Below are 72,089 nucleotides of genomic sequence, written 5' to 3'. Positions count from 1 at the left end.
ATAGTGAAATCTGTATGATTGGTGAGAACTTCTGAGTTGATTAGATTGCAAGTTCTTTTCAATGTTTAGATTAAATGTATATATACGTATTATTTACCAATAAGTCTTCATATTGAGTAATTAATATAGTGATTAATTATGATAATTAATATAGTGATTAATGAAACCATTATGTATATAAATAAACTTAAATACAAAGTTTTAAGTGACATTACCATGGTCCCAATGCCGGATGTGGATTTGAAGTTGTCTTCTATCTCTTAATCAAATACTTCTTCCACAATTGAATAAAATTAGTAAATTATGATGGGGAGGTGGGTGTTACAGAGAAAGTGGTAATAGCAAGTATGGTTCTGTGCTTTTTATAATAGTTGAAAAGCTTTTTCCTGTATCCAAATGTTCTTTAATATAAATCAACTTCATATTAATCTATTCTAAATATCCATCTGGGAAATTTATTTCCTATATGTTCTTGTTTTTAGATTTGGGTATAAAGTCAGATTAAAAAGAATCAAAGCCACTGGGGAATTTGAGATTCTAATGTTTTACTTTTAATGACAGATCCTTTTGTTTTGTAATAGTCTATACAATATCATAAAGTATCAAAACTTATTTATAAAAATGTCATTTTTTAGTTTTCCAGTGGAACAACAACTACAAAACAATGGATGATTAATTTATTAATCTTAGAGATTCCTAAATTCATGAATTCTATTGATGGCTACTATTAAACAACAAAATGTTTATTTTTATTTGTACTGATAACCTGAGTCCTTAGTGCAGAGCCTGGAATAATGTAAGCATTTAATAAATGTTTATTGATGGACTGACTATTACAGATTATTATTCAATATGTCTCCTTCATATTACATTTTCAATGACTCAGCCAAATCTAACAGGATTAGAGGGAGAGTGACTTTTAGAACTATAGTGAGACTGACCTTTAGAAATCATTAAACTATAATAGTAAGATTCCTAGACCAATGGGACAGCTTGGTGGTATAATGGAAAGAGTGGTAGACTAGGAATCCGGGATATATGATTTCAAATTCGGCTCTAGAACCTTGATGTCCATGTGACCTTGGACAAATCACTTAACTTCTGGTTGCCTCAGTTTTTTCATGGTAATTATATCTTCTTCCTAGAGTTGTTGGAGAATCAAATGAGGTAATAATTATAAAGCTTTTTAGCATAATGCTTAGTACATATTAAATTTTACATAAATTATTTGTTATAAACTCTACATAAACTAGATGTTATTGTTGTTAAAATTATATATGAATTGAAGTCTTTTAATTTTTTAAATGAATAAGACATCTTAAACAATTTATTTTGAGATACTGATATAAAAATATGGAACAACTTATACAGAACTGAAAGTTAAAAGAAGAGAGATTCTGTATGACTTTCAAATATGACCTGAGGGTAGATAAAGTATGTGTGATATACACATATGGTACATACTACATATACATTTATATGTATGTATCATTTTAATTGTATGGTTGTCCTAAAATCCATAGTTAAAAAATCTTTTAGAGGAATTTTAGGAGAAGAGACTCGCCAGGGTCTTAAATCAGGAAGGGAAATTTTTTGAAGAGGGTGCCATGGAGATGCCCTCAGAAACTACATTCTGCACCAAGAGATCCATAATGAACTGAACTGAAGGGGGTTGACCATATTTATTTTGAATGTAAACTCTTATGCCAAAGGGGACTGTCCCCTAATTGCCTTTTTCTCAATATGTCTATTAATTATTGTTTGTTTTCTTTCTTTTTTATTTCCCTCTTGTTCCCAGATTAGGGCAATGTTTTATACACCTTTAGTGGGAGAAAACCTTAAAGATATACATTGGTTTTTTTGAAATTATTCACTGGGGAGACTAGGCATGTTAATCTCCCAAGACCCTCAATTAAGGAGGATTCAATATATTCATCTTCCAACAGAATCATGGGGGGAGGGGGGAAGTAAGAAGGGAATGTTTTTATTTTTATTTTATTTTTATTTGATCAATCAGAGATTTAGACTTCCTTTCCATTTGTTTTGAATTTGAGTCAATCATCAACCAGGGAAATGATCCCATAGTCACTGCCCATGTAGCAGTTAAAATTAGTTTTTCTGCTAAATGTATTATATTTTATGAGGTTTATTAAAGATTAAGAATTAAAGAAAATACAAAATAAGAAAGCATGTGTCTAGGCCCAGAGAGCCCATTCACAACCACTCACTCTACATCCTGACTGGTAGAGCCACGTGTGCCCAGACACAGAAGCCAAGAGAGAGAGCAGTAGGCTGGGTCCCTTTAAATAATAATTTGTGATCTCACACTCAGGGAGAATCAAGGAGATTAGAGGGCAATTTGGGAACTTGCAAGGACTTCTGGGGATTGAAGTCCAGGGTTCAAATTTCCATTTTTACACCCACTGGGTGGTGCCAGTTTAATTGGGGAATTGTGATTGGTTCCTGGGGAGTGATGTAAGAGAGCTAGTGGGTGTAGTAAGGATTTACAAGCTGAGACCCAGCAGGAAGCTGGCAGTGTTATTTTCTGAGGCTGAGAATCAGAGATAGACACTGAGTTGTTAGGTTCTGGATTATTAGGTTTGGAAATTCTTCACCTCCTTTCTATATTTCTCTCTAATTTTCTTTTTCTTACTGATAAATCTAGCTATTAATGGTCTTGCGAATTAAAGGTTAATTAAAATTTTTGGCAACCACCCATTCTAACAATTATATGTATATGTAATAATGTGATAATTTTACATTTGGAAGCCCCTTAGAGGCTTATTTTCTGCTGAGGACACTGAAGCACATGGAAAGGCTAATTTACTCTTCCAATAGTTTATAGGTCCCTTAAAGAGATATTCCTGACAGCAAATCCATTGCTCTATGTACTGTATCACATTGCTTCTCAACACAAACACACTCATATGAATAAGCTTAAACAAACAGGCATGTATAGTTATAAAAATGTACATATAAACACACATATGTATATCTATTTAACTTTAATATCTTTAAACCACATTAAGACCTTTGGGTTACCCTATATATACATATATATGTACAAATCTATGTTAATGTAAATATATACATGATTATATACACATATACAAGCATATACATGTATATGACTATGTATTTGCTCAGTCAATGAGAAAGACCAAAGAAAAGGTAGCATTACTTAGTGAAGAAAAGGCCAGTCTCAAAGAAAAAAAGAATTAGATTCAAGCCTTGCCTCCAAATGTCTAATTGTGCTGCTATTGACAATTCTCAAAGATTTCTAGTGCTTTTTTGAGCACTCTCTAAAACTACAGTTACTATCAAGGAGTTCCCTATACTGCCACAATAATAGGTTCAGACTATCCCACTTACATCCCATAGAAACCATTTAGATTATGTTAAATATTATTGTTTAAAATCCACACTCTCGTAGTTGTCATAGAGTGATAGGAGTCATTTTTTTAAATTTGAGCTTCTAGGAACACAAATGATTTTTCCCTTAATAAATTGGAGCATGAATTTAGGAAAAAATCTGGAGATATCTTTATGTATATTTTTATAGGTCATGAAAAATTGATATTTTTAGTCCCTATATTCTCTATACTAAATAGGTAATAGTTTTATAATAGAATTTTATATAAATGACAGGTTCATTATATATATATATAGGCAGATGATAAATACATTATGAAATCATATATAGACATGTATATGTATGGATATATACACATAGTAACAAAATAATTTGTGTATTGATTTATTCATGAATTTTTATTCATTTATTTTTTTGTTTCCTTGTGTTTTAAATGCCTATTAAGTGCTAAAGCTAATTTCAACACTAGAGATTCAAAAATGAAACTTAAATAATCTCTAATATCAGGGTATTTAGAACATAAATTACATATGTAAATAAAAACACATATCAGACACACACACATACACATTCCATAAGTGTATATACACATATTTTTTGAAAAAGCAATTCAAAAGTATTCTGGCATAATTTATCAGAAAAATAATCTAAATGTTTCTATATTAGTTATCCAGGTATTCAAATATTTTATGATTATACAGACATGCTATTAGTTACAGATTTTCTGGGGGAAGGGATGGATAACTCTTTGATACTCATTTACAGAATGAGGATATAATTCAATATATTTAAATTAAAGTTGTAATTGCTTATCTATACCAATATTGTTAGGGAATAAATGACAGAGATAGAAATGAGAATGAAATTTGCCTCTTTAAATGAGCAAGCATTTTTGGCAATTACATAAAATTAAGATGTAGAGGCTTCATAATAGTGAGCTTCTTGAAAGGCCTATGTGAGAGTGCTTACTGATAAATTAACTCCCCACACACAATACAATTCTCTAAGTATAAAGCCCATTATGCTCAATCGAAGGTAACATGGTTTAAATTGAATGACAACCATAATCATGATGTCTAATAAACATTAGCTTGCTTATTTATTGGATTCATAAAGTTCACCTGATGCATGGAATCTGCTTCTATAAGATAACATAGAATTAAAACCAAGTAATAAAATCCGTTAAACAAATGGATTCATCACCAACAACCTAGACTTCACCTCACATTGAGAAAATCCCATCTAAACTAATTGGACTTTCACCATGCCCATTCATCAAACTGTGCCACATCAAAAAGGGATGCACACAGGATGCACAAACACCATTTTGGGATATGTGGGTTACATCTCTATCTAGGCCTTTAGTTAACCAACCAATTGTCTGAGCTAGGTCACATACAAATATATATTTGACATATTTAGGCAGCCAGGCCTAAATTTCACAGTATTGTGCATTAACTCCAATGGATTAACTCCACCCTACTTATTCTTTAGATTTTTAGTCACCTGGAATACATACACCGGCACCTAAGGATTATGTATGGAGAGGAGAAGTTCTATGACTCAAGTGTGCTAGCAAGTGACAAATCATAAACAAGTGACTGCCCCCTTGGCAGTCAAAAGCCAAGTTTAAGACACCATTGGTATATGTAAAGGTGGAAGGAAGGCACAGGAAGTGATGCAAAGAACTGCCTTTAAATTTGATTGCCATTTCCTATGAGGGATTCTTCACCTTGGAACTCTGCCTTGGAGGAGCTCTGGTTGCGATCTCAGACTGCTTCATATTGGACTTACATGTGGTGAGTGAAAAGGCTGACTCCCTTTCCTTGGCTTTTCTGGAGGCACTAGGCTCTGGAGAGGGCCCTCATCTTGGAGGAGGCCTCCTGATGGGAAGCTTTGTTAAATTAATCCTCTGAGCTCCCCTTTGTTGTGGTCTCTGAATTCCTGCCTGGTTTGGATCAGGCCAGAGCAGCTCTGTGTCTCTGTCTCTGTATCTCTCCCCCTCTCTCATTTCCTTACTTTATTCTATTTGTAAATAAACTACCATAAAAGCCATTCTGACTTGAGTAATTCGTTGGAATTTAGTAATTAAATTCCTGGTGACCAAACTCTCAAATATTTAGTCCAACCATAATTCTTACCCCTTACAGTCTTTCAATCAGGGAAACTCACATCTACATCCTGCCTCATACACTTTCTGGCTATATGATCCTGGGATAGTTATTTATCAAGTCCTTTAAACTGTCTCAGCCACATTTTTTTTAATCTTTAAAATGGGGACAGAGATAATCCTTACCATATATATATATATATATATATATATATATCACTGCAAACCTTAATGTGCTAAATAAATACTAGCTGTTGTTATCGTTATTATTATGATAATTTACCAAGAAAAATTCAGGGTTGGACTTCGTGGGTCATTAAGCTGGGGCAAGAAGCTTGGGTAGTGGGATTACAGGAGGGCCAATTCTGACTAAGAATTATGCAGTCAGCTTCTTAGAGCGGAAGTAAGGTTACTGGGTTGGGGTCTACAATTTATAGGGTAAATGATGTAGGTAAGAGAATTAGGTAATCTTCATACAGAATCAATGATAGGTAATGATTCACAAGGTAAGGATAATGGACATAGGTTACTTCAGTGATCACAGACAAAAGTTTTCTATATGTAATGGATCAATATGTCAATGTATGATTGCTCTGGTGGATTTGGTATTTTAGTGGGTGATTCCCTAGCAAGGCTCCTGCTGAAGTTCTTGCCTTAGTGGTTTTTTGGTAGAATATATGATAATTCAGAGAGAAGAATAGGTTGGGTTCAAGCTAAGGGGAAATGCTATATGTCATTGCTTCTAAGCTAATGGCTTCCACAGAGGCCTTGCATTCTGGAATGTTCTGGGCTTATTTCGATAGCCTTGTTGAATGGAAAGCCTCTGACTTCCTATCTTCCCAAAAGTTTTACATCCTGGGGTGCATTCTCACTAGCAGGGGCTATAATAATTGTTTAACTTTTTTTTAACATGGGTTGCCATCACACATATGTGATGAGCTCCTCTTTCCTTCAGTGTTTCTTCTGCTGCAAGAAAGTTGTCAATATCATCAATAATGTCATTCACAAATATGGCTGTTGTGAAGACTAAATTAACTCTCCCTAGCCCATTTTTAGATTTAATCAAAAAATGTGTATAGACCCCATTCACATTTGAGTGGGGGAGGTCTGTGACCCACTGTGTGTGATAGTGAGTGATGAATCAGAATCAACCGACTACCCCCTGGGCAGTCCTAAGCAAAGCTTTAGCTGTAATTGGTATATGTCAAATGAAGGAAATCACAGAAAGTGATGAAAAGGAATAGTCTTTAAAAATGTCAAAAATTTCCTGTGAGAGAACTTTCTTTTCTCTTTGGTCCTTGACCTAACTTTGGAGGAGCTTGGGCTTGAGATCTCAGACTGCTTCCCTTTGGACTGACATGTGTCAAGTGAAAAGCTGACTCCCTTTCCTTGGATTTTCTGAAGAGACTAGTCTCAAGAGAGGTCCATCCTCTTGATAGAGGATTCCTATATTCCCAGGTCCTTGGCTCAAGGCCGATGCCCCTCTGACTAAGGACTAATTAGCCTTGCCTGGGTTGAACCAGGCGCTGGAGCTAAATACTTAGTGTGTAGACTAGATATCTTATCCTATTCTCTCTCTGATTTTATTACTTTTGGTCTTTCCATATTTTATAAATAAATTGTTAAAATAAATCTCTTTGGAATTAATTAAATTCCTGGTGACCCTACTCTTAACTAACCCAGTCCTACCTTTTATAAAAATCCTTCACATTTTCTACCCCATTTACATTGTTCTCCTTTATCACCAATGATTATGATGATCGACATTTCTTTAGAAATCCTCATGGGAATCCACAGAATGAGATATATAGCAACTATGTTTTTGACTGTAGGTAGAGAATGTCTTCCATCCACCAAACCGGAATAAGCATCCAGCACTTCTCCATGAATCACAGCAATTCCTAATCCCAGTCATTCAACAAAGGATTGTTCCCTCTTGGCTGAAGCTCTGATATAGAAAATGATGCTATGTGATTATGAATTTGCCTTCTAATTAACTATATCATAGGAGCCAGTAGTCTTTTATAACTTATAGTAAGCATTTAATAGGCGCTTTTTGATTGAATTGCCATTACATTATTATGAATTCTGTTGAAACAGAACTTTTTAGTCCTTTCCCTCTTGTCCATACTACTTATATTTTCTTTATTTCTTTTTTTGTGGAATCACTCAATTCAGTAAAAAATTGAAATACAGTGTAAGGCATTTGAGCTTCTCTTCTCTATTCCTTTCATATTTTTTGTGACCCTATGACTCAGGCTTCTTATCACCAGTTCTTTCTATCATAATTCCCTCTATTTTGCACAGGACTCATAGCACATAATGACTTATACTTTCTTTATCCTCATCTCACAACAAGAGCTCTATATAGTACCATGTTTCTTGGAATTGGCTATACTCCCTCCTTGAATACTTTGTCCCCTCACCTCTAACTACTAGATTCCTTGGTCTCTTTGAAAATATCTCAAATCTCTCCTTTTATTGGAACCCTTTCTTGTATCTCCCAGCTGCTAGTATATTCCCCTCTTCCATTCACTCTGTATATTCCTTTTATATTTCTGTATTTCCTGTTGTATCTCACATGATAACTTTCCTGAAGATGAACAATTTTTGTACTTCATTGTAAAACCCAGCCTTTAGCACAATGCATGGACATAGTAAATTTATTAATTAACTATAAGATGGATACTCACTTAGAATCTCTGAAAATTAAGTACATGTATTTACATAGTCTCAAAAATAACAAAAATATTGTTTAATGAAACTTTAGGTCCAAGATATTTATGCTCAGTTCAAATATCTTTCCTTTAGTTTGTCAAACAATGGTTTTAAATAGAAAGAAAAATGAAACTATGATGCCATGGTGCTGGCAGGGGTATGGTCTGGCTCAAGAGTGGCATCTTTTTAAAGATGTCAGTCCAAAATAGCATGCGTCAGTTGAGATGAAATGATTAGAAGAATAGTTCAGAAATCATTCACTAGGAAATCAGGCAGTGGTCTAGAGCACATTAAGTCTCAGTTGATCAAAGCAGGTCCAGACAGAGCTCATAGGGACTGTGGAAAGGCTTTCTTGCTCAGTATTCTATTGTCTTGCATCTGCTTTTAGGTATCTCCTGCCCATAAAGGAACCACCAGCTCCTTAGTGGGCCCTGTGACAACTGAGGGAGTCCAACCTCTTTTTTAAATTATTTAGGATTTTTTTGGAGTAACCACCACTTTTGATCTGGAAACTAAAATTAATTAGAGAGAATTTAGACAATCCCAGGAGAAAACACACTGATATAATTAAACTTTATTCCCAAACTTTGCAGTGGTAGAACCTTTCCCGTCAGCACAACTCTTGAGGTAAAATGTTTTTTTTAAGTGATGCTTTAAATACCTACAGTCTCTTACTTATGTTACAAATGGTACCAAAAAGCTGAATGTAGTAAGAAAGACAGTATTCTAGAGGATAGAGTGCAGAATTAGTAGCCAGGAAAAATTAGATTTGATTCTGACTCATCATTTACTAGCTATACAACTTAGAGGAAGTTACTTAACCATTATAAGCCCCAGTTTACTCATCTGTAAAACAGGCATAAAAATAGCATCTATTTCAGAGGGGTTGTGGTGAAGGCCAATTAAGTTATGCATGTGATTCTATCTCCTTTGCTGGATCATTTTCCATTATAATTAATAAAAGTGGATGTATCTCAACAATCTGTTGAATGCATTTCTCCCTCTCTATATTTTCTCTTTTGGGCAATCTCTATGAGCATGACACTCAGATGTATGCATGTACATATGTATGGATGCATTGATTATCTATCAAATCAATCATATATCTTTTTTTATCTAGCAACCTCAGTGTCTTCCTGAGCTCTAATCTCTCATCACAATAGCCTACTAGGCTTTTCTGAAAAGATTGTTTCTTAAGTAACTCAAACTCAGCAATGTCAGCAGCCTAATTTTCTATCTCAACTCCTTCCCTCCCCCCAAAAAAGCTGAGACCTTTCCTATATTTCTCCAACCATATCTGCATATTAAATTCTATATGAATTTCTCGATCCCCGAGTCAAAGTAGAACATAGTAATTTCTTACAAGCTAGGAGAAGAAAAGAAATGAGAAAGAGAGAAGATAGCAGGAGAGGAAAAATGTAATGCCAAAACCATGGATAAGAGAGATAAATATAACTGGAAATGCCTGACGTGTAAAAACAAAAGGAAATAAATAAAGCTTTGAAAATGATAGGATATAATAGAAAGGTTATCATGAAATGTTTTCTCTCAATTCAGCAGAGGAAAGGAATTAAAGTCATTCAAGCCTAAATGTGGCTATATTAACCCCACATCCATTAAAGTTAAATTAGTCTCATAGTATTTTGGGTCTTACCTTTATAATATTCTATCTCTGTGTACATTTGTACATATGTTTTAGCATCTCCTTATTATGTTATGATAACTTGTCTTTGAAGGTCAGGACCATAATTTATTTCATATATGTGTTTTCAAATTGAAAGTGTCTGCTATAAAACAGATATATAATATTTGTGGAATGGATTAAGAACTGAGTCACCCTAGAAAGTTATATTCAGAGCAATAAACTCACTGGAAAATTTAAAGTTGGTTCATGTGGAGAAGCAAGAGTGTTAGTTGGAAATTCTTTCCTTTTTTCCACTGTATACCATCTTGCCCCATAATTATTTATAAGGTGATGGAGATGACAAGTTTTAGAGAATTAGGTAGATTCTGAACTTACCATGCCATTATGGGTGGGAATGACAGGAGTAATAAAGATGATGTGCAATGCATCTTCAAGCTAATATTAAAGATCCTATACTATCTGCAGAAGTTGGGGCTGATCAGCAGGTATGGCATTCTCCCACAAGGTTATCCCTCTACCCGGAAGAGGCTATGGAGCCTACTAGTAGAGAGGCATGATAACATGTGTAATATTTAATGGAGGACAGAAGCGGTATAGGGGATAAGGAAGGTTTTGTAACAGGGAATGGAGGAGTTGAAGGGACAGAGGGAAAATTGATGCTGGTGAGGTAAAAGGAGAGAGAGATAACTCCTGCTGAGAGGTTATCTTTGAAAAATGGGGTTCCCGAGAAATGGTACAACTATGAGGGGATGTCTTCTCTACTGACTGATGTTGAAGATATCCCAGGGCAGGTAAACATGGACCCCCCCTGAAGGACAAGCCTTCCCCTGGACCAAGGTTAACCAGCAGGGGTCCAATAAGGACCGTTTATGGTTGAATGGCTGTCCTTAGGTTCAGCTCCTTCTATGTCCCCCTGAAATGATAGTCCTCTTTTCTGACTGCAGGTTATTTAACTCAAGATGGATTTAATAAGTTTGGATTGAGAAGATATCAGGGAAGAGGGAATCGGGATTTCCTTAGATTGGGTTTGAGTCTCTCTCAGCTTTTGAACTGAGGTCAGGCCTTGCAGGCTGGTGGAGGGTTTCTTTTTATTTCTGTCTATGCTAACCTATGCTAGCTTTCTTAAGTTCAAAGTAGTAGTAGACAACAAGAGGAAGAAAAGGTTCTTAGCTTCAGAGCTGGTTGGACCTGTCTTTTGAGGCTGATGCCCCTAAAGACTGTAAGCAGTTCAAACTGCTCCCCTTAAATATTTTTGTTCTATGACAGGATCACAGGAATCCAAGTAGAACACACAGTTGGGAAAGATTCAGGAATGGAGGTATCTCTATCCAGATACAGGGAGAGAGTGCTCGTTTCAGTCTGAGGGCCAGGAAAGAGTCTCCCCAGACCAACTGTCACTCTCTCAGCTTTTTCTCCTTGTTTCTTCTTCCCATCAACTGTCATTCTTGTCAATATATTCTCTCTATCATTCCAACTGCTGTTTGTTCCACCCAAGTAGCAGAAAGTCCAAAACTTGCTTCAGTTTTCCTTTCCACAATCATCCCCTTTTTTTTGGTTGTGACCTTCTGAAGGTCACTTATATTTATTATACTTACCAATCTACTAAATCTACTTTCTAACTATTCTCCCCAAAATAATAAACTTCCCTCAATTACTCCATCTCCATCCAATGCTAATCATATCTAATCTAAGGAATTCTATGCAAGAAAGTTTGGATAAGGGTAGTTTTAGGGTTTTACAATAAACTCAGTACAATAAATGTTTGAACAAAGCCATTACAAAGAAATTTGAATCTTAGTGCTAATACTACTTACTCTTGCTAAGTTAAACTAATACAAACATTTTTCCTATTTTATATCTATAATTATCTACAAACTATTATATATATGTGCATATATACATATTTCCATTAAACACAATTTCAGCATCAGTTTTACAATAAACAATTAAAAGTTTACTATCTGCAAATGCAGCTTAAGTCTATTCCTAAGTAGCTGTCTATGCTATGCTTAACTTAATTTACTCCTAATCTATTCCCTACTTATTATAACTATTCTCTAAATCCCTAGTCTACTATAATGTAGTCGTATGTACAACATATATACATACTATGCTAAATATTTCAAGACTCTTTCACTATGTTAATAACCTAATTATATAGTATGTACATTATTTATAGAGATTATTTACATATAATACAATAGTATACATAGTTTCCTAATCTTGATGTCAGTCAAATAGAAATATCTATTGATCTTTCTATTTGCCTAAGACCTTATGGAATTAACTATATACATATTTACATTTTGCATAAATACAATATCAGACATGTGTTTATATAAACAAGGTTTCCCAACATATGTCAGTTTGTGGTTTTGTGTTTTGTGTCTAATACTGTTGTGTTGAATGAATGTTTATCAAGTTTCTTCAGATTTCCATTTCTCATGTTGACTGATGGATCTCTTCTTTCTTCCAAGTTATGTGGTGTTGCATATTATTTCCCTTATACGTGAAATTAATTTCATTTTATGCTTGCATCACACTCGTCTTATATATAAGGTCTTATATATAAGTCATGTTTTTCTTCTGTCCTCTTTTTATATAAACAAATTTACAAAGTTCAAAGTCTTAGATGTCCATTTCAGCTTTTTCTCCTTGTTTCTTCTCTGTAGCAGTTTTTCTTGATTTTTTACTCTGGAATGCTTTAAAATCTTTTCCTCTGGGCTGGTTTAAAATCTTTTCTTCTGGGATGCTTTTCCTCTGGGCTGGAAAGTTGTCTTATTCTCACTGTGACATGCTTGACTGCTAGGATCTTGTCTCAAACATTATGTGTCACTATTGCTTCTTTATGGTTTATTTTTTGTTAATCAGTTTTTTTTTTATTTCTTGTTTTCATTTCACAGAACTATCTTTTGTGTAGCTATCTTCATCTTCTAGGTCTGTTACAGTGGTTGCTGGGAGCCATTAGGCCACGAAGCCTTAACAAAGTTATGCAGGGTAGCTAAGGATGGCACAGAGAGGCCCTTGGCAAGATGTGATTGCCCCCTCAGTCCCCCTTGCATGACCTCGCTCATTAACATCCCTTACCTATGGAATTGACATGATTACTATTCCCCCTAGCCTCAGAAGGAATAATGCAAGAGCAAAATACCTGTACCCTAATTCTCTAAAATATCACCAAAAGATCAGACCCTCAAACCCAATCCCAGAAGACTACCATGTGTTAACTTTTATTTAGGCACATAATTCCCAGTAAAATTGTAGCTACAAGCCAAGCCCTGAACTTTCCCACTCACAAAAACTTATTCTAATGAAGCCAGCATACAAACCAATCATAAAGGCCCATACAAAACATACAGGTACGCCAAGCTTCATCATGCCTCTGTGACTTGATTCTTCCTCTTAAAAAAATCCCTAGTAAACCCTGAGAAATGATCAGTCTAATGTTAAATCTGAATTGTGTTCCTAATACCTCTCAACCTCAATGGTATGATTGTTCAGTTGTCTTTAAGAAGTTCTGATTGGTTATTTCTTTTTTATTAAAAGTAACAAGTACATTTCCTTGATTGTAAGCTCAAAACTCCTCATAGAGTAATGAGAAAATTAAGCTACCTGTGACAAAATCATTTATCCTGCATGAAACCTTTATTCTGTCAAGAATCCGCAATCACAATATAAGATCATAGAATGTTAATCAAGTGATTCGTTAAAAGTTAATGTATCACTTTTCCAATTATCTCCATTTAGACATGTGTGTTAGGTAATGTATCTGTGTGTCAAGAAAATGGGTATACAAATAAACACCAAGTCTGGGAATGGTGGAGCAGCTATCAGATGCAAAGAATGCCCATGGACTTAAATATACAACTGTCTTCTGTTTGTTATTTTCTTGACTCACCACCTGTCAGGAACCCCTGGAGTAGCGAGTGAGGCTGGACTTTGCCTGTGACAAGTGGTATTGGATTTTTCTGGTTTTATGTGGGAACAGTGGAACCATGAGCCTTTCTCTGCAATTTTTATAGCAGTTGGGAGTAGTAAGCAATACTTAATGTGGCCTGGTCCATTTTATGTCTGTAGCCAATTTTCTATTGAAGTTTTAAAAGTATATTTTGTCTCCTATTTTGATGTTGTGCAAATTGTAATCCAGGGGTACTTTTTGTTATGTCAAGCCCATTTCATGCAACTCTGCTCTTCTTGTTTGTAAAGTTTGTAGATATCTTGTTAATTGACAATCTCCATATATCATTGCAAAGTAAGCTATTTTACAAGTCATTCCTTGCCAAATTGCATATCCATATGTATTAGGGGATTAATTTAAGTGGAAAATGATGATTTTAAGATCAGATCTGTAATCCCCTCCCTACTCCCTGTTTCCTCCCTTCCCCCTCCCTGTTTTACCTCACTCTTCCCTTCCTACCCTCCCCCTCAATTGATTTCTTCTGTTAGTAGCACTGAAGTCAGCTCCAAGTGAGTATCTTGGTATACCAAACAAAGTACTCTCTCTTTTCTAAGTTTAAGTAAGGGGTTTATTTGGGAGAAGGGGAAAGATAAGAAGATGAAGGGAAAGAGGGTTTGGGGTTTCCCTAATACTAAGCAATTCCTAAGTTGGAGGATGATGGAAATAAAGTTCATATTTGGGAAAATGGTCAACAGGTCTTGAAGATTCAGTCACTGTATTATAGCAGGGAGAAACCAGAGAGTAGACTTTTGTCCTTTCTCCTTTCTGTCCCAAGGCAAAGAGACTCAGTTTTTCAGTTTGCCTCGTCCTTTTTCAACAGTCCTTCCTGGTCCCCATTCTAAATAGAATGTCCAACTTGATCAACAGTTCTGGAGTCCTTGATTTTCCAGCCTTTGTTGCAGACTTTTTTTCCCCCCCATCATTCCTTCACACATTACAATCCCCCATTTTGTCTTTTGGGCAGGATTCACCCTGCATCCTGTATTGACGTTACTTACCTTTTAAATATATCTTGTTAAATTTCTAACTATCTAATTCTTAACTCTATACTATGTTAAATATTCCTTTACCCTCTGAAAACAATAAATCCTAATCTATCTTAACTATTCTGTCTACCTAACTCTATGCTAAGTTTGGGTATAGGAAAATGTAAATATAGGTAAATAGGGATTTTGCATGAATATAGTTTTTGAACGTAATAACAAACCATGTAACAATTTAAACAATTCCAACAGTATTTTGAATATGTAACTGTCTTATCACCTATCTATCTACTAAGTAAAAATTTCTATTACTAACAATTGTTAACCTAAAATTATAATGTAATTTAACTTCTATAATTAAATTTGTCTGTCCCTAAATTTCTTGACTGAACAAATTTTTCTAAGCTGTCCCTATTGTTGGTCATTAGAACATTAATACAATTATTCTAATCTAGTTAGTTGTTAGAACATTAGAATTTACATATATAAATAGGTTGTATCTATACGGATTTACATATGCACAAATATAATACATAGTTTTGATGTCTGTGCAAACTCATGCAGATAAGAAATTTGTCTGTTTGAATTTTCCACAGAAATTTATATATCAGCATAAATTTTGTGTTGCAATTATGCATGTTATATACTTACCCAGTCCATGAGATTTCCTTCCACATTGTATTTACATGTAGCATATGTACATATATATGTGATGTTAACATGTATGTCGCATTCTTACATGGTCTCATTACCACAAATCCAAAATTTCAAAGGTCTTCCATGTCTTTTGATGTTAATTGTAGAGAACTATGTGTATTGTTTTTTTTCATCTGTGCTGGATACACGTGTTGTCTGTCAACTCTTGAATGAAGTCCTGTGTTCTTTAATATTCAGGAACATACAGGAACATTCAGGAACATGCATGTGTATAAGGTTTTACATGTGCATGTATGTAAGAATGAAGTATTTTCCTTTGCACATAGAAATAAGGTATGAATTCTTAATGTGTGCTTGTCAGTATTCATGAGTTGTTCTTCATGTGTGGAAGTAAGCATTTCATATGATCATCTTGATGAGTGGGTGTATGCATTATGTTGTAGTATATGTTATTAGATATATGTTATGAGTATGAATTTGATATTCTCTTATCTTTTGATGTTTTGAGTTTTCACAAGAGGATTCATTGTTTGTTCTCTGATGTTCATGTTAAGATATGCTGGCTTTTTGAAATTTTTTGAAGATAAAATTTTGATATAATTATTTTGTTTAGTCATAGAATTGTGTTTTCTTAGTGAAATAACTTTGTTACTTTCTTTGTTCTTATGATTGTTGGCAGAGACCTTGTATAGACGTTTCTTTGGAGCTAATTTTAAAGATATAATTTTTTAGGGAGAATCAGTTTACCCCCTTGAGCAATCCAAATGCCTTTGATTAATTTAGTGCCTAGCTGCTCTTGCCATGACTATATTTCTTCTCTGTTGTAAGCTTCAGTGAAATTGTGCCTTTTAATTAGAGAGAAATTCAGCACCCTTTTTTCCCATCTCTCCTTTACACATTACACATATAGCATCTCAAAAGGAGTGATTTGCAGATCTCCACTAAGATGAAATAGAACTAATGGGAGAATGTCTGTCCATTTTTGATGTGTTTCTGCATAAAATTTTCCTATCAATGTTTTGATGTCTTTATTTAATCTCTCCACTTTCCCTGAACTTTGGGGATGATATGGTATATGGTATATTGCCTGTATTCCTAGATTTTTATAAATTTCACTTAATATTGATTGAGTAAAGTGGCTCCCATAGTCTGAGCCCAATTGTGTGGGAATCCCAAATCTAGGTATAACTTCTTTTAATAGGATTTTGACCACAAATGCTGAGTTATTCTTTTTGGCAGGAAAAGCCATCTAGTCAGTCTGTCTATGAAGAAAAGGCAGTACTTAAACCCTTTATCTTTTGCCATATTGATAAAATCTTTGAATAAATTCAAGTGCAGTGTATGCTAAAGGACGACCTCCTAACCCTTTGGTCTTATAAACTCCCTGATTGAACTGCATACAAATTTTACATTTTTGACAGACTCTTACGACATATGAGGATATTCCCAGTGCAGTCCAAAATCGTCTCACTGAATCAATCATGGCTTGGGTTCCATAGTATTATCCATGTATTACATTGCACATGAGATAGAATAATGTTCTAGGCAAGATGGACTTGCCTAGTTGTGAAAACCATATACCCCTTATTTGTTTTGCCCCTAAATTCTTTATCCATGATTGAATTTCCTGTTCATTGTAGGCATTAGTTATATTGTCCTGTTCAACTATTGAGAAATTCAATATATGTAGAGGTCCTTTTCTACTTCCAAATTTTGCTGTAACGTCAGCTTTATGGTTTCCTAAGGACACATGATCTTTAGCCCCTGTTTGTGATGTACAGTGGATTATTGCCACTTCCATGGGCAGCCTCAAGTTCATTATGACTTTGGCATATGCGGATTTTTTGCCTGCACTTGTAAAAAATCCTCTAAGTTTCCAAATTTCTGCTGTGGCATGAATTACTGAGAATGAGCACTGGGAATCTGTGTAAATAGTGACTCATTTATCTTTCCCAATTTGCAAAGCTTTTAATAAAGCAACTAGCTCTGTCTCCTGAGCTCTCACGTGTTTTGGTAAGGATGCATACCATAATGTCTCTGTTTGTGTTACTACTGCCACTCTGGTGTACCATTCCCAATTAACTATCATTCTTGAACCATCTGTATGCATTTCGATGTTGGGTTGTTCCAGAGGAGAGTCTTCTAAATCATTTCTTGTTTTTTCTACCAATGATATTTTTCCTGGCAATTATGTTTGGGTTCCCCTTCAAACGGCAGATCTGGAATCAAGATTGGAGGATTCAATGGTTGGCAACATTTTAAAGTGATATTTTCGTTTGGTAACACAATTTCATATTGAGAAAGTCTTTGCTGTGTGAAAGCTTGTAAATGACATTTCTTCAATATGGTCTCTATTTGATGTGAAGAGTAGACATTAAGTTTTCATCCTAATACCAAATCAGTTGACTTTAGAATCATGGTTGCTATGGCTGTGATTGCTCTCAAACAGGGAATCATTCCTTTCTCAATTATATACAGCTGAGTACTATAATATTCCATTGGCCTGTGAAGATTGGCTTTAGCTATCTCCTGATTGTAACAATGAAGATGCTTACCTCGTCCTTTACAGTGAAGCTAGAATTGTAAGCTACAATCTATTTTTAGATTTTTAACTACAAAAAGGTGTTAAGTAACTATAAAAGGTGAAATTAATTAAAGAGGTGTTAAGTAACACAAAAAGAAAATCTAACCAGAGAAAGTGAGAACTAAAGAGTGGGCAGACCTGGAGAAAAGTGTCTGCTGTGATTGGTAGATGTGAAATTTAGGGGAGGTGACACAAGAGAAAAAGATCTTTAAAAAGAAGACCAAAATGCAAAAGGGAATTCATTAGGACATTCGGATCATTCTATCATTCAGATTTGCATCATTCATTCAGACACACACACACAATTGTTCAGAGATTCAGGAACTGACTTGGAGGAGCGACTGGAAGGCAGACCCTTGAGGAGCAATGGGAATACAGACACCCAGACTTCTTTTAGACTGTCACCATTGGTGAATAAAAAGCTGTCTTAGTCCTACCTTCTGGAGGCATAAAGCCTCCAAGTAAGACCCATCTTCTTGAGACTTTCTTCCCCTGGTTGGGGCTTAATAATTCTAACTGGAATCAGAAGAAGCTAGAGTTTTCTCTCTCTCCCTCATTCCTTAATATCTTCCTTATATTGTGAATATTGTAAATAAACTACCATAAATTCCATTTACTTTTGTAATTCATTTTGGGATTTGGAAATTAAATCCCTGGTAACCACCTAATTAATTAATATATTTCAGTCTCAACCACAATTAATATTAACAGGCCTAAAATTAGGTACTAAAGTTTGAACTAACAGAAGCTATGCCTCTTGTTTCATGTACAAAGAGATGGAATTCTTTGTTTAAGCCTGGAATACCTAAGGCTGGAGCTGTTATTATTGCTTCTTTGAGCTGTGCCAAGGCTTGGAGATGCCCTTTTGTTAGTTGCAAAGGTTCTGTGACGGTTTTTTTGGTCAAGTTTGTAATGCATTTTGCTATTTGGCTATATAGTCTGGGATCCATTGTATACAGAAACCTGTTACTCCTAAAAAGGCTCTCAGTTGTTTCTTAGTCTTTGGCATGCTGAGCTTTTGTATGTCCTCTACTCTTTTCTTGGAAATCTTTCTTGTCCTCTCTTCCAAGATAAATCCTGCATATTCCACTTTAGGCATTTCCCATTGTAGCTTTGATTTGGAAACTTTGTGCCCTTTCTCATATAGCTCTAGGAGGAGTTTTTTGCTGTCCTGGTTACAAATTTTAGCAGATGGGGTTGCAAGAAGAATGTCATCCACATAGTGCACGATTCTGTTTTCTTTGAATTAGATGTTCTTTAAATCTTGTTTCAAGGTTTGGCAAAATGCTGTTGGGCTATCACAGAATCACATTGGTAATCTTCCCCATGTCATCTTAGTCCCATTCCAAGTGAAATTAAAGATTTTTTTTTGCTTTCCTTTGCAATTTGAATGCTAAAATAAGCACTACAAAGATCAATGATGGTATAATATCTAGATTTACTTGGAATTTCTGAAATTATTTTAGATGAGCTTGGAATGAATGCATGGGACTTTTTTACAAAATTATTTACTGCTCTTAAATCTTGGACCAGTCTCCACTGAACTTTTACTTCAGAGTCATGTTTTGCTTTCTTTATGTGAATTATTGGTGTATTATATTCTGAAATTGTTGGGATTAAAATTTTCTGATCCAACAAGCTTTGGATAAATGGGTTTATTCCATCTATGGCTTTTTTATTTAGTTTGTATTGTGGTATCTTTGGTGGTGTCCCTTCTTTAGCTTCTACTTTTACTGGTGTTGCTGACTTTAGAATCCCTACATCTGTAGAATGTGTAGCCCAAAGTCCTTCTGGTACATGACTTGAAATTTCATGCAAATGACTTGGACAGATGTGCAGTATCAGTAGATTTTTTAATTGGTTCCAGTCTGCTGACCACATTATAAAATGAACTCTCAAATTGGTCCTGTAGCTGCAAATAGAAGGTACTAGTCTTCCAGAGCAAATCTCTTTTACTGATTCCATCTTACTTCATTGGGTATCAGAATGAAATGAAAAGCAATGTTCTACAGGAATAGGTCAAAGTCTCTCATTATCTGAGGTCCTCTCTCGTTTGCCTTTTTGGTGAAGGAGATTTGAGGTGACTTTACTCTTATGACCTTTGAAAGGTATATATAGAGAAAACCACTTGAAGTCCTGGAATGGACTCTGTAACAGGTTTTGTAGCCAGTATATTATGGAAAGCCCCTGAAAAAGGATGATAAAACAATTAGTCTGTTTGTAGCTCAGACAGGAATTCATGTATCACCTTGCCCTAATTTCTGCCATTCTCCTCTTTCCATTTCTAAGACTGAGAAGAATTCACTTTTTCTAGGCAGAGTCAAGATGGCAGAATAGAGGCACAGAAAACTCTGACTTCTCTTGAGAATCCTCTGTAACCAACCTTAAAATAACATTTCAAAACAAATATTGGAGTGACAGAGCCATCAAGAAGAAGAAGCAATTTTCTTGCATAAAACAACTTGAAAGGAAGGAAGAGAGGGTCTGAGAAATGGGAAAAGAGATAAAGTGTAATGAATATATATTTCATAAAGAAGCACATGGAGGGAGGGAAGAGGAAGACCAATACAATGGACGGGTGAAAGAGGTTGGAGACAGGTAATACTTAAATATTACATTGAAATTGACTCAGAGAGGGAAGAACAATCAGATCCATTGGAGCAGGAAATTGTGCCCTATAGAGAAATAGAAGGGTAATAAATGGGTTGGTGGGGAGGGGGATGATACAAGGGAGGGAGAAGTTGGGAGAAAGTTTAACAGGCACTATAGTAGAAGGAGAATAAATAAGAGGGAAAGGGTGCTAAGGGGAATAACATTAGGGAAGGGAAAGGTGGGAGACTGACTAAAAGAGAAAAGTTGTAGGGGAAGGTAAGCGGGATAAGAGAAAAGGCAGAATCTAGGTAGGAAGTCAAAATGGATGGGAATATAGAAGGTAATCATAACTGTGATGTGAATGGGATGAACTCATCTATAAAAAGGAAGAACACAGCAGAATGAATTAAAAAATAGAAACCTACCATATGTTGTCTATAAGAAACCCACTTGAGGCAGGTAGACATATAAAGGGTAAAGGTAAGAGGGTAAAGCAGAATTTACTGGGCTTCAACTGAGACAAAGATGGCAAAAGTAGCAATTATGATTTCAGACAAAGCTAGAGCAAAAATAGATCTCATTAAAAGAGATAAAGAAGGTAATTACATCTTGATGAAAGGCAGTATAAATAATATATACCAATAATCAACATATATGCACGGAATTAACATTTATAAAGAAGAAAGTAAATGAGCTTCAGGAGGATATAGATAGTAAAACTACACTAGTGGGGGGAATTTAACATTCCTATATCAGAACTAGATAAATTAAACAAAATATTAAATAAGAAAGAAGTAAAGGAAGTGAATGAAAAGTTAGAAAAAATTAGAACTAAGAGATATCTGGAGAAAAATAAATAGGAATAAAAAGGAATATACCTTCTTTTCAGCAACACATGGCACATATATAAAGATTGATCATATAGTATGGCATAAAAACATTACAAACAAATGTAGGAAAGCAGAAATAATAAATGCAATTTTTCAGACCATAATGCAATAAAAATCATAATCAATAAGAGCTGGTGGAAAGGTAGATTTAAAATTAACTGGAAACTAAATAATATAATTCTTCAAAACTGGTGGATCAAAGAAAAAAATCAAAGAAACAATTACAGATTTCATTAAAGAGAATGACAATGAGGAAACAATTTCTAAAAATCTCTGGGGTGCAGTCAAAGAAGTATTCAGGGGAAAATGTATATCCCTCAGTGCATATATCAATAAATCAGAGAAGAAAGAGGTCTATGAATTGGGCATGCAACCTAAAAAAATAGAAAGAAAACAAATTAAAAATAGAAATAACCAGATAAAAACTAAATTAGAAATCATAAAAATCAAAGGAGAAATTAGTAAAATTGAAAGTAAGAGCACTATTTAATTAATAAATAAGACTAGGAGCTAGTACTTTGGAAAAACAAACAAAATAGATAAAGTACTGGTTAATTTAATAAAAAAAGAAAGAAGAAAATCAAATTAACAGTATCAAAGATGAAACAAGTAACCTCACCTCTAATGAAGAGGAAATAAAGGTAATTATTAAGAACTATTTTGCCTAATTATATTGCAATAAATATGACAATCTAGGTCAAATAGGTCCATTTACAAACAAAAGAGGAACTTGAATATTTAAACACTCCCATCTCAGAAAAAAGAAAATGAACAAACTATCAAGGAACTCCATAAGAAAAAACCCCCAGGACCAGATGGATTCACAAGTGAATTCTAACAAACATATAAAGAACAACTAATTAGAATACTATACAAAATATTTGAACAAATGAGCGAATTAGGAGTCTTACCAAATTATCTTCATGACACAAATATGGTACTGATTCCCAAGCCAGGAAGACCAAAAACAGATATAGAAAACTATATACCAATCTTCCTAATGAATATAGATGAAAAAATTTTAAATAAAATATTAACAAAGAGACTACAGAAAGTTATTACAGGGATAATTAACTATGAGCAGTTGGGATTTATACCAGTAATGCAGGACTGGTTTAATATTAGGAAAACCATCAACATATTTGACCATATATACAACCAACCAATAAATATCACATGATTATCTCAATAGATATAAAAAAGCCTTTGACAGAAAACAACACCCATTCCTACGAAAAACACTAGATAGGTTAGGAATATAAGGGCCTTTCCTCAAAAAAAAAAAATAAGCAGTATTTATTTAAACCCATCAGCAAGCATCATCTGTAATGGGCACAAATTAGGTGTCTTCTCAATATGATCAGGCGTGAAGTAAGGATGCTCATTATCACCTCTGTTACTTAATATTGTAATAGAAATGCTAACAGTAGAAATTAGAGAAGAAAAAGAAATTAAAGAGATTAAAGTAGGCAATGGGGAAACTACACTATCTCTCTTTGCAGATGATATGATGATCTACCTAAAGAATCCTAGAGAATCAACTAAAAAACTAGTGGAAATAATTAACAACTTTAGTAAAGTTGCAGGGTATAATATAACCCCACATAGATCACCAGCTTTTCTATATATTTCCAACAAAACTCAACAGCATGAGTTAGAGAGAAAAACTACATTTAAAATCACTCTAGACAATATAAAATATTTAGGAATCTATTTGCCAAGGCAAACACATGAACTATATGAATACAATTACAAAACACAATTTTTCATATAATTAAAACTACATTTATATAATTGGAAAAAACATTAATTGCTCATGGGCAGGCTAAGCTAATATAATAAAAATGACAATCCTATCGAAACTAGTTTAATTATTCAATGTCATAACTTTCAAACTGCCAAGAAACTTTTTAAAAGAATTAGAAAAAAATTATAACAAAGTTCATCTAGAAGAAGAAATGATCACGAATATCAAGGGAAATAATGAAATAAAATGTGAAGGATGGTGGTCTAGCAGTATCACATCACTAACTGTACTATAAAGCAGTGGTCATTAAAACAATATGGTATTGGCTAAGAGACAAAATGGGAGGTTCAGTGGAATAGACTAGGTGTAAATTACTTCAGCAAGCTAAGATTCTATAAGCCCAAAGATCCCAGCTTTTGGGACAAGAACTCACTATTTGACAAAAACTCCTGGGAAAATTGGAAAATAGTATGGGAAAAAGTAGGTTCAGACCAATATCTTACACCCTATACCAAGATAAATTCAAATAGGGTAAATGACAAGTATAAAGAGGGAAATCATATATAAATTAGGTGAATATAGAATAGTATACCTGTCAGATCTATGGATAATGAATGAATTTAAGACCAAGCAAGAGACAGAGAACATTACAAATTGTAAAATGGGTGGTGTAAACCTCAAAATTCCTTAGACTTATAAATGTTGGAAATTTCACCATTGGGATATTTCATACTTGGAAAATTTCTTACTGATAGTCTATTGGAATGGGAACCCCATTGGCATGGGAGGTTCCTTCTCTTCCCTTCTTAAGATTACTTTAGGACAGAAACCTTTTGCTGAACAATGGAAAGGACTTTGACCTATGCTTAAGCATAGAACAGGAATTTCTTTGAGTCATGATTGATTTTAGAATTGATACAATGGAGATACTTGGAATCAATCTACACCCTATTCAGTCCTAACACGATTGAGTAAGGGCTGCAGCCTAGATCAAAATTTAATTATTCCAATCTCTACCCTACTCAGGCTAACAGGATTTAGAAAGGGCTGTAGCAAAGGAGCAAAGATTTAATCATTTGAAAATATGACCTTCAACAGACATGTGCAAAGCCTCTGGGCGGTCCTGGGTTAAGCTAGAGCCTCCACTGGCACAGGGAAATTGATGGACAGTGATTGGTAGATGTGAGAACTGAGGGGAGGCAACTTGGAGGGTTTCCTTAAAGATCAGGGGGGTCTGGAGACTCGAGGTGGTGGAGGAGTTGGTCGGAGTGGTGGCAGTGTACTCTGAGAAGCTTGCTCTGAAGGAAGCTGAAGGTGGGGGCCCCTGAAACTGTTTCTCCATTTTGGTCACGTGAGTAATAGGGACTGATCTCTTTTCTTTGCCCCAGCTATCTAAGGGCTTGGGCCTTTTGGCCCAGCCTAAACAGAAGGGGTATTTAAGCCCTATTCCCTTCTCTCCCTTTTTCTCTCTCTCTATCTCTAATTCCTTTCTTCCTCCTATTGTAATTAAACTCCATAAAAGATTGACTGCTGGCTTTAGTTTTCATTAAGGAATTACATAGCTGAATTCCTTGGCGACCTTAAATTAATATATATCAGTCTTTTAAAGTGATTTCCTTGTAACAGAGGTTTTGATTATATTTAATTAAAAAGTGTTTGTACAAACAAAACCAGTGCAACTGAAATTAGAAGACAAGAAATGAATTGGGAAAATATTTTTATAACAAAATTCTCTGACAAAGGTTTAATTTCCCAAATATATAAGGAAGTAAGTCAAATTTACAAAAATGGTCAAAGGATATGAATAGTTTTCAGATGAAGAAATCAAAACTATCAATAAGCACATGAAAAAGTATTCTAAATCCCTCTTGATTAAAGAAATGCAAAACAAGACAACTCTGAAGTATCACCTCACACCTAGCAGACTGGCCAACATGGCAGCAAAGGAAAGTAATAAATGTTGGAGGGGATGTGGCAAAATTAGGACACTAATACACTGCTGGTGGAGTTGTAAATTAAATCAACCATTCTGTAGGAAAATTTGGAATTATGTGCAAAGGTCTTTAAAAAAACTACTTACCCTTTGACTCAGCCATATCACTGCTGTGTTTGTACCCCAAAGAGACAATGAGGAAAAAAAGACTTGTACAAGAATATGTATAGCTGTGCTCTTTGTGGTGGCAAAAAACTGAAAAAATGAGGGGATGCCCTCCAATTGGGGAATGGCTGAACAAATTGTGGTATATGTTGGTGATGTAATACTATTATGCTGAAAGGAATAATGAACTGGAGGAATTCCAACAATAGCAATATTGTACAATGATAAGCTGTGAAAGACTTAGCCATTCTCACAATATAATGTTCCAGCACAATTCTGAAGGACTTATGAATGCTTATCCACCTCCATGTAAATAAATGTTGGTGTCAGAATGCAGAACCAAGCATAGTATTTTTCACTTTAGATTATTTGTGTTATTTTGGGGTTTAGGTTTTATGGTTATTCTTTTACACAATGACCAATATGGAAGTATGTTTTGCATGACAATACATGTATAATCAGATCAAATTGCTTACTATCTATGAGAGGGTAGAGGGAAAAGGAGGGAGACATTTGAATCTTATAACTTCAGAAAATGTATGTTAAAATCATCAGTATATGTAAATGGGAAAATTAAGCATAAAAAATAAGAAAGCGCATTTGTGGGATGTGGGGTAGGGAACTAAGACTAAATGTGTCTAGGCAAAGTCACTGTGGCCACAAAATGTAATGACTGATTCTATCATATAAGAGTATCAATTGAAGGAGTGGAGCAAATTTATCCTGTAGAAGACTGGAGGAGTTATAATAAATAAATTTGAGCATTTGAAAGAGTGTCTTGTGAAGGGGCAGTCAAAAGTAGAATGGGCTACCTTGGAAGTGGTTGTCTCATCCTCCCTGGAGATTTCCAAGCAACAACTTGATGTTAGTAGGTGAGTATGATGCAGAAAACATACTTTTTAAACTTTTGTTTGTATTGGAAAACCTCAGAAATTCCTTCTAGAGAAGATATTGTGTTCTTAGAACTTAAAAGATAGGAAACTATTGTATAGTTTATAAATTAATGGAATAAAGTTTTCAATCTATAAGCCATGGAGATTGCTTTCTGTGCCCAACCAATACTAGAAGATACTATTAAAGAAATAATTTTTGAAGACAAAATGAAGTGGCAAATTCTGTGGCTCAGTTAGATCCACTAATAGACAAAAAATATTAGATTAACCTAATTTCCTCTTTAACAATATTGCTAACCTCCTGTTAATCAAGTTCATTAATTTGATATAATAAATCTGAGTTTCAGCATGACATTGGACAGTCTTTCATGATATCTTTGTAGATGAAATAGAGTGATATGGACTGAGTGATGGGATAGGATAGTTAGGAGGATTTTGAACTGATTTAGCTACAAGACCTAAAGAATAGTGACAACTGGGAATAAAGTCTTTATGCAATGATCCACATATTTATTCTTTAAAGTATAGCATATTTTCAGCAATAATTTTAATGAAGGGATACCTTCTATTGTATCTAGTGTAATTTGGGGATATAAAACAAACAAACAAACAAAAAAGCTCAAAAGGATATCAAAGGCTATTTCTCTTGTTATTATAACGTTGTTCCTAGTTCCCTCCTCTGGGGCCAAACAGAATATAACTAATAACTCTTCCATTTGATAACTTTCCATTTAAGGTTGCTAAGTTAGGGGTTTTTTGTAGTTGTGGTTTTATACATGTATCAGAAATGTATTTCATAGACTACATGAGGCCTAAAACACTACAAAATTTGGCCCAAATGAGATTAAAATGTAATTGGGAAATATTTAACAAATAACACTCTAACATAATATAGATATGTTAATATGTGGCTTTCTAAAGCAAAATGCAGCCAGTAAAGCTCAGAATGTAAGTGGATTCAATTTCTATTTGACTTCAATACTTTTGACCTATATTAACAATAGTTTTTCAACTGATCTTTGCAAAGGAATGATTTAAAGACCATTTGCCAATCTTGTCATTCACCAAATTTTAAATGTTCTTCCTACATAATTTCATGAAGAGCTGAATGGTATATTCCAGATATGATTTAACCAGAGTAGAGTGTAGCAGAACTATCACAAAATCACTCTGATAATTGGAAGGAATATCAAAGATAATCTAATACAACTAAATATATAAACCTCTGATATCACCAGCTTGACGAATGGTCATCCAGCCTTTTGTTGAAATTATCGAATGTCTAACAAATTAGCTTACCCCACTTTTAGATAAATAGGCTAAGAAGTTGTTTTCTTTATAGGAAGTTTATATTCTGATTTAATTTGTTAGAGTTTAATTATTTTTATTTAAAATGTTACTTTAAAAAAGTATTTCATTTTTCCACAGTGTACACATTTCTGGGGGATAAGATTAGCTTTTACTTCACTAAGTTTTAAGTAAACCAATGACCATGATTCAACAATGGTAGTATAACAACAAATATCTATGCTTGACTTTCTCTATCCATTGATATGATTTGTTTCAGAAATACTTCTGTAAGTATTTCTAAAGGAAGGATAAAATGCTTATATTATTTTCTCTAGTGGAAAATTTCAAAACTAGGAAAATTGCACTTGAAAGTAAGACAGAATTTACAACCCACTCCTCATCTAAGTGTGTATATATATATATACATATATATATATATATATTCATAGGAAGAGTAGCCCTGCAACAGGTAGATACTCAAATTATGTCAGTTTAAGAGCAGTCACGTTACTTTATAAAATTAGGTGAAACCAAATTACTCTATTCCTAGATGTCCGCAATATTTTTTTATGTGAATTTGTTAGGAAGAGTTCTCCTGAGGAATCTTGGAAAAGCTTAATCTCTGGTGCTGGTGACTGATTTTTTTAATTTATTTTTTGAAACCTGACTGAGAAAAATTTAAATTTAAGAAGTTACTTTGAAGGTACTTTTGTGAATGCTCTGGATATTGTCACTATTAATTCAAATTGAAATCATATTGCTCATGTTAATATTTAATCACTATTCTAAAAATATGATTAATGTCTTTTACCTTAAAGTAGACTATATACATCTCCACTTGAACCAAAGTGAACCATTAAGATTTAGCCTTGTTTGTGAAGTAGAAAAAACCTTGGCTTTATATGCCATTAACATATTTCCACTCATTAAAAAAGAAATATATTGTTCCATATTTTGTCATACTCTGGTTTTAGTCCCAATGGCACTTAGTAATGGTGATATTTGGATTGTGGCACATTAATATACCAATATCCTGAGCATGACATTTTTATCTGGGAAAATAAAACAAGATCACTTAATTTCTCTCAATATCAATTTCATCATTTGTAAGATATAGCTAATAACATCACTTAGAAGGAAAGATTCTTGTGAGAATCAAGTGAAAAATATAAAAGTAATTGTCCAAACCTTAGAGAATTATATAAATGTAAAGTATAATTATTTTCTAAATATGCATGATGCTCATTTTTTAAAGTTTTGTTATAACAACATAATTTTACTGACAATTATGAATAATAAGTTTATTCTGAAACAAGTATTAATTTATTTTTAGGCAAAAGACATTTGTCCAATATATGGATCATGGATATGGATCATATATGAATCAGAAAACTTAAAATAAAGGCTATTTTCTCTCATATAATCTCATTCATGGTCAGACCATATATGCTGTTTGCTATTCAGTTTTAGATACAATTAAATAGGAAGGACATTTTAAGTCACTGAAAGACAAGTTTAATTAATGACATTTACATCATATTATTTTTATGTCCTTATGCAATAATTAAGAAATAAAAGCAAACAAAACAAATAAAAAACATCAAATGTGAATGTCTTCTCCATACTCTCTCAAAAATGAGAAAGTATCATTAAAATGTGAAGTTGCAAATCACAACTTCACTTTTCTGCATTATTCTTTTGATTGAAGATTTTTCTCTCATTTGTTTCTGAAGGTGATTTTGTACAGAGGCAAAAAGTTTTCATTTGGGAAGAGCTTCCAAGATTGTTAATATATGTATGCACATTTTGATAGAATACAAAAAGAAATCAGATAGCATTTTTGAAGAATTATGGCACAGGATATTCCAATTTTACAAGACAATGACTTATAAGTAGACATTGGAATCAAGAGGGGAATAAAAGAAAAAGAACCAAAAATACTGAATTGGGAGATTATGTAGTAGAGATCAATATGCTGGGCACACAATGTGTCTTCCATACTGATGCTTCTTGGGCATTGGCCTGGTATAAAAACCTCAGCTAAGTTCAAGTGAAAGTGAGGGAAGAAAAGTATATCACTTTTACATTAGGTTCAGCCATAATGAGAAATAATTATATGATGTATTGAATGATCTGGAGGGAAGACATTAGGACTGACAGTCAGGGTAGGTAGTTTCTTGCTCTAGGACATCTCTAAAATATGACTAAGATCATATACCTTTATTGATTTTTTTAAAAGAGTCATGATCTTACCAGGTGTACTTGCCATCAAAATCTGTTATAAGTATTAAGTGTATGCTATAGTATAGAAATAGTTGCTTAAAGTCCAAAAGACCTATATTTAGTTTTATCTGACTCCGTGTATATTGTATGTTGTATATGTACTATATGACAGCATTAATGTAACCTATGTCAGATTATTTATCTCAGGGAGAGAATTTGTACCATAAACTGTCATTCTAACCAACTCTGAGACTGAGCAAATCATGTCACCACTGTGTACCTCAGTTTTCTAATGGAGACTGGGTCCTCCACAATTCTGGAACCCCTTGATAACCCAGATTCAGGGATATTTTGTTTTGTTTTATCATTTTTTTTGAGATGTTTAGAATAGTAATAATTTTGCAAAAATAATTATTCTCTTTCCAGTCTATTCTTTTTGAATGGAGAGCAACCTAACCCAAATACAATAGCTTTTAATTAAGTGCCTATTATGTGCCAAGTCCTATGGGGTTTCATGTAGATACAATTAAAATCCAAAAACAGGCCTTTTTTCCAAGGATTTCACAATACAGTAGTAGAAGACAACATCAGATAGCTTTATATACCTAAGATATGTTACTGCTCAGTCATTTTAAGTGAGCTCTGACTTTTTATAACCCCATTTGGGAATGTTTTCTCAAAGATACTGGAGTGGTTTATTTCCTTCTCTAGATCATTTTGAGGAACTGTGACAAATAGGATAAGTGACTTGCATTGGGTGACATAGCCGGTAAGTGTTTTAAGCAGGATTTGATCTTAGGAAGATCAGCCTTCCTGAGTCCAGGCCCAGCACTCTACTGTACCACCTCGGTGTCCTCACATAAGTTATGTGCAGAATCAATTGAAGATAGTCTCAAAGGAAAGGGAACAAAGTTAAGGAGAGTTGGGTGGCACTTCTTGAAGAGGATGAGATTTTAACTGAGAGTTGGAGGAAGCAAGAAGAAATAATGAGGATGGTGGAGATAGCCATTGAAAATGCTGTTTTAAAATAAAGGGAGAAGTTTAGATGATTCTAAGATTTTTCCCAACGTGTTATACTACTATAGACATGGTAGATATGGGAGAACATAAGTCAATGGAAAATAGCCAAATGTGGAGACCCCAGTGTTCCTTGTTTCACAGGCAGGCTGATGGCATAGATCTGCAGGCAACAGGGCATACAAGGTCTTGATCCAAGTCTAATCTAAGACACAAAATCCATCCAAGGCTCAGAATTATGTGGAGATTTGACACAAAGAGATGATATGGCATTAATGGGAGACTATCTTGATATCAATGAGACAAAGGATTAGGAAAATTTGGACCAATTAAATGGCAATATTCTCTTAGTTAACTAATTAAAAATTATGAACACAAAATGGGAGGAGGTGGGAAACATAATCCTAATTGCGCCACTTTTCTTAAAAAAAAAATCTATATCCTAAAGAGAATAAAGACTGTGGGGAAAGAACCTACATGTACAAAAATATTTGTAGCAGCTTTTGCTGTGGTGGCAAAAAAATAGAAACTGAAGGTATGTCCAGCAATTAGGAAATAGCTCAAAAGTCATAGCATAGGCTTATAATGAAATACTATTATACCATGAGAAATGACAAAGATGATCACACACACACACACACACACACACACACACACAAAACCTAGGAAAACTTATATGAAGTGATGCAAAGTGGAGCAAGCAGAACTAGGAGAATGTTGTACATAGTCAAAACAATAATGTATGATCATCAACTGCTTAACTATTGTCAACAAGGTAAGGGTCCAGAACAACTCTAAGGAACTCATGATGAAAAATGATATTGACTACCACAAAAGGAACAGAGTCTGAAAACATATTAAACATAACATTCTTCACTTTATTTCCTCCAAGAATTTTTCTCTAATGTAAGCAATGTGTTTTATTTCACAACACAACAGAGAAATATGTATTTTACGATAATAAATATACAACCTCTAACATATCCACCTTTTGGGGAAGGGGAGAAATGGAAGGAAGAGAGATAAGATGGATTTCAAAATGTCAGAAAATGAATATTAAAAATTGTATCAACATGCAACCTAGAAAAAAAAATAATTAAAAGGGGCTAGCATGAGGGAAAAAGTTAGAATTCCATATAAGTTAAGCATTAGTATAAGTGTATTCATGAGGGCTGAAATCAAACCAGTCCAATTGAGTTTCACCATCAAACAAATAAAATTAAAATTCATTTACTGTGTAAAAAATAGACTCGAATACAGGACTACAATCCCCATGAGCCTTTGCTCCACTTCCCCAGAATGCCTTGTAATCTCACCTGGGCCGAGATCGAGAAGGTATTTAAGTTAATTCAAAGGCTTTTTTGGGGCTTTTTGGACTTCCGTTTTGGAGTAGACACAGCTCTTTCCATAATGTAGGTGAGGTCTAGGCCTCTGGCCTAGACACGTGTTTTTTCTTATCCTGTATTTTCTTTTACTCCTTAACTTTAATAAACCTCTAAAAAATATAATACTCCTTGCAGAGAGTAACTAATTTCTACCTGCCTCAGATGCCTCAGTCTCCCCATATTCCATAAATTTTAATCCTTACAACTGAAGTACACAAATAGTTTTTGAATATGAAATACACAGTTTGAAAACACTGTCTTCATTAGCTGTAGTTTCCACATTCAAATTCATTTTTACTTGAGAACACAGTTATCCCTCTCTTAAAGATGTGTAATTGTTAGCTTTGTTCAAGAAGACAGAATTGGGGAAAAATCTATTTAACACTCTTACTGATAATCAGAATCATATTCAAAATACTTTAAGCATACATGCTTACATATATATGCATTTTTAATACAAGCTAGCATAGGGACATTTTTTCCAGCCTCAACTCCAAATAAGAAGTCAGTCTATTCAGGGACTTCCAGTTAAGATGGCGGCTTAGAGAAAGCTAAAGCTCAGATCTCCAGAAAACCCTTCCCGACCGATCTCAAACTATAAGCTCCTAAGGCGCCGAAATTCAAAACGATCAACATCACAGACCCTGGGAACCCTCCTCCTGGACCTGGACCCGGTTCAAAAGGTACGGCTCCCCTCAAAAGCCAGAACCCGAGATCACTCGGACCTCAGGGGTAGGAGCACAGAGTCCAAGGCTCCCGGAAGCTGCAGCCCGGCCAGGCTCAGAGAGCAGAGTCCTCCGAACCACAACCCTCAGGGCCTTCTACCCGAGTCAGGGTGAAAGTTACTGCCTGGGGCTTCCGCTGCAGAGAGCTGGTCGAAACAACAGCAACCCTCAGGGCGGGCAAAACAGCCTCACGGGCTGGATCCTGCTATCCAAGTCTCAGTGAAAGTCCTTGCCCTCAGAGCTTGGGGAAAGCTGCAGCCCATCCCCCCGCAGGCCGACAAAACAGCCTCACGGCCAGCGATTCTGAAGGCAACTTCCAGAAAGCGAGCCGGGGGGAGAGTGTGGCCTCGTGGTCAGACCCTTCCATTCCAGTTACAGTGAGGCATATTCAGTTTAACCCAGGGAAAGCTCATAGAAGGGACAATCTGCCCCGGACTAAAGCCTCTGATCACCAGACAGAGATAAGAAAAGCTAATCCTCTGTAAAAAATAGACTCGAATACAGGACTACAATCCCCATGAGCCTTTGCTCCACTTCCCCAGAATGCCTTGTAATCTCACCTGGGCCGAGATCGAGAAGATATTTAAGCAAAGGCTTTTGAAGGTCTGGGTTTTTGGACTTCCGTTTTTGGAGCAGAGACGTCTCTTCCATGATGTGAGGTTATTTTGTCTAGGCCTCTGGCCTAGGCACATGTTTCTTACTTGTATATTCTTAATCTTTAACCTTTAATAAACCTCAAAAAAATATAATACTCCTTGCAGAGAGAAACTAATTTCTACCTGCCTCAGTCTCCCCCTCTCCCCTAAATTTTAATCTTTACAGTTGGCGACCACTAGATTGGATGAGAACTTCTCAAAAAATTTTTAGCCTAGAGAATTTTTTTTTAAAGCCAAGGTTCTCCGAGATGCTCTTTAGAAAACCATCTTGATCAGCTCCTGCCTGCGGCCCTCTCCAGCTCCTGCTTCTGCTCCTGGCCTCTCACCTGGTGCTGAGCTGTGCTCCAGCTCCCAGCCCGACCCACCCCGGCAGTCTGTCTCTCACCCATCTGGCTTCCGACTCAGCTGACTCACCACCCAGATCCTTGGAGCAGATCGCTCAGGACTCATTGCGACCAGCTGGTAACAGTATTGGCCACGTGGGCGGAGGGGAGAGACCAGAGGGAAAGGAGACCGGGCAATTTTCCCCTAGGCTAAGCCTCCACGTGGATGGGGGTATTGGCCACTGGGGTATCAGAGAGGGGAAAGACAGAAAAGACTAAAGAGAAGAAACAGAAACTTAATAGCAATGGGCTGTTTAAAAGGATTTTTGACTCTTCTGGCAGTTTCATTGATTTTACCTGCCTGTCTAGGAGCAGACTCAGCCCAAAGATTCAACTTTAACTTTGGGGAGGAAAATGGGTGGCCCAGCGAACTGGAAGCCAGGCCCAGAGACGGGAGGTCTCTAGTTAAAATCTGGCCTCCGATGCTTCCCAGCTATGGGGCCCTGGACGGATCCCTTGAACCCCGTAGCCTAGCCTTTACTACTCTACCTTCGGACAATAGACATTTAAATGGATAATTAAAAACAAACAAACAAGAAAAAACAACCCAAGGAACTTTGAAGAGACTAAAGGCTCTAAGGCATTTCAGACTCCAATGGTTTATTAAAAAATCTCTGTATTCTATTGCATTTTTTGTTTAAGGTTTAACTTTGTGATTTTAAGTTCATATATTACTGGATTCAATATTATTCTGCTTGAACTGAAGGTTGATTGAATTTATTTTGAATGTACTGAGTTTTGAAATTCTGTTGTTTTTCCCCTATAACTGTTGAACAAATATTATTGTGAATAAGCCCATATATGAAAAAAACAGCTTTTTTTTATTTTGCTGAGGATAGATGGACTTCAGAACTGGTTATAATTGTATTAACAACCTTTGGAATTTTAATGTGCTAAATACCTCAAATGATTTGATTTTAAGGGTTTTTTAAATATGATTTTGGAATTTTTTTTAACAGTCTGGTTATTTTTGCCTGCCCCTACCACGAGGTAAGGCCCATTCTAGTAGCTGAAGTAAAATGTATTTTATAACCCCCAACCTTCCCACATGTGAATGGAAGTTGGGCAGTTAATTTCAGGGCATTTGTACCCTTGGGAAAAGCCTCCAAGAACAAGGAGCACCCCTTTATTTATGCTCTTCAGCTCACTATTTTACTTCTACCAGGATGATATATAGATTTATTGATTATGTTCTAAACCCAAGATGAGTTTTACTTTGTTTTAAAAAATATGTTTAAATACCAAGGTTGAAGGATTGCTATGTTTGTAAAAATTGTGACAAAAGTCCATCAATTCCTAGGTTTTAAAAAATGTCATACAGCAACTTATGTGAAATATGAAAGTGTGTTTGTTTGCTATTGTAATTAATTGGGCTATTGAGAATTTTGGGGATTTTGATATCTACATATTTGTACTACTGTATTTTTAAAAATGAAAAATTGTTAACCTTGTTCAATTCATTTGCCTTCTACTCACAGTGATCATGGCCAGATACAAAGAGGAAATGGATCTCATTTTTTGGTGAGAAAGCCTTGTATTTTATATTTTCTTAACTGACACAGTGTCAATGGTTATAAGCTATATTTTTGAATTTTTAAAGCTCTTTTATTGTTATATTTTTCTTGCATGTGCAATATACTTTTTCAGTTTTTTAATTATTTTTTCTTTCCTTTTTATATTTGAAGCACATGTCACCAGTATTAAGATTTTCTTTAACCTTTTGATTTTCAGTGCTACAAGTTTAAGATACATTTTCTAATGCATGCCCTAAAAAGCTTGTGACTATGAAACTGATGCCACTAATTATTTAAATAAATTATGGGACTTTGCTTAATGATTCTGTCTGATTTCAGGACAAGAGATACACACAAGAGCCATTTCATAGGGTCAAAGAAAGGCCAATCTAGGATGGATTGATGCATTTCTAAGCCAATACAAAGGTCTTGAACCTAGTGTGAAGACTCAAGGTTACTATGTTTAACATGTGTTAAGACATAGGCTTCCTTTGTATCTACACTCATTCTGAAGATACTCACAGACCAGTATCCCTGAAACCTTGGCTCCTACTTGGCTTCTATAATCTGGTCCCCTTTTCTGCCTCTCATAGTGTGGTACCTTTCTGTAGTCCTGGCACTGACTGGGTAAATGCATCATTGCTTAGATCATTTTGATTGGGCCCTGATTGAAGGACCTGTTATAGATTTATTTTTCTTCTACTTGGAATTTTTACATATAAGACTTTGATAGTCTATATTTTCATCCAGAAATTTTTCTTTTCTTTTGGATTTTCTGGTGTCTTTTTAATATCTCTTGCCAATTGATTCATATACCTCATACCTCAGCCATGCATCCCTAACTGATTCTGAATCTTTCAATCACCGACAACACGGGGGAATGTAAAAAAATATCATTATTTAAATTGCAAGTTTAAATTCCTTTTCAGAAGAATTTTAGGTAAAGAAGATGCTACCTCTCTGAATCCAGAACTGAACTGTTGGAGAAGCCATCATGAAGAAGCCTCCAGACCACAAGTTGCACAAAATTGAACTTTGGGTGTGGTTGATTGAACATTTATTTGTATGTATACTTTTATGCCAAAGGGGACTGCCCCCTAATGGCTTTTTGTCAATGTGTTCAGCAATTATTGGTTTTATTCTTTTTTCTCTCATCCTCACACTATTGTAATCTTTTAAGTTTATTATGTTTTTATGATCCTTTTGGGGAAAAATTAATTTTTCCACAAATGATCACACGGGGGGATGTAAAAAATAGACTCGAATACAGGACTACAATCCCCATGAGCCTTTGCTCCACTTCCCCAGAATGCCTTGTAATCTCACCTGGGCCGAGATCGAGAAGGTATTTAGCAAAGGCTTTTGAAGGTCTGGGTTTTTGGACTTCCGTTTTTGGAGCAGAGGCGTCTCTTCCATGATGTGAGGTTATTTTGTCTAGGCCTCTGGCCTAGGCACATGTTTCTTACTTGTATATTCTTAATCTTTAACCTTTAATAAACCTCAAAAAAATATAATACTCCTTGCAGAGAGAAACTAATTTCTACCTGCCTCAGTCTCCCCCTCTCCCCTAAATTTTAATCTTTACACCTCCACATTCAGAGATGGCAGCAAACTCCACAGAAGCACAGAAGCCCCAAAATACCAAGAAAAATAAGAAGAAAGGGGCGACTTTGGACACATTCTATGGAGCCAAAATACAAAATACAGAGCAGATAGAAGAAGATATACAAGAAAATTCTCCAAAATCTGCCAGAGGAAATAGAAACTCTCCACAAACCCATGAAGAATTTGAATCAGAAATGACCAAAAAGATGGAAGCCCTCTGGGAGGAAAAGTGGGAAATAATGCAAAAGAAATTCACGCATCTACAAAACCAGTTTGACCAAACTGTAAAAGAAAACCAGGCTTTAAAGCAAGAACTAATAAAGCAAAGCCAAAACACCAAGAAATTAGAAGAGAACATAAAATATCTCACCGACAAGGTGATAGATCTGGAAAACAGGGGGAGAAGAGAAAATTTAAGAATAATTGGACTCCCAGAAAAGCCAGAAATAAACACCAAACTGGACATGGTGATACAAGATATAATCAAAGAAAATTGCCCAGAGATTCTAGAACAAGGGGGAAATACAGCCACTGACAGAGCTCACAGAACACCTTCTACACTAAACCCTCAAAAGACAACTCCCAGGAATGTAATTGCCAAATTCCAAAGCTATCAAACAAAAGAAAAAATCCTACAGGAAGCCAGAAAAAGACAATTTAGATATAAAGGAATGCCAATCAGGGTCACACAAGACCTTGCAAGTTCTACTCTGAATGATCGTAAGGCATGGAACATGATCTTCAGAAAGGCAAGAGAGCTGGGTCTCCAACCAAGAATCAGCTACCCAGCAAAACTGACTATATACTTCCAAGGGAAAGTATGGGCATTCAACAAAATAGAAGACTTCCAACTTTTTGCAAAGAAAAGACCAGAGCTCTGTGGAAAGTTTGATACCGAAAATCAAAGAGCAAGGAATACCTGAAAAGGTAAATGTTAAGGAAAGGGGAAAAATGTTATTTTCTTTTACTCAAACTCTCTTCTATAAGGACTACATTTATATCAATCTATGTATACTAACATGTGGGGAAAATGTAATGTATAAATAGGGGGTAAAGAAAGACCAAATAGAATAATGGTTCTCACACAAAGATTCACATGGGAAGGGGAGGGGAAGAAAACTCCTATAAGAAGGAGAGGAAGAGAGGGTTTTTTTTTTTTTTTACTTAAACCTCAATCTCAGGGAAATCAACTCTGAGAGGGAAAAACATCCAGATCCATTGGAATCTTGAATTCTATCTTACCCAACAAGGGTAAGGAGAAGGGAAAACCGAGGGGGGGAGGGGGAGAGGGAGAACAAAAAGGGAGGGAAAGAGAGGGGGGAGGGGGAGGGAAGAAAAAGGGAGGGACTAAAAAGGGAAACATCAAGGGAGGGGACAAGGGGACTGATTCAAAGTAAATCACTGGACTAAAAGGTAGACCCGAAGAAGAAAAGGTTAGAATTAGGGAAGGCAATCAAAATGCCAGGGAGTCCACAAATGACAATCATAACTTTGAACGTGAATGGGATGAACTCACCCATAAAACGTAGACGAATAGCAGAATGGATTAGAATCCAAAACCCTACCATATGTTGTCTTCAAGAAACACACATGAGGCGGGTTGACACCCACAAGGTCAGAATTAAAGGATGGAGTAAGACCTTCTGGGCCTCAACTGATAGAAAGAAGGCAGGAGTGCTAATCATGATATCTGATAAAGCCAATGCAAAAATAGACCTGATCAAAAGGGATAGGGAAGGTAATTATATTTTGTTAAAAGGGACTCTAGACAACGAGGAAATATCATTAATCAACATGTATGCACCAAATAATATAGCACCCAAATTTCTAATGGAGAAACTAGGCGAATTGAAGGAAGAAATAGACAATAAAACCATACTAGTGGGAGACTTAAACCAACCATTATCAAATTTAGATAAATCAAATCAAAAAATAAATAAGAAAGAGGTAAAAGAAGTGAATGAAATCTTAGAAAAATTAGAATTAATAGACATATGGAGAAAAATAAATAGGGATAAAAAGGAATACACCTTCTCAGCACCACATGGCACATTCACAAAAATTGACCAGACATTAGGTCACAGAAACATAGCACACAAATGCAAAAAAGCAGAAATAATGAATGCAGCCTTCTCAGATCACAAGGCAATAAAAATAATGATTAGTAATGGTACATGGAAAACCAAATCTAAAACCAATTGGAAATTAAACAATATGATACTCCAAAACCATTTAGTTAAAGAAGAAATCATAGAAACAATTAATAATTTCATCAAGGAAAATGACAATGGTGAAACATCCTTTCAAACCTTTTGGGATGCAGCCAAAGCGGTAATCAGAGGCAAATTCATATCCCTGAAAGCTTATATTAACAAACAAGGGAGAGCAGAGATCAATCAATTGGAAATGCAATTGAAAAAACTCGAAAGCGATCAAATTAAAAACCCCCAGCAGAAAACCAAATTAGAAATCCTAAAAATTAAGGGAGAAATTAATAAAATCGAAAGTGATAGAACTATTGATTTAATAAATAAGACAAGAAGCTGGTACTTTGAAAAAAAAACAAAATAGACAAAGTACTGGTCAATCTAATTAAAAAAAGGAAGGAAGAAAAGCAAATTCACAGCATTAAAGATGAAAAGGGGGACAGCACCTCCAATGAGGAGGAAATTAAGGCAATCATTAGAAATTACTTTGCCCAATTATATGGCAATAAATACACCAATTTAGGAGAAATGGATGAATATATACAAAAATACAAACTGCCTAGATTAACAGAAGAGGAAATAGAATTCTTAAATAATCCCATATCAGAAATTGAAATCCATCAAGCCATCAAAGAACTTCCTAAGAAAAAATCCCCAGGGCCTGATGGATTCACCTGTGAATTCTATCAAATATTCAGAGAACAGTTAATCCCAATACTATACAAACTATTTGACATAATAAGCAAAGAGGGAGTTCTACCAAACTCCTTTTACGACACAAACATGGTACTGATTCCAAAACCAGGCAGGTCAAAAACAGAGAAAGAAAACTATAGGCCAATCTCCCTAATGAATATAGATGCAAAAATCTTAAATAGGATACTAGCAAAAAGACTCCAGCAAGTGATCAGAAGGATCATTCACCATGATCAAATAGGATTTATACCAGGGATGCAGGGCTGGTTCAACATTAGGAAAACCATCCACATAATTGACCACATCAACAAGCAAACTAGCAAGAACCACATGATTATCTCAATAGATGCAGAAAAAGCTTTTGATAAAATACAACACCCATTCCTATTAAAAACACTAGAAAGCATAGGAATAGAAGGGTCATTCCTAAAAATAATAAACAGTATATATCTAAAACCAACAGCTAATATCATCTGCAATGGGGATAAACTAGATGCATTCCCAATAAGATCAGGAGTGAAACAAGGATGCCTATTATCACCTCTACTATTTGACATTGTACTAGAAACACTAGCAGTAGCAATTAGAGAAGATAAAGGAATTGAAGGCATCAAAATAGGCAAGGAGGAGACCAAGTTATCACTCTTTGCGGATGACATGATGGTCTACTTAAAGAATCCTAGAGATTCAACCAAAAAGCTAATTGAAATAATCAACAACTTTAGCAAAGTTGCAGGATACAAAATAAACCCACATAAATCATCAGCTTTTCTATATATCTCCAACACAGCTCATCAGCAAGAACTAGAAAGAGAAATCCCATTCAAAATCAACTTAGACAAAATAAAATACCTAGGAATCTACCTCCCAAGACAAACACAGGAACTATATGAACACAACTACAAAACACTCGCCACACAACTAAAACTAGACTTGAACAAATGGAAAAACATTAACTGCTCATGGATAGGACGAGCCAATATAATAAAAATGACCATCCTACCCAAACTTATTTATCTATTTAGTGCCATACCCATTGAACTACCAAAATACTTCTTCACTGATTTAGAAAAAACCATAACAAAGTTCATTTGGAAGAACAAAAGATCAAGGATATACAGGGAAATAATGAAAAAAAACACATATGATGGGGGCCTTGCAGTCCCTGACCTAAAACTATATTACAAAGCAGCAGTCATCAAAACAATTTGGTACTGGCTAAGAAACAGAAAGGAAGATCAGTGGAATAGACTGGGGGAAAGCGACCTCAGCAAGACAGTATACGATAAACCCAAAGATCCCAGCTTTTGGGACAAAAATCCACTATTCGATAAAAACTGCTGGGAAAATTGGAAGACAGTGTGGGAGAGACTAGGAATAGATCAACACCTCACACCCTACACCAAGATAAATTCAAAATGGGTGAGTGACTTAAACATAAAGAAGGAAACCATAAGTAAATTGGGTAAACACAGAATAGTATACATGTCAGACCTTTGGGAGGGGAAAGGCTTTAAAACCAAGCAAGATATAGAAAGAATCACAAAATGTAAAATAAATAATTTTGAACTACATCAAACTAAAAAGCTTTTGTACAAACAAAACCAATATAACTAAAATCAGAAGGGAAACAACAAATTGGGAAAAAATCTTCATAGAAACCTCTGACAAAGGTTTAATTACTCATATTTATAATGAGCTAAATCAATTGTACAAAAAAAATCAAGCCATTCTCCAATTGATAAATGGGCAAGGGAAATGGATAGGCAGTTCTCAGATAAAGAAATCAAAACTATCAACAAGCACATGAAGAAGTGCTCTACATCTCTTATAATCAGAGAGATGCAAATCAAAACAACTCTGAGGTATCACCTCACACCTAGCAGATTGGCTAACATAACAGCAAAGGAAAGTAGTGAATGCTGGAGGGGATGTGGCAATGTAGGGACATTAATGCATTGCTGGTGGAGTTGTGAATTGATCCAACCATTCTGGAGGGCAATTTGGAACTATGCCCAAAGGGCGACAAAAGAATATCTACCCTTTGACCCAGCCATAGCACTGCTGGGTCTGTACCCCAAAGAGATAATGGACACAAAGACTTGTACAAAAATATTCATAGCTGCGCTCTTTGTGGTGGCCCAAAACTGGAAAACGAGGGGATGCCCATCAATTGGGGAATGGCTGAACAAATTGTGGTATATGTTGGTGATGGAGTACTATTGTGCTAAAAGGAATAATAAAGTGGAGAAGTTCCATGGAGACTGGAACAACATCCAGGAAGTGATGCAGAGCGAGAGGAGCAGAACCAGGAGAACATTGTACACAGAGACTAATACACTGTGGTATAATCGAACGTAATGGACTTCTCCATTAGTGGCGGTGTAATGTCCCTGAACAACTTGCAGGGATCCAGGAGAAAAAAACACCATTCATAAGCAAAGGATAAACTATGGGAGTGGAAACACCGAGAAAAAGCAACTGCCTGAATACAGAGGTTGAGGGGACATGACAGAGGATAGACTCTAAATGAACACTCTAATGCAAATACTATCAACAAAGCAATGGGTTCAAATCAAGAAAACATCTAATGCCCACTGGACTTACGCGTCGGCTATGGGGGGTGGGGGGGAGGAAAAGAAAATGATCTATGTCTTTAACGAATAATGCTTGTAAATGATCAAATAAAATATATTTAAAAAAATTAAAAAAAAGAAGTCAGTCTATTATTTCACTCACATCTTATGACCACAGAAGCCATCAAAGGAAAACAGTGGAAAGAATGGCATTGTCCAACATTCTTTTTCATTTTAATTTCTCTTTCAATTAGAGGTGGAAAAAATTATATCATTTGTTTTCTGACATTTTGTGGTCCAAATTCTCTCCCTGAGTTGGTAAATAATCTAACATAGGTTATACCAGTGCTGTCATACAATACATTTCTATATTCCTCAGAACATGAAAGAATATATAAGAAAAATTTCATGAAGGAGTTAATATTTATCAATTTAGCTACTTATAATCTTCAGAGGAGTCCCTAAGGTAGATTTGAAAATAATTAGATTTTCTTGCCTTAGTTCTTTAGTTATCATGTTGCCCCAGACATTCCAAGGTTCATGGTGCTAGAACCATAACCACACATGAGTATCTTTTTTATCCCTATGCCATATTAGATCTCTCCACTGTAAAGGTTAAAATTATGGTTGAGACCGAATGTAATAATTATATTTGGTCACCAATGATTTTATTTATAAAATCCTAATGAAGCACCAAAACTCAGCTGGAAATTTTATGGTGATTTAATTGATATAGTGGAGGAGATTAAGAAGAAGGAAGAAGGAAGGGGCTAGTACCAGGCGGGAAGATTTGGAGATCTAGAAAGTAAGGTTTTGAGTGTGAAGGAGGAAACAACCAGCCTGACCACCAAAGGAGCTCAGCTAAGATGCCTGAACCTGAATCGGCTCAAGGGCAAGACTCACCACCAACACTCCAAGATGCCGAAAAGCTTAGCACACTCTCAGCCAGAGTTGCCTCTTCAGGGAAAAGAGCAAGAGAGAGGAAGTGATGTGCCTTATATGGATGGTTTTACATCACTTTCCTGTGTTTCATCTGTACCAATGATCACTTAGATTGAATTAGGACAGCCCAGGGGTCTGTCCGTTTTTCTGCACATGTCTGTTGAAGGCCATTTCCTCAGATAATTAAATCTTGAGTTTGATGCAGACCTTCCTAATCTTGTTAAACTAAGAAGTGTGGAGAAATGTAGAGTTTCTAAGACCTGATTCTGTTATTCCAAGTATCTCCATTGTTACTGATCAGGAAAAAGCTAAATCAGATCTTCTAAAGTACAGTTTGATTAGGGTGGAATAGTTTTAAAATTCACACCACCCTGTCACTTTCTTCTCTGGCACTCTCTGGGCCCCACATCTCTCAGAGTGTTATTTGTATATCCTCTTCCTTACAAAGCCTCCTGATCCAATTAGAATCTCCACTTGGTGATATTACTACATTGTGGGCTCAAGCATTGTCCTAAGTGGAACATTATGTGAGAAATGTTGCTACAATTATACCTTTTGCTTCAGTAAATATTTGTTCCTGTAGTAGGTAATGACAATAAAGAGATTTAGTTCCTTTTGGGAACTCTATTCTCCCAAATTGGAAATGGATCTTCTAGGGACTTTTCCATGGCTTTTAATAACCAATTTTGTTTCCAAAACCCCCTCCACCATCCAATTGCATCCCACTCACAATCAAACCAGCTTTAGATGTTTTTTTTTTCTTTAAAAAACCATGGCTATTAACTAACTCATGAGAACATGGCTATTTTGGGCTTTCTTTGCAGATTTTAGTAATAGTTCTTTGCCTCTTCAATAAAATCTTGGATCTTCTTTTGCCTTGTAGCAAAGTTAAAAAAAAAAAAGTTTTGGGTCTTCTTTTGCCTTGTAGCAAAGTTAAAAAAAAAGAGAGAGAGAGAAAGATGCTAAGTAGCAGTGGTGATGCTGCTAGTAGTCTCTTTAAAAATGTAATTATTGTGCTTTTTCCCATTCAGTGGTTTCTTCTTTTAAACTGAACTTGTTCCTAATTTTCCCCTTCTATCAAATCTCTAATTCCTAAGTGTTTTACTAGTTAATTTGTAGCAAATGGTCCCCTAGCAGCCATTTCAAATAGGAAAAGATCAGATTTCCCTGCTCTCTGACTTTAAAGGGGCTGCATCCTTTTCCCCAGATTGTTATGAGGAAAATTGTATTATTATTATATCTCATACTGTGATATAATTATATATTTGTTGTTAGTGGAGTCACTTATGGAGGCTGTTTACAACTAGAAAATAATAGAATTATTTACTTACATTTTTTACCTTTGAGAACTTGAAAGAGATAATTTGCTCAATAGAGAAGGGTATTTCAATATACTTATAACAACAGAGGAAGAAAAAAATTCTTATTAAGCTCCTATTCTGTGCAAGGAAGTGCTAAATGACTCGCCCAGTGATACACAATCATTATATCTCCAAGGATGGATTTAAACTCAGGTGTTTTGATTCCAGGCCCATCACTTTATTTACTCTACTTCCAATACTATCCACTGCTTCACCTAATGCAGAGAAAAGAAAGAGAAAGAAGAAAAACAAGGATCTATTAACTACTTACTATGTGCCTGTCACTGTGCTATACGCTCAGGATATAAATATTTTTTAAAAAGTAAGATAGTTTCTGCTCCATCAGGAGTTTACATTGTAATCAGGGGAGAGAGAATGCACAAAAGGAAACTGAAAGGAAGATTTGATGAGCAGGGGGAAATGAAGGTACCAGACTTGGTTTTGAATTTCAGAAAGTCAGAACAGGTCTTTGTGGGGAATGAATGGGGAAATGCCTGGAGATGAAAAGAGAAAGGGGAGAGGATGAGAAAAAGAAGGTCTTAAGAAAAGGAGAAAAAGGTAAGAAAGAGTATGAAAAGGGAGAGAAAAAAAAAACAGTATAAGAAAAAGAGAAGTGGAAGAAAAAGGAGAGTAGGAAAGGATAGTTCAAATTTGTTGACTGATCAACTTTGAGCTTAATGGACTTGAGCTGAAAACATTAGAGAATTTCCATTGACCCTTAGATCTCTCAAAAAGAGATTTAGTCAAGTTCTAGAAACCTGATTCACTGATAAGAATAGGTTTTGAGATAAGGATTCTCATAGCTCATAATCAATACAACATGAAGTATTGCTTCCAGAGCTAGAAATATCTTAATTCTAAGCATTTGCCTATTCAGAACATGGGACTTGTGGTTCTAGTTTCACTTTATGCCTCAGGGAAGCTCAAGGCTCTGAAGAGGATTAGATATTTTAGAAAAAGCAGTAGGATCCTACTCAGGGAAATATAAATTCATTGGGAAACTTACTTGGGAAGCTATAATTATAGAAGATTTGGCTATAGCACAAACCAGAGATGGGACAAAATAACAGCCAGGATATGGGAGGTGAGTATTGTCATATGTTACATATACATAATACACACGTATGAAAAACTTGTATATTTGTTTAATTCAGATACATTCTAAGATGTACAACTATGGTAGTACAACTATAATGACATCATATTTTTACCCCTAAATAATATTGGAAAAAATTTCAGATTTTCATTCCTATCTCCTGTCAACCAATGTCACTTGAGAATAACAATGTCAATATAAGTAACAATAAAAACAATATTTATACATCATTCTTAAGTTTTGAAAAGTGACTTCCATGTCAAATTATTTATTCCAGTATGTCTATTTTACAGAGCATGTATAGGTTATATGTATTTGTATGTATGTGTGTGTGCAAGTATTATACTGATTTATTACAGAATGACTCATTTGGAAATGCATTATTTAGTCTTTGGACAAGGTCTGCGATTTTCAGCATTGCAATATCTCTCTTTATACCTGAACTACTACAAAAGCATGCTGGTGAGGCTCACTGCCTGAAGTTCCTCTCAATTCCATTCAACCTACATAGAAATTTTCCTAAAGCATAGGTCTAATTATTTAGCCTCCCCTCACTCCCCACCCCACAATTCAACACTCATTAAGCCCGATTGTTCTATTGTCTCCCTATCACCTTCAGAATTAAATAGAAAATCCTGTATTTGTTGTTCAAAGCTCATCTTAACTTTGCCTCAACCCTTGGGTCCCTTTCTAATCCTGTAATTCTTTATTCCCTGTCACACATTCTTCATACATAACACTGGCCTCCTGGCTGTTCCTAAAATACCAGGATCTCTAAGCTCTGAACATTTTTTCTCTAGCTCTTCTCCATACCTGGAATGCCCTCCCTTCTCATATCTACCTGTTGGCTTCCTTCAAGTCCCAGCTAAAATCTAATATTCTATAAAAAGCTTTGCCCAATTCATTTTAGTTCTACTTCCTTTCCTCTTTTGTTTCCTATTCATTGTATTTCTATCTTGTTTATTTGCTTGCTGTCTCTCCCATTAGATTTTGAACTCTTTATGAGCACAGGCTGTCATCTTACTTATTTTCTATACTTCATTTTCTATCCCAGTGCTTAGCACAGAGTCTGACATAGAACAGGAGCTTAATAAATGCTTATTCACTGACAGTTGTCAAAAGATGGACAATAGAACTGAATTAATTTTCCTTTACATTTCAATAAATAATCTAACATGTTCAAAGAAATAGCATAAATTTAAGTCAGCTCACATGGGGTCTGGCTAATTCAGTGATAAGTTTAATAACATTGGAAAATATGAATAGAGTGATAACTGAAAAAAAGGGCTCATTTCTCTTCAGCTTGCATATATTATACCTTCATTAAGTCATGTAACTTAAAACAAATAAGTGCTCCATTGTGCTGAACAATTCTTCCTTTTGTTTCTTTTCCTCCACTATAATGCAAACTTCTTAAGGTCAAAGACTGTCTTTCTTTTGTTTATATTTGCATTCTCAGAGCTTAGATTAGTGCCTGTAATATAGTAAATATTTAGCATATACTTCATCACTTGACAACTGTAAGAACTCTGTTGTTTCCCAGTAGAGATGCAATTTGTAAGGTAGATGAGAAAGACTTTCAGTGTAGCCCCTCACTTTCAGAGTACCTATTCAACTTCTAGACTCTCCCCAGAATAACCTTGAATACTTTTTTTAAGGATATTATTACTCAGAGTCATTTCTTAAAACGTGCTCACTATCTTTTCATTATCCACTTCTAATGTGTCAAGGAAGGGAGCAGTTACTCCTTTCTCATAATTACATTGCTCCAGCAAAAAAAAAAAAAAAGCAGTTCTGTTTTCAGGGAAGCCTACAAGGCTCAGAGATGGGATACCTATAAATTTTTCCTTCTAAAACTCATTTAAAAACTGAACTACTCTTGCTCTGGGGAAAGTGGGCTCCCTCTATTATGCAGAAAAGTGATATGTACCTTCTTTGAGCCCAGTGAATTTGTTCCATATGTAATTGGTAAGAGTATATTGTACATCCAACTTCTCCCATTAAATAGGCACTGAAGTGGAAAGACATTTATCTCATATCCTGGTATAATTGTAAACTGAAACTAAAGTGCAAAGATAGTGAGGGTTTTTCCCTATAGCTGACTTTAAGGGGTTATCAGAAATAGCTTATCTAACTTTTAGAAGATCTCATTTCTCAAGAACATTCTACCCTTTTATTTTCCAAGATCTCTACTGGAGAAAATGTTTTCATAAAAGAGAATCAAAGAATTCATCCTACTGAGATGATGGATAATTTTAAAACATGGCTATTATCAAATTATTGGCAAGCACTTAATAAGGGCTTACTATTTCACAATGCACAACCAAAAATAAACCATTATCTGCCTTCCAGAACCTTATGGTCTTTAAAGGAGAATTAGCATGTATACATAAGGGGAAGCATAAAAACTATAAAAAAGTAAACACCAGGTAATTCTTTCATATACAATGGAACACCAGGAGTTAGGGGAAAAGGCAAAAATCAGAAAAAGAGAAGAAATCTAGGGATTCTGAAAAGGAAACTTGAGAGGATAGAATATCCCAGGAATAGAGAAAACAAAGGTGCGAGATAGAATTTTATATATGAACAATAACAAGAAAGGTAGCAGGTTGGATGATTGGCAAAATACATGAAAAACAATGTGTACTAATTGGAGCCATTATAAAGATCTTCAAGTGACAAAATGAGAAGTCTATATTTTATCTTAGACAGGATTCTTAGCCATTGACTTAATTGAGTTGTGGAGTGACCTAGTCAGACTTGTACTTTAGAATTATCTTTCTTAGTAGAAGATAAATTAGAGAGGGAGGAAGAGACTTGAGAAAGAGTAGTCTTTGAAATGGCCCAAACATGAGATTAGGATGGCATATATGATGTGAATGGAGAGGAAGAGATGGATGAAAATTATATCATTAAGGCAGAAATTACAAGATTTGACAGCTAATCAGATATTTAGGGTGAGAAAGAGTGAGTAGTCAAGAATAATGTCAAGTTTTCACAACTAGTTACTAAAAATGTAGTGGTAACATCCTCAAAAGAAAAGTTAGGAATAAAAATGACTGTGGAGGGAAATATAACTCCATTATATGCAAATTTTATTGTAATTTTCAAAGTGCTGTCACAATAATTATTTGGTATCCTCAATTTGAAGGATTAACAGGCCAAAAGAGGCAAGCTATCCCCAGTAAGTGAGGCTTTCAGACATTCAGATCTTTTCTGCAGTCCCAGAATAATTAGCAAGAGAGTTATGGTAAGAATACTTACATTTCATGATATGTCTTCCAAATTATTCAACCAATGAGTGAAGTAAACCTATGGCAGAATTATTCTTGTGTTAATACAGTTTACAATTCCAAACTAAGCTAGCATTGTAGCACAATTCTACTCCATCTTATGGAATCATAGAATAGACCTGTTATTTCCTTGATGTAAGAAATTTGTGATTGAAAGAACTCCTTTTATCAAACACAGATCTGTACCTTCTCTGATATTTAGCCTCAGATTGTTGCCCAAAATGCTGAAAGGTAAAGTGATTTACCCAGGTTTAACTCCTCAATAAGTTTCAGAGACAGGACTTGAATTCAGATGTTCTTTTCTTCAATGACAGCTCTATAGCCTTCACTTCAATATACAGTACTATCTCATTCAGAATAGGGAGGAAGGAAATTCAGTAGATGATTATAAAGTCACTTAAACATGCTAAATGTGAAATAACTGTACTCTGATTGTGCCAAATAATTATATAATTCACTCTTTCATCTTACTCTCATCCCAAAAGATTCTGTATTTGGCTTTATTTCTGTGTACTAGGATTTTTAAAAAATTAAAACTAAAATGATTTATCCCTCACTGGGAATAAGAAATTATTATTTTAGTCCCTTCCCTCTCCACCCCAGCATTGTCATTTAACTGCCTTGTAATAGAGAGCTTTGGGTTTTGCTTTGTTTTTCTGGCATATTTAGTGCCATTCTATTAGATGTCTTTGAAGTCATGCTCATTTCTTTGTTAAGCTCTTTCCCCCCCCCTTTATCTATCAAAGATAAGAGTCTCCTAGGGGATGACATCTTATTTAGAGCTGGTGAAATATTTGCAGAAGCAGCTACTTTGAGTTAACAAGCACATGCACAGGATACACCTGAATGAATACACACAACCTGTGAGGTGATTAGATGGTAGAAGGAAGCAACTTAACCGAAAAAGCAATCTGTAGTGCCAAGAAGACTAGCATTAAAATATCTTTGAGAATATTTGATTTGAAAAAAAAAATTACATTATCTTTGTTTTCTTTTTTGTTTTTCAGTTCAATATCTAAATGGAAAAAATGTAAAGACCTAGGATCCCATATCAATAGGCTATTTTTATTTTTTTCCTAAATGAATGGGGTCAATCCACAAGAATGAAACTGATCTTTTGGTATCAATTTGATCAGTTTTGAAAAACCTTCCTTCTAATGGTAATGTAATTGTTGTGTTATCTTTCATTTTTTATAAGTTAGTATAAAAAAAGTACAACCCCATGACATTAGAAGAATAGTAGGAGATACTTTAATATATAAATAGTTATACCTGGGTTTTGATGTTCATATGAAGACAACTCAATTGGTACTTACTTGTCCCCATCTGAATTGGAAAATGCTACAAATGATGCATTTTATATTGAAATGCCATGGGTGGGTAACCCCACTGGAAGTATAAAAATCCATGCAGAACTACAAAAGAGCTAGTGGACTAATACCTTGTAAGTTATAAGAGAACTATTCTAGCCTAATGACACTTGATAAATATTCATTGGCAAAGGCAAAACTATTTTCCAGGGAGCCATACTGTATCAAAATGCAATACTATATTTTGAAAGCACCTTTAAACTGTAAAGTGCTATACAAATAAAAAGTATTGTTTCTATTATTCATTTTAAACTTTTACCTTCTATCTTAGAATCAGTACTGCGTATCAGTTCCAAAGCAGAAGAACAGTAAGGGCTAGGCAAATGGGGTTAAATGACTTGGTCAGGGCCACAGTTAGAGAGTGTCTGAGGCCAAATTTGAACTCAGGTCCTCGTTTCTAGACCTGGTTTTCTTTCCACTGAACCACCTACCTGTCCCTGTTATTGCTATTATTACCACCAACCACCATCACTAAAATTGTACAAAGTTGTTTGCCATAACTGTGAAAGATGGCCATAAGAAGAAGGCTTCAGAAATATAAAGTTGAAAGGCATTTCAAAGACTGTCATTTCAATCACACTTAAATAAGAACTTGCTTAACAGTATCCCTAAAAACTGACCATCCAGCCTTAGGTGAAAGAACAATTATGAAGAAGGACCTACTACTTTGATGTGAAAAACCATTCCATATTCAAACAACCCTAATCCTTGGAAACTATAAGCTGAAACACATAATAATTTTTTGAATACCAGGGGCATCCGTCTAACTTATACCCACTTCTCATCCTTCTGTGAGCCCTGGGGACAAATAGAACATGTTAAATCCCTCTGCCCAATAATAACAAATAATAATAAAAATAATAACTACTAGCTGTAGAAACTAGAATTTACATAATATTTTAAGATGTTTTAAAGTGTTTTACACAAATTATTTCATTTTTAAAAAGCTGTCTTGTCACATCCATACACCCATTTCTTCTCTTCTATGAGTAAAATATAAAAATCTAATAATTTCTTAGCTCCATTTCTTACCATAGTTTGCCTTCCCAAACTCTAAACTATCTAGCTTCCAAGTGAGGTTTAGTTCATATGATACCTAACAGAATTTTTCTCTGTACCTATTTTTGGGGGGACACTTTTCTCCTCAAATTAATTTTGCTTATACATGTATACTTGCTAAAATTCCTACTAGTACATAAGTTCCTTGAAGGCAAATACTTTTTAAAAATTTGCCTTTATTTCTTAAGCACCTGTAAGATGGCCTTATCCTTTGTATCCCCCACTCAGGATTTTTAAAGTTTATTATTTTTTCTTGCAAAGTTGAAGACTCATCTGCATAAAAATACCTTCAGCCAAACAGTTTATTCAAAAACTTAAGATAGCATTTCTCTGCATTTGACATGAGCCAGCTAACCAATGTCAGTAAATTATTCCAATGAACAGAAAATCAAATATTTTGAACAAAACAGTAATGATGGATGGAGTTGAGTGGCCATTATGATATTACTGATTTAAGGCCTTTTATAGTCAATAATTTTAACTCTGAAGTCCTGGACATGGTCACAGAATTCACTTTTACCATACTTGATACAGTGAATTCAGAACTATGCAGACACTAATTTAAAATCAACAGGAAAATGTGGAAAAGGTGCAAAGAGTAAATGCATTTTTATCCAGGCATTTCTAAACAGTTAAAAGTTTCCCACACACACACACTGATGTTGATGGGAACATTAAAGTTGGCCAACCTTCCATAAATCGCTAATTTATGACAAAAATTCGATGCCCTGTTCTTGTGCTAATTTATTTGGAGCCAATGTTTAATTCTAAAATATTTTATATACCTCTCCTATGAGTCCTCCGGCATCAGTTCATCCAGTTCTGAAGGGCTGCTCAGAGCCATTTTGATTAACCCATCAACTTCCTAACAAGATTTTTTGAAAAGTTCTGGAACTTCTGCAAGAGCAACAGTCATTTCAGTTACTTCCTGTTGGTAGACAATAGCACTGGACAATAGAGTTCACACTTTCCAAAGTTCCAAATGTATCTAGTTTGTTCGATTTTGTTCCAAACTTCTGGAAGCTTAGAGTAAACTACATCTCCCAATGCTTCCTGTGCATGACGATTCCCACTGTTCCAGCACCATTTTCAGTTGATATCCATTCATGTTTGTCCAGGAATTTTCAATGGGCAGGTCACAGGGCCCTGGTGAAGAGGTCTCAGGTGGCTGAAGTAACCAGGAAGGTGGGGGATGGGAGAAAAGTAGAGGGGTGGGGTGGGTTGAGGAGTGGTAGAGGTACCTGCGTTGTATCTCGGGATAAAAGGCAATCCAAAGAAAAAGTATTTTTTTTAAACCCTTACCTTTTGTCTTAGAATTAATATCAGATCCAAGGCAGAAGAGCTGTAAAGGCTAGGCAACTGTGGTTAAGTGACTTCCTCAGAGGAAGTGGGGAGGTGGGGAGGGACATCTCAATCCAAGTCACTCCAAACAGGCACCAAGAAGGCAGCCCTCTGCACAATCCTGACTTCTTCCAGCGCCATCTTCTGGTGGGGAGGTGCATGCTTAGTAAGAACTTAAATGAATTCTGGTTGAATTATACTGAATTTGGAAAGGAATATTGTTCAGTAGAAGGAGATCTATGTTTATGGTCAGAACTCGGAGGATCAAACCTGTGCTCTGCCATTTGTTTAACCTTAGGGAAGTTATTTAACCTCTTTGTGCCTCAGTTTGCTCATCTGTAAAATTAAGCTGTAAGACTAAATGACCCTTGATGTCCCTTCAAGTTCTAAATCAGTTATTAATGATCAAGTGATAATAAAAGTTTTATGAGCTACAGCTTAGTTATCTAGATTCCCCCCTAACTGGATGCACCTTAGCTTGCTAATATGTTTTCAGATTTTAAGGAGTATTAAAAGCTTAAAGAGAAAAAGAAAAAAAAAAACTTTTCTAGCTACACATACACACATATATACATACATACATAAATACATATACATAAATATGTGTATATATATATACACATATATATAATCTTTGGACATAGATTTCTGTCTTTCTCTATCTCTGCATCTGACTCTGGCTCTTTTTTTGTCTTTGCCTGTGGCTCTCAATTCACTAATAACAGCAAATATTTATATAGCATTTACTACATGATAGGAACTGTGCTAAGAATTTTACATTTATTATTTCATTTGATTCTCCCAACAACCATAGGATGTAGAATGTTATTATTATCCTTATTTTACAAATAATGAACAGTAACTTAAGTAAAGAATTAAAATAAAGAGAGGTTAAATCGCCTAAGTCACACAGCTAGTAAATGTCTGATACTGGATTTGAGCATTGATCTTTCTGACTCAATGAAGAAAACAGCTTCCTAAAAAAGGAAATACAAAACCTCAAAGAAGAAGATAACTTACAAAGGAAGTACAAAGCCTCAAGGAAGAAAATGGCTACCTATAAATTTAAATTGGGCTTGGTGCTAATGATTCCATAATATATCAGGAAAACATAAAACAAATTTGAAAAAATAGAAGAAAATTTGAAGGACAACAAGAGAGAGAAATAGAAATTAAAAGAATCCATCAATCATCTCCTCAAAGTGATTCTATATCTAAAAATCCCAGGACTATTGTAGCCAAATTCCAGAACTTTCATGCTAAGCCAAAAATACTGCAAAAATCCAGAAAAACAAACAAAAGAATTACCAGACAGTCATAGTCAGACTTGCATAGGAATTAGCAGCTTCTATATTAAGGGACTGAAAAGTCCACAATGCAAAAGATCTAGGATCATAATCAAGAATAACCTACCAGAGAACCTGAGCATACCAGACCAGGGTAAAAAAAAATGAATATCTAATGAAACAGGACTTCCAGGTTTTCCTGAAGAAAAGGCCAGAGCAGAAAAGAATATTTGATGATGAAATCTGATGCTCAAGAGAAGCATGAAGGTAAACAGAAAAGAAAAAAAATACTTAATGGACACAACAAGGTTAAAATAATCCCCTTCCTAGATGGGAAAATGATATTAGTATATTTTAAATTATTACATAATGCTTGCAATGAGTTATATTTTTGTTCTAGTCTGCACCAACTGACTAGCCCCTACTTCTTTCCTTTTCTTTACCATTTCCCATTTACCTTGAGTATACCTTTTTCTCTTTCCTTTCCTACCTTTTTTCTTCCTTTCTTCCATTTTGTTTTGTTTTGTTTTTCTTTCTTTTCCTTATTGGTTTAACTTTCATTTCCTTAACCAAACAAAATGTGTTTCACAAACTTACCCATAAATGCTATTCTCTCCACTTGTTTATTCATTTAGATTGTCTTTTCCTCCCATCAAAGTGAAATCCTTTTTCGGATCTTATATTATTTTTGTGGGAAGATAATTTGATATACTTTCCTCTTCTAATGTTCTCCATTGTATTAAGGAAGAGAAAAGACTGCATTGTGATTGACAGAGACATGTGATATAGAATCACATGGTACCCTGGGTAAAGATTCCAAGCAAGGAGGTTGGAGGAGGTTTTGTTCCAATGGCCAACAGTCATTTTTTCTGAAGCAGAAGTAGGAGCAGGAAGTTTTACTGGGAGCTGCAATTTCAATCATACAAAAATACAACTGGTCCTGGAAGACATCAGCTGTGGAGAGACTACTTCAGCCAGACTGTAGGTCAGATGGACTGGAGAATATAAGGAAGATTCATCTACTTGGTTGGGAACTTTTGTTATCTTTCCTCTTGTACCTTGCCCCATCTTGGACTCAACTTTGTGAGATACTATTTATGTGGGACTTAATTTATTTAGCTTAGGAAATTAGCCAATAGGATGGTTATTAGGGGACTGGTTTGGGGGATAATATTTAGAAATGTCCCTTCTTGTTACCTGCATTCCTATCCCATTTCTCATTAATAAACTCAAAATATTTATATATTTACCTCTTGTTTCTTCCCCTTAAACATCCCATAATAACACCATACAAGGATCTTTTTCTCAATATCTCTCCAAATCACTCCTCTAGTGTCCATTTCTCTTTCCTTCCTCTTCCCTTTCCCATCTTGACCCTAAGTTTAGCCAAAATTTTAAGTTTTATATTCACTTTGTGTGCTGGAGAGAGAGAGAGAGAATAATTGGTTTGGATTAGATAGAACATTGACTAAGTTCCTCCAGTGTATGCTTATGTTTATGTTAGGGGATGGGTATAAAAATAATATCTTTCCTCAAAATGCTTAATTCTAACAGAGGAAGATCACACATAAGGGAAATCTTGAAAGCCAAGTTGCAATGACTGGAGCTGCCTGGGAAGGGCAGAAGAGAACTATGTGCCAGAATTGTGTATTTTACCAATGATATCTCAATGACTCTGGGCTTTGATATTTCAAATTTGCTTTATTTTGCTCAATATTCATTCTCTACTATCCTTCCCACATCTCCAGGCATCACAACTTGGTTTTCTAAACTATTTTGGAGTAGAGAACCTAGGCATAAAAGTCTACACATCTCATTATAAAGAATAAGCAGATGGCTGGTGGAGGGAAGCAAAAATATCATTCAAACTATATGTGCTCTAAGTCAATGATTAAAACCTTGATGTTCTTGATTTATACTCCAAATTTTAAAGCATTCCACGTAGATCTAAAATAAACAAGTTAAACAGTTACTCAGAACATTTTTTCAATACCTCATATTTAGGATATCTTGCATTTCTGAGTGGGTCAAAATAAACCTAAACTAGAGAGTTATAAAAATTACCTATTATACACATAGAGAGAAGGGACAGCTTGAACAATGAAACCGTATCAATAATATATTACAAGAAACTAAAAAGAACTTTAGCAAGTTGGATACATACTCTAGAAGATTTCTAGAATGAAAAAAGACTCATAAAAATCAAGATCAAATAAAAGGTCTGTGATCCTTATTACTTAATAAAGCTATATTTTGTGAGCCAGTTTCAATAGCCATGGATATTTCAACAGATTAATAGATTTTCCATTAGCTCTTAAAGAATATTTAGACCTATCAGTGATGACAAGTGATGATCAGGAAAATTTGTATGAGAAATAGGAGTTCAGATCTTTTTGTCTTTAATTTAGCAACTTATTAGACTGGACTTTAATAATAGCATTTGTAATAGTAACAATAATAGCAATTATAGTAGTACAAACAAAAGTTCATTTCCTGATATATGGTGTTATGACTTTGAAGTTCCCTTACATTGGATTATATTTGAAGTGCATATGAAATATGTTTACTGATAATATGGACATTTTTGTGAATAAATGAATTGACGAATTAAAGAATGAGCAAATAATTTATTAGGGAATTACTATGTGTCAACCATACTATACTTTTGATGGGGTGGGGTGTAACCACGAAAATGTGGGTTTCAAGACTGTAAATTGCCAAAACTGTAAAGATAATTTTTAGTGTCTTGATTTCAATCAAAAATAAGTGGTCGCCATGGGAAAAATTCCCAAATATGAAAATACCCAATTCAGCTGGGGTTTATGGAAATTTTAATTAATACAAATGAAGGAATTTAAGGGAAAGGAGAGAGAGAAAGAGAAAGAGAAAATAGTAGGAAGGGCCTGAGCCTTAGGAGAGACTAGTCAGTCTTTTATCACTCACCACAAGATCGATCTAAAGCAAAACTCCAGTCCCTCACTGAAATCCTCAACTCCTGAACTCAATTCAGAGAGCCAGCTCCTCCAAACTAACTGCAAACTCCAACTAAGTTCAGAACCCCCACTCTGAACTCCTGACCTCCTTTTAAAGAGAATTTTCTCTTATGTCACCTCCCCTAAATTTTCACATCTACCAATCACAGTAGATGCTTTTCCCCAGGACTGGTCACCTTTTTGTATTAGATCTAGAAATAGACCACCTAGCTTAAGGTTTTTGCTTCACTATAAGTATGAGTTGGGGACTTTTCATTGTTCCATCAGTAATTTGCAACTTTATCTTGCCCTAAGGCATTGTCTGAGCAGGGAGGAGTAATTTTAAAAGTTCTCACATTATTACAATAGGGGAATTTGCTTAACCCCATCTTCTAAGGTACAGTTTGAGCAGTTTTAAGATTCACAGGGGGCAAGGTTCATTATCTGGACACCTAATGATGATATTTCAATTAAAAGCACAAAAGTTAAAAATCCTTACTTTTTTCTCATTTATTATTTCATTTATCAAAGAATAAAGGGACTAAGGATAAATCCTAATCTGTATCTAATTCTTAAGGAAACTTTCTTACTGTTAAAAGGAATTCTTAATTCCTTTTCTAATTTAAGGAGGAACCTGGAGGTCCTTTTACCATAGAGATGTGTAGGGATTAACCAGCCCACAGGGACAGGAAGTAGAAACCATAGAGACAGGAAGGAGAAATCATACAGATAGGAAGTGAGGTAGGAGAAGGTTATAAAAGGGACCAAGCTCAGTAAGTCACCTGTCAGTTGCTGACAATTGGGAGGGTCAGTTGCTGACAGTTGTGGGCTGTCAATTGTGGGAAAGTTGGCTGCTGGACTTAAGTTGGTTGTTAGAGGTTGGTTGCTGGTGGTGTGGGTTGATGATTAGTTGGTGGTTGGTGTTTAATTGCTGGAATATAAATGTGGGCCTCAACTTACAGAAAGAGCTTTTGGCTTTAGCCTTTAGAGGGCTTTTTGTCATTGGGATTTTTGACCTTTGGTTTGGGCTGTTATTGTCCCTTCCTTGAACTTTTTTGGAAGGTGGCTGGTCTCTGTTGATAGATTGGGGTTGGATTAAACATGATTTGACTGGTTTAGATTGGGTTGGAACTGTGTGGGGGTTGTTATGAGTGGTTGTTATAGGCAATTATAGGTAAATATAGACAGTTTTAGATAGTAATTATAGGCATTTATAGATAGTTATAGGACAGCTAGTTAGGTATTAGGAAATGTATTTCTCTACCTCTTTTACTATATTCATTTTACTATATTCTTTTACTATGTCTATTTTAATCAAACTAAATTGTTAATTGTTAAAAGTTGCTAGAAGTTTTCTTTTCTCTGGCTTACTAGGATAATATTAATTTACAACTCTACTATATTCTCATTAAAACAAGTTATTAAAAGCTTCTCTCTTATTTTGTCAAAACCTGTATTTTAACACTTACATTACTTAGGTGCAAATAAGGAGAACTTATAGAAGATGTTATCAATAAAAGATCTTATAATTATCTTATGTGGAAATTTGATATTAAGTTGTACATCCTTTTTGGCCCTCAAAATTCTTAAAACTCAAATAGTTTGATTTTAGGACTGAAGTTCAAGCTCCCCACCAACTTACACATGACTTTGTTGGGTCCTCCCTCTTTTTATCTAGAAGAAAAAACTGGCAGGGGGGGAGCACTGCACCTTATTTATCTGTAAACAAGAATTCTCTGAGGTGAAGTAATCAATTAACTAAGCAGTGGCCAATATGGGAAGAAGTATGCCTTGTTCTGCCAGGGGTCAGAGTGACTGGGACAAAGTCTCTGGAGTTCATTTCCTCTGTGGTCCAGCTCCAATAAGAGACCTCTTAAGATATATTGGGCAGGGACCAGGGGATGATGACAGAAAGGAGATCTACTGACTTGAGCTACAGGGAATTACCCCTTTTCTGGCCAGCCCAGCTTTCCTGCCAGCTGCTGATTTTGCTCACATTTAGGCCTCTGTTCTTACTCCCTCTCCTGAAAGAATGGATCCAGCTGGTTGAGTTTGGCACTGCTTTCAGCTGGTGGCACACATGCATGAGTTTCTCACCCTGCTGTAGTGAGCAATCTATTTTAGTAAATTGATATTTTAAAACTAAAAATACAACTTCCAGAAAATTTCATTCATCACACTTGAAAGTATTTGAAATGTCCCAAGCAAAAGATGGAGAAGATCTGACTACATAGCTGTTTATCTGGGGGGGGAAATTGTACTATTTGAGTAGCTTGTATGTTCAATATGAGTCAACAATTTGATTTAGCAACAAAAATTCTAATGCCATCCTGGACCCTGTCCTAGTAAGGCCACATTGATTTTTGGATACTACATTTTAAGGAGAATTTTAATAGATCTGGAAAGCATCTAGATATGAGTAAATAAGATGAAAGAATTTAGTGGTGCTATGTAAGCACAGTGTTGGGCATATAGTATGCACTTAATAATTGCCAAACTGAATTAAAGGAACTGGGAATATTAAGCTTTGAAAAAGGAAGACTAAGGTGGGATTGAAGTGAAATACTATATCTGCTTTCACGGTTTTGAAGAACTTTCACATAGGACTGTGATGGTGAACCTATGACACTCGTATCAGCACTGACCCGCATAGTCATTTTCAATGACACGCTGGCACAGGAGGACTCAGTGTGCCTCAGGGCCCAGGAGCTACTCAGGGTGTCACGTGAAGCCACAGTCATGGCCATGGCCATTTCCTGGCCTGGCCCAGGGGGAGGGTTGCTCCATGTACTGGCCACAGTAGCAGGGGGTGAATGGTGAGTGGTACGCCAGGTGGCTGGTGTACAAGAGGCTCCTGTGGGGGCAGTGAGGAGGAGCACACATGGAAGGAGCGTGTGTGGGCAGGCAGGCTGGTGGTTGGCACCTCTGCTCTCCCCATGCTCCCAGGCCAGCCAGTTGTGAAGGAGTGGGGTGGGGTGGGGTGGGGCCAGCAGAAGTCTGAGCAGGGTTCTGGCCCACATGCAACAGAGGAGTGCCTGGAACTGATTACCAGACACTTTAGCACCCTGAAAAATATAGCAATGGCTTTACTCACAATTTTTTCCTCTACATACTTTTGTGAGACCTTATTCTCAGCATTAAACAATATCAAAACCAACAAAAGAAACATATTCACGGATGAAGTTAGTAGTGCTTGCTTGGGCTTGAAGTGTACAAAATGCCAACCTTCAATTGAAGATTTAGACAATAAAATTCAGCAAAAAAAAAAAAGTCTAATAGGCTTTTATAGGCAGGTAGGTTAAAGAATTTCCCCTCCCCCTCACTTATCTTAGTTCCTGGCACCACATGCAAGTTAAATAATATCAAGATGGACAAAAGAAACCACCTGAGAGATAAACAAAGAAGTCACTAAGTAGGTAAGTTAAATAATTAGTTTTTTGTTTATTAAATACAGTTATATGTTACAATTGTACATTTTTGTTATTTAAATTATAAATATCACAAAATTATGTTTTTTTTTTCTCAAAGTGACATAACACCCAAGTTATGCTGGGTTTTTCAGCAAATTTTGACACACCAATCTCAAAAGGTTTCCCATCACTGACATATGAGAAAGATTAAATTTGTATTATTTGACACCAGAATATCTTCAAATACTTAAATAGTTGTCACTTGCAAGGTAGAGCAAACTTGTTCTTCTTGGGTGCAGAAAGAAATTGGGAAGAATTAGGAATGATGGGTAGAATAATAGATAGTCTAAGGAGATGATAATTAGTACTAGAAAATATCTACTTTCTTGAGAAAAAGTGAGTTTTCTTATCTAGAGAATTTAAAACAAAAACTATGATAACCACTTGTTAGGTATGTGGAGTCATCAAGAGGCAAAAGTTAAGTTTGCTGTAGGGAGAAATATTACAATGGAGCATTCTACTTTGGGAAGAAATGGATTACCTTTTATTAGAGGACTAGGGCTGCCCTCTGATTTGTTGGGTACATTTTAGAGCACATCCTTGTTCATTTCTAGTTAAGACCCGTAGACCTTTGAGCTCCCTTACAACTCTGAGACTTATTTTGTTGTTATAACAATTTCAGTAATTATTTTTATTGTCATATGTTGAATTAATGAGCAAGGGGATGATATAGTTATTTATATTGATTAGTTAATGATCTCCTCACTTCAGCTAAGTTTAGAATCAGTGTTGATTACCACAATCACACTGTTTATATAGATGAAATTAATTAATTGACTTTTTCTGTTAGATCACTTCATAAAACTCTAAGTATTTTAATGAAGTTGAATTTAATATTTGAAAAACTTTTATCCTGCAAATATGTTTATTCAATAGCAATAAACAACCATTTCTTAACTACTTGCAGTGTGTCAGACAATACTAAATAATTCAAAGGATTGAGGAGTAAAAATAGATTCTGCTTCAAGGTGCCTATAGTCTAATAGACTATTACATTTGAGTGTAAAGTCCTTAAGGGTGGGATCTATTTTTACCCCCCACCCATTCATATCACTTAACACAGTATCTGGCACATAGCAAGTAGTTAAGTAATGTTTGTTTTTATTATTCAACACAGAACACATAGGACAAATACAAAGTTAATGAAAGATATAAGACAGTCAAATCCATTTGGTTAATATGAATATACAGACCTGCTTATATTATATCATTTCCTCAACAATTATCTTACTGGGAGGCAGAGTCAAGATGGTGGCGTAGAGGCAGTGAAAGTTCAGACCTCTGAAAACCCTTCCTTACCGATCCCAAACTGAATGCTCCTATGGGAATGAATATCAAACCTAGCAACAAGACCGAGCCAAGGAACCCTCCTGATGGACTCAATACAAAAGGTATGCTGCCCCATAAGCCAGAATCCGAGAACACTCGGGTATAAGGGGAAGGAAGAATGAAGGTCCCGGGACCCCTCCCCCACCTAGAGTCCTAAGCCTCCAGAGGTAGCTGGGACTTCTGGATGGGCAAGGATGCTGGTCTGGAGGTAGTACCTTATAGGCAAAGCTGTTCCAAGCTGAGAGTGTTAAACAAGAGGTGGGAAAGCAGTTAGAGAAGTGCAGAGCACAGAGAGGGCAGCCTAGTTGCAGCACTGAAGACAATCCATATTGCCACCCTCCCCCAGGTTTTGGCCTCAGGGCAACGGTGAAGGCTGACAGAAAAGCCCAAACTCACAAAAAAAAAAAATGAGAAGAGAAAAAGCACAGGCAACTGCAAGTAGTAAAGAAGGAGTAAATATGAACAAATAACAGAATAAGAAAAAACAAATTACAATCGACAGCTTCTATACAGGCAATGAACAAAGAGCAAATGGATCAGAGAAGCATGAAAGAACATCAAGCAAAAACACAGAAACTCCACCAAATTAGATACAGGCTTTGGAAGAACTCAAAATACAATTCAAAACACAATTAAGAGAGGCTGAAGACAACTGAGAAAAGAATTTAAAAAGTAAGATAAGTCACCTGGAAAAAGAAAACAGTGTCTTGAAAGCCAAAATTAATCAGCTTGAAAATGAGGCAAAGGAGATGAAAGATGAGGCAAAGAAGATGAAAGATGAGGCAAAGAAAATGAAAGATGAGGCAGAGAAGATGAAAGATGACCTCCAAAGAAAATCAGACCAGAAGGAGAAGGATGGCCAAAAAGTCAGGGAAGAAATCCAATTTTTAATGCCCAGAATATAACAACTAGAAGCAAGTGACTTCATAAGGCAGCAGGACACTATAAAACAAAATCAAAAGAATGAAAAAATTGAGGAAAATATGAAGCACCTCATTCACAAAACAGAAGATTTAGAAAATCTTTCCAGGAGAAACAACATAAGAATTATTGGTCTACCAGAAGACCATTACAAAAGAAAAAGCCTGGACACCATACTACAAGAAATTATCCAAGAAAACAGCCCCAATATTTAAGAACAAGAGGGAAAAGTGGAGATCGAAAGAATCCACAGATCACCTCCTGTACTTAACCCCCAACTAACAACACCCAGGAATGTTATAACCAAATTCAAGAATTATCAGACCAAGAAAAAAAATATTACAAGCTGCTAAGAAGAAGTCATTAAGATACTATGGAACCACAGTGAGGATAACACAAGATCTGGCTACATCTACACTGAAGGACCGAAAGGCATGGAATATGATATTCTGGAAAGCAAGGGTATTAGGTCTACAACCAAGAATTGTGAACTTTAAATTACCCCACCCTACTTAGATCTTACTTTATGGTGAAGAAAAAGTTGTAATCTCCTGATTGAACAATGAAGGTACTTAGTTTTTACTTTATAGTGAAGCTAGAACTTTAAGCTAAGTATATTTTTAGATCTTAATACAAAAAGTTGTTAAGTAACTATAAAGGTTAAATTAATCACAAAATGACTAAGTAACTAAAAAAGAGGCGAACTTAACCAAGAAGTGTTAAGTAACTCAAAAGATATAATCTAATCAAAGAAGATGAGAACTAAAGAATGGGCAGTCCTGGAGAAAAAGGCTATCATGTGATTGGTAGATGTGAAAATTTAGAGGAGGGGACACAAGAGTAAAAGGTCTATATATTTCACATCACATCCTCTCTCTGGGACTTTGGCAGGTGAGTGGTGGCTGGTGGCAGCATGCTGGGCCTTTAGGTATCCTAGCATGGCTACAGCTATTGTCTGGTTCAGTAGTGCATTTTTGGCTGATTTTTTTCCCTTTACTTTTCAAATTTTATCCTCTAAGAAGCCTCTAATCTCCTTCAGAGACCTAGCTACAGAGATTTTGAACTACCCCTGGAACAGGCCAGGAGGGAGAAATACTATACCCTCTTCCCTCTTTCTCCTTAAAATCCTTCCCTCTGTATTATTTAAAATTACCATAACTTTCCAGAGTGACTTGGATATTTTATATGGGATTTTTTCCCTGGAGACCAATTATTTTATATTTTAAGTCACAACCCTAAAATTATCTCTACATAATCAATTAACCAGCAAAACTGCACATATTCTTATAGGGGAAAATATGGACATTTAACAAAATAGAGAAAAGACCAGACCTGAACAGAAAATTTGATGCCCAAATAAAGAATTCAAGAGAATCAACAAATGGTAATTAAGAGAGAAAAAAGAAAAACAAAACTAAAAAACCCCAACTTTTTCTTAAGAGACCCAATAAGTTAAAATGATATGTATCTCTATAAGAAAAGAGGTCATTAGTAACTCTTAAAAATGTTATTATCACCTGGACAGTTAGAAGAATTACACTTAGAGGGAACAGAGACAAACTATATAGGAAGTAATACCAAGACATAAATAGATAGATAGATAGATAGATGATAGATAGTGTAACATTTAAAAGAGTGGATGCCATAAACTGTAAGAGTTAAAATGGTTGAGGTTGTAAACTGTAGTGAGTAAAATAGTGGAAGATATAAATTGTAGTAGATATAAGAGTGGGTGAGTAAATTGTGACTGCAGGAAATATGTTTTCACTACAGTGTCTTGTTTTAAATCAAATATAAGGTGGTCACCAGGGAAATATTCCCAATTATGAATATACCCAAGTCAACTGGGTTTTATAGAGAAGTTAATTAATAATACAATGATGAATCAAAGAAAGAGAGAGAGAGAGAAAAAGGAAATAAATGAGAAAAGAATAGGCCAGCCCAGGCAGCCCTGGCCAACCCAGGCCTAAGCCCTAAAAGAAAGATCAGTCAGTCCTTAATCACTCACCATAAGATCTGTTCAAGTGAGGATTCAGGGGGACAGAGTCTCCCCAGAGGGAGTTCCAGCCAGAGTCAGCCTCTCTTGAGAGACCTCCTTAGAGATTGTCCTTCTTTCAACAGCCTACTTAGAGCCTGTTTCTCAAGAGCCTATCCTTCTAACATCCTCCTTAGAAACCATTTTTCAAGAGACTATCTTTTCTCAAGAGCCTGTCTTTTTCTTATATAGGGGGTTTTCTCCTATATCACCTCCCCTAAGTTCTTCCATCTACCAATCACAGTAGACATTTTCCAAAGGACAGCCCATTCTGAATTCACACCTGAGTAGACTAATCCTTTTAGTAATCCACACCTGAGTAGGCTAGAATCTCTGAGTAAGTTTTTTTTTTCCTCTTTGCTCCTTGTAAGTTTACAAGTTGCCTGACCTTTATAGGTACTTAGCACCCCTTTGTATAAATTCTAAAAATAGGCATGGCTTAAGTATGGGTTTAAGTACTTTTCATTGTTCAGCAAGGAGTTTTCTCCCCTAAAGCAGTCTTATGTATGGGTGGAGTAGAGGTCTTCCCATTTTTGATCTAAGTAGAGTTCTCACTGTCCAAATGGGGAATGGTCCCAATAGGGAATTGTCCCAATGGAGAATTTCCCAATGGGGAATTTTTTAAAATTCACAAGTCTGAGAAATTTCAAGATTCACAATCCCCATTGATCATTTAACATAATCAATTTGTAATCCTAAATGAACTTCTAACTATGGATATACACAATATTCAATTTTCTAAGAGAAAAATAGTGTAGTGAGGGAGGAATAGAAAAGAAAGAAAGCAAAACCAATGTTTTGCTGGACGCATTGACAGAAATCCAAATTAGGGGCAGTCCCTTTTGGCATAAATGTGTACATTTACAATAAATGTTCAATCAAAATTCAGTTCAATCAATCATATCCAAAGTTCATTCTTGATCTTCTTGATGAAGTGTAGGTTTTCTGGTAACTTTCTGCAACAATTCATTCTCTGGATTTAGGAGTTTCAAACTTCTTTCCTGAAGATCTTTTTCTCCAACAAAATAAAAATCTTGGATTTTATGTAAAATACAATCTTAAAAAAAAAATCAAAAATTCCTGGATTTTAAATTAAAATACAATAGATAGATAGATAGATAGATAGATAGATAGATAGATAGATGTATGCATAAATACATACATTTGTGTGTGTGTGTGTATATATATATATATATATATATATATATATATATATATATATATAACTAGAGCTAAGAAGAGGTTAATACTAAAAGAAATGGGGAAAGAAACAAAAGGGGATAAGTTTATGTTTCACAAAGAAGCTCATGGCAGGTGGTGAGAGAACTTCAATACACTGGAAGAGTAAAGAGGTTGGAGACAGGAAATACTCAACTCATACAGTCATTGAAATTGACTCAAAGGGGGAAGAAAAATCAAATACATTGGGGTTGAGAATTGAGTTATGTCTTATAGGGAAGTAGAAGAGTAAACAAATGGACTGGTGGGGAGGGAAGCAGTAAAAGGGAGGGAGATGGTGGGGGTAGTATAAAAAGACTGTAAGGAAAATAAGAGGGGAATAAGAAGGGGGGTAGAAAGGGAAGTAAAATAAGTGTGGAAATTAGAGGGACTGATTAAAAACAAAACATTGGTGTAGAAGGAAATAGAGAAAGGAGAAAAGGCAGAACTAGGAGTGGAAATCAAAAAGTGGAAATACACAGCTGGTAGTCATAACTCTTGAATGCAAATGGACTGAACTCACCCATAAAATGCAAGAGGATATCAGAGTGGATTAGAAACCTGAACCCTACCATATGCTGTCTACAAGAAATACATGAGTAAGGTACACACACATAGGGTAAAAGTAAGAGAATGGAGAAATATATATTGGGCATCAACTGATGGAAAGAAGGCAGGAGTCGCAATCATGATATCTGACAAAGCCAAAGTAAAAATATATCTAATTAAAAGAGATAGGGAAGCTAATTACATCCTTATAAGAGGCAGTATAGACAATGAGGAAATATCAGTACTCAACATGTATGCACCAAATGGCATAGCATACAAATTTCTAAAGGAGAAACTAGTGGAGCTCAAGGATGCAATAGATAGAAAAACTATACTAGTGGGGGACCTGAAACTTCCTCTATCAGAACTAGATAAATCAAATAAAAAGTAAATAAGAAAGAGGTAAGAAAAGTGAATAAAATCTTAGAAAATTAGAGTTAGTACATATGTGGAGAAAAATAAATAGGTACAAAAAGGAATACACCTTCTCAGCAGCACATGGTACATTCACAAAGATCGACCATGTTCTAGGGCATAAAAACTTTGCAAACAAGTGTAAAAGAGCAGAAATAATAAATGCAACATTCTCAGACCACAATGCAATGAAAATAATGATTATTAAGGGAACATGGAGAGGCAAGGCAAAAGTTAATTGGAAATTAAAAAAGTATGATTCTCCAAAATCAGTTTCATAGAAACAATTAATAACTTCATTGAAGAAAATTGACAATGATGAGACATCCCTTCAAAATGTATGGAATATAGCCAAAGCAGTACTGAGGGAGACATTTATATCCTTGTGTTCATCTATTAAAAAAATAGAGAGGGCAAAAGCCAATGAATTGGGCATGCAAATTAAAAAACTAGAAAGTGAAAAAATTAAAAATCCTCAGATGAAGACTAAATTAGAGATCCTAAAAATAAAAGGAGAAATTAATTAATAAAATTGAAAGTCAAAGAATTAGTGATTTAATAAATAAGACTTGAAGCTGGTACTTTGAAAGAACAAATAAAATAGATGGAAGGTAAGGGTTTAAAAAATATATTTGAAGGTAGCAATCATATTCCAAAGTGATCAATGAAGTCACCTTGTAAAGTCTGGGACCAATAAAAACTTCTAAGAAATCCACAATAAGTGGTTATTAAGAGTTCTGAACTTTAGAAGATCTACTCACATGTATAGCAACAGCTTAGTAAATGATTTATATATTTTTCCATGACCAGTTTATGTAAATAGCTAGTCTATCCTTTGGGCTATTCATACATACTTCATGACTGAACCTTTACCCAGATTCTATTCAAATAGCAGGAACTTTTAACCCAACTTGGGCTCTGTTGGCATTGTCTTTAACTATCTAAGGTTATTTCTACTTAGCATGGAATAAGACCTTGGCAAAGGCTATTTTAAAAAAATACCTAGAGAAAATTTAAACATATGAACATGTGATTAAACTTTCTCTTTTTGATAAAATGTGCATTCTACTACTTTGGATTTTTAAAAATCTCCTCAGAGATGGTGAAATTTTTGCCAAATTTGAAGATCACAGCTTTAGTCAGTCTCGAGTTATGCCAGTCAGAGAAAACAGTCTTGACATTTGTGGATACTGTGAATGGAATATTTTTCACTGATGAATAACTCAAACATAGCTGTACAGATTTTCCTCAATCCTCAAAACAAAACAAAACCTCAAATCCACTTTCTCCTCCAGCTGGAAAGTTTAGGCTCATAATCTATTTACTTGATAAAACTTTTAGCAATTGGGAAAGAAGAATTATAATGGAATCTTTTTGAAAAATCTTATTTAACTTTGAAATTCAGAATCCCACACCCTTTGAACAAATCACAATTAACTTCCTCAAGCATAAACAAATTTGGAATGCAGTTCTACCAGGAAAAAATAATTATTCACAAAGTATTTGTTTTCACTGTTGGCCACCCTTACTTGCTTTGCATATTGTTTTCAGAAATGGAGACTAATCTCTTTCCTAGGAGAGTTACTTCAGAAAGAAAAAAAGCCTTCTCTAATATGGGACAAATAACTTAGTTAATTTTGTTTCTTAATATATGTAGGAAAGAGTTAAACAAATATCTAGAGAAGTTAAGATATTGTCAAAGATTCTGAATAAGGTTCAAATAAATCAGTTTTTAATCAATTTGTTTTGCTTTCAGTCTTTTCATTCATTCTTTCTTTGTTGTTGAAATGATCCAAATCTTTCCTTTTCCTCAATAATTGCCAAAATCCTTGATAAAACAAACTCCAGAATACAAAAGATAATTTTATTACATAAAATTGAAAAGATTTTGAATGAACAAAATCAATTCAAGTAGGGCAAAATGGAAAGGGCTTAATTGGGGAAAGAATATTTTATAACAAATATTTCTAATACAAATATGATATACCATTGTATATTGGGAATTAAAACAAAAATATAAAATATAACACTGAGATTCATTTCCTAGTGAGTATTTATTGTTAAAAATAAATTAAAATGAGCTTCCAGGTAAGCATGGCGGCCAGTTAAAGGTGTCTTACTCACTCTCCCCAACACACAAAAAAGAACTGACTATATGAAATTAAAAGTTCACATAAGAATTACAAACTAGGTGAAAGATAATTTCAGATTATTAATAATAAGATAAATGAAAATGAAAACAGTTTCAAGGTTCCAGCTTGTGATGGGTGAAAAGTGAAATGACTGAAAAAACAAAGAATTGAGAACCTGAGCTTATTGATTTATTAAGCAATACTTGCCAATTGCATAATAAATAGGGAACAGGCTGCCTCAGTTTTGGCACAGGATATCAAATAAAGATGGAGACAGATTTTATGCAATAGAAGAAACAATTAACAAGATATAAATCTTGTAGTCTGATTTCTAATTGGAGGATATATTAGGGACTGTCTAATTTTAGAGGGGTCAAGGAAATAGGAGCAATTCCTACAAATCAGAAAAAAGTGTCTGACTCTATACACATGTCTGTATTCTATCGTGGAATATAGAAACAATAATTTATTGAACAGTATGAGTCCTGTTTTCAAATAAGATATATGCATTCCTTGACATGTATAATTGTGAGAAAATTTGCTTTGCTGGTCAATCAGTGTTGTAGGGTGATGGGGGTGGGGGAGAGACATCACCCAGGTTGTCAGACATACAAGTCATATGCCTCAACTGTGAGAGAATTGGTACATACCAAACTCTACCTTTGAAAGAGTCAATTACTCTGGGAGGAACTGAACTTCAAAGACCCAACCTCTTTTGCTGATGTGAATCTATCAGAATTGTCTTTATCTCATTATTAAAGTTGTGCTAGAAAAAGCTATCCTATTCTCAAAAGTTTACTGATCTCCAGCAATCAGCCATCAGCATGTTGCTACCTTGATGTATTTTTAATGAACTCCTTTTAATTTTCCTTATCCTGAGTTTTGCCTTGTTAATTAGGGTAAAAGCTGTACTATACCTCCAGAAAGGGAACACACACACAGAGGAAATGGAGGGAGAGAGAGACAGTTGAGAGAATGATCTTCCCCTCTCTTCCCTTTGGGGAAAGTACCCCAGTCTTGTCTCCCTGAGGGACAGGATATGTCTCCTCAGAGAATGGTTCTATGAGGTTGAGGACAAGAAGTGGAAGGGAAATCCCTAGTAGGTTGACCTATTGTCCCCACCCTGGTAAACCAATTGCTTCCTAAGAGGTTAGATGAAATCTTCTGCCTCTGGTCTCCTCAGGAACACCAACTGCCAGTTCTCTTCAAATCCTGAGTTTATTCCCCCACCAAGGAGAGATGTTATTCCTTGGATTAGGCATTTTGGTTCACTGGGATCTAGAGGTTAACCCTCTTTTTGCAGGAGAGGTATGACCTCCCCAAACCTTCAGTCCCCTTTACTGCTACTAGTAACTGACCCAGAACTAGCTCTAGATTAACCACTAAATTTATGAGGGTTTAAAAAGGAAGGGGTAAGAAGAGTATCAATTAGGTAGGAGGGTGAACAGGATGCCCTAAAACTTGTCCTCTTGTTTTAAAAAAAGAAAAAGAAAGGGAATGTACCCCCAAGGGAGGCTTGGTCCCCGAGGTATGGTGAGGGAGGGAAAGAGAGGAAAAACCCCTTTCTCAAAAGCAGGGTTTGGGGGAGACAGCAATTGTAATGGGTTGGCTCAGAGAGAGGAGAGAAGGTTTGAAGATTTTCCCCCTTCCATCTTCCCTCCTTAGCTAAAGCTCCAGTTTGCTCTTGTCCCTCTTGTCCCCCTTCCACTACTTGAGACCCTAAAGGTCTCTCCTTGATCTCTTCACTCACACTCAGCTTGGGGAACAGATTAATTTTAATGTTAACCCAATCAGGTACTACAAAAGGAAATAACGGGCAGGGAAGAATGGGAAAAGGAAAGTGGGGAAAGGGGATCCCTTTCTCTATCTAAACCCTTTTCCTCCTTCCTTGAGTTTGGGGGGAACTCAGGCCTTGGCAGCCTGAGCCCCCCTGAGAGAAAGTCAGGTTGACTCACCCCTGGGCAACAGGAGTTGAAGTAAAGTCTGCTCAGGTTTCTCTTCAGAAAGTCCCTTCAATTGGGAAGTGTTGGGGGGAAATATTTCCAGTCACCAGAAGGAAAAGTGGGTAACCCTTAGGGGAAAATCTTTTTCTACCTTCTCTCTTCGACATCTCAAGACTGAGACACCCTCACTGCTCTCCCAGCCAGAGTCTTCTCTCCTCCGGAAATTCACTCCTGGGGTCCCTCCCCCATTGAGGAGATCAATTTCACATACTCTTCAGTCTGGCACTTTTTCTTTAGTGCCAGCCTCTATCACACCCTCTGGTAACTCTACCCACTAAGGTCTTGGGGTCCAAGACTGGGGAAAGCCTTGACCCCTTTTTCTGCCAGATATCTGTGGTCCCTACGGCTACCTAACTAGGTTGACACATTAGGGAGAATGAGATCTTGAAAGGGGGTTTCTCTGTAGATGGTTTCCTTCCAAAGTCCTATCCACAATATCCCCTGAGAGCTCTGTGTTGTTGTTAAGAGCTGAGTAACAGATGTTCATGGGTTCACAAGAAAGCTGTTGATCCTCAAAGAGAGATCAAAGCTTCTTCCCAGCTTAGGAAATCTGTCCCCTTCCACTGGCTTCCAGCTGAAGGAGTAAAGGAGGTGGCTGTTTTGAGTTCTCCCAACTTATGTTCACTCATTGGAATCTTGGTTGTTGTTTTTATTTTTTCTCCTTTTGAACCTCCCCCACATGAGTTGCTCCTTGCATAACTGGATCTGATTCCTCTCTTACAAAGCCAAAGAATGAATTTTTAAAAATAGGACACTTATATGTACCCCAGTAT

General features: G+C 35.5%; 1 long non-coding RNA gene across 2 annotated transcripts; it reads right to left on the bottom strand.

Moving 5' to 3' along the window:
• Positions 1 to 42,965: 42,965 nt before the first annotated feature.
• On the bottom strand, positions 42,966 to 53,086 carry LOC107651281 (uncharacterized). Of its 2 annotated transcripts, none has more exons than XR_008916133.1 (3): positions 52,949 to 53,086; positions 49,189 to 49,236; positions 42,966 to 45,043 (listed from the first exon to the last, which is right to left on the bottom strand). It is a non-coding gene; the product is annotated as an uncharacterized LOC107651281 (long non-coding RNA). The 2 variants fall into 2 exon arrangements; XR_001627758.2 differs by lacking the exon at positions 52,949 to 53,086 and adding an exon at positions 52,432 to 52,521.
• Positions 53,087 to 72,089: the final 19,003 nt, after the last annotated feature.

This window comes from Monodelphis domestica, chromosome 2 (genome assembly GCF_027887165.1).
Source record: "Monodelphis domestica isolate mMonDom1 chromosome 2, mMonDom1.pri, whole genome shotgun sequence".
Classification (NCBI taxonomy): Eukaryota; Metazoa; Chordata; class Mammalia; order Didelphimorphia; family Didelphidae; genus Monodelphis; species Monodelphis domestica.
Note: the sequence above shows the minus strand (reverse complement) of the source record. Positions and strands in the feature narration are given on the sequence as shown.